Source organism: Phytophthora infestans, genomic scaffold (assembly GCF_000142945.1).
Source record: "Phytophthora infestans T30-4 supercont1.27 genomic scaffold, whole genome shotgun sequence".
Classification (NCBI taxonomy): domain Eukaryota; phylum Oomycota; class Peronosporomycetes; order Peronosporales; family Peronosporaceae; genus Phytophthora; species Phytophthora infestans.
This window is the reverse complement of record NW_003303732.1, coordinates 1,540,333-1,611,476: the sequence shown is the minus strand read 5'-3', so window position 1 is coordinate 1,611,476 and position 71,144 is coordinate 1,540,333. Positions and strand designations below refer to the sequence as shown.

Genomic DNA, 71,144 nt, shown 5'->3' with positions numbered 1-71,144 from the left:
CCGATAGTAATCGACCAATACACAAAGTCTCTTGGTCTTGCCGGATGAACCCTCGCTACAGAGCTTCGAGTTCACCGACAGGCATAACACACTCAAACAAGCTTGACCTGACGCTTACCTTGAAGCCGTACGTCGCTCTGTGTGCTTGAGTGGAAATTCTGTTCTGTCTTTAAGCTTACCCTTTCGGGTCTATTCCTAATAAGAAGTCCTAATCAAGTTTACAAATATCAAGTGAACAATGATCCGTTATGGATCTTCTTGCATGCCAAGCGTCGTCTGCACCGTCGCATGAGTATCTTTAACGGTCCGCGCCCTGTCCCAGACGGTAAACGTGCCTTCCAAGGGTCGCTGAGTCTTCCGCAAACTCATCCCAACCGCCACTGAGGGTTCGTACCGTAGATGGTCCGCTGAATGCGAATCCGGCCAGTCCATTATTAATAATAAGGACAGCCTGGATTCAGTGACATATGGCCGTATCCAATATCCATTGAAAGTTCGGAAGTGACACCGTCGAGTCCCTTTGCACCTTAGCGTCTCCGTACATCACATGACCGAGGGTTCGTCGCTTGAACATCTTGAGCGGTGTCCCGTCTTTGTCGACGGGTGATAATCCGCAACTACGGAGAAATCACTACACCACACGAGTAAACCAGTATCGGCCGCTCGCAGATTAGCTTGACCACTTGCACAATAACCCGACCGGGCGAGTAAACCAGCATCGGCCGCTTGCAGGTTAACTCAACCACATGTACGATATCTCGACCGGTCGAGTAAACCAGCATCAGCAGTGTGCAGCTTTACTTGATTGGTTGGAGCGGGCCCAGTCGTGTTACAACCAGTTCGACGTTTGTTCGCCATAAACTGTTTTTACTTCAGTTGACCCCCGGCACGCCGTGCATTCACCTCATTGGCACCTGGGCTTATCCTACTAACACCGAGCGCAAAACCGAAGGATGCCACGCCATTCCTGGGCACTATTGGCGGAGCATTCAACGAGCGCAGACTTTGTCAAGCTGTAGCATCAGATTTCTGTTGCGCCGGTGCATACGTAAAGCGGAAGATGGACTGTAGGATATGCAACACCGACCACGCTATGATTCAGAGACGACTGGAGTGTATCAGCCCGACATGTGCAAACAAGGAAAATATGAATGGAGGTATATAGTGTGGCGTGCAGTGGAAGTACTGGGAATGTACATCTAGACCCGCGTGGCGTGTCTACTGTAACGACAAAAAACACTTTAGGGTGGAGGAAGAATGCGCTGGACAACATCGTATACCGATAACAGATGAAGTGAAACAATTTATTACTAGAATAAATTCATGCGGAGTACAACCACGCGATATTTGGAGTAACCTATGTCGTACAACTAATGTTGCACCACCTCCGCTGGGGCTACCATCGAGGCAGCAGGTGTCAGACTGTGTAAAGAGACTCCGAAAGAAATATTTATCTCGGAATACACGGGAAGCCGTGAAGAAACTGACAAAAGGGTATCCTTATTTTGAAGGTATCGACTATGAGAATGCATTTGTATTTGGGCCTGTAGGTGGTGTTGATGGATATCCACAGATCGGGAAGGGCAGTGAAGAAGACCCATTCGTTTTGGGTGTAAGAACAGCCAATTTCCTGACAAAAGTTAAGCAGCTTCACGGAAGCGAACATTTTCGCTTGTTTCACACTGACGCGACCTTTAGACTGAGCGACCTAGGTTATCCTGTTGTCTCGTGTGGATTCACGGATCGGTCAACGGTTTTATCACCTTGCCTCAATTGTGATCGTCAGTGCTCGAACCCATAGAGAGTACGAAATGGCTTTTGACAGCGTCGCCAGAATGTATAAAAATTATTTCATACCACCCTTCGGGTTGAAGCCATCTTAGGCGACGCGGGAAACGCTCAATTTAATGCACTTCGGGCCGTAGCTGCATTCAGTGACAGCAAATATTTGATGTGCTTTTTCCTCGTACTTAACAACGTTCACAAAAGAACAAGGCATCTCGAAACTGGGCCAAGGGTCGCTGTTTTCACAGGTATAATGGATATGCATTACGCGACAAGTTACACTGAGTATTGCGCAGTGAAGGATCGAGTAATTTCGGGTTGGAGGTCTGAGTCATGTCTAAGTGCATTTGCAACATAATTTGAAGAGCAGTGGACGGAAGGCAGATATTGGAGATGGCAGATTTTTTATTCTCCTTCAACTTATGCTACAACAAACAATCCATGTGAGGTATTCAACGCAGCTGTAAAGAGGCATGTTCATCGCAAAACGAGTGAGATGTGCGCATTTTTGCGAAGTATGATTAGGTTGGCTGAGGATGTAAGGTCCGATGTGCCGTCTCCGACAACATCCATCGCGACACCAAACGGCGGATCAAGAAGGCGGCAAAATGGATGCTGAAAACAAAGGCTGTGCTTGTGGCTCGTACGAATGATGAGACAAGAGTCCAGGTGATGCATATTCTGGAGGTGCATATTGACGCCACTGCGATGGAAACAATTCGGCGCCTTGCAATTAACGTGGTTGAAAACGAAGAAGATCCATTCGTACTAGGTTTGGTTTTAGAAAAGGCGGAAAAAAGCAAGGAGTCTCGACTGTGTCGTGACAGTGTAAAATGGTCTACCCGCCTTGCACATCGTGTCAATATGCTCAAGATGGATGGCTCGTGGATGCTGAGAACAACAAGTGTGGCTAGCTATTCATTTAAAGTTTGGTGTGTGCTCACATGTGATCGTAGCGATATCAGTTCTCGATATCGGACCTGGGTATGGCAATAAGCTTATGAGTAGGCGAGCGCGTAAAAAAACAGCAAATCCATCGTGAATCGCCTTCGAACTGTGCGATGACGCTGCAATCGCCAGTGCCAACTGATACGAACAACACACGTGGCTTTCGGGACGGTGCACCCTTTGGTGACAGTGGAGTTTGGAGAGAGCATTCGTATTGAAGATGGTTATACCCCCTCCAATCATAACTGGGCCACACCAACAGCGGAAGGCACGATTGAAATATCTACTTTTAGCGGTCAGCCACACTCTGATTTTATCCCGCCTATTGAGACTGTAGCATGGACAGCTTTCGACTTCTGTATCATGAAGACACCCCATTTCCTATGGCAACCGCTCTTGCAAAACGCTAGCACCATTGGTGTTAGAGGCAGCACTTACTTCGATCTACCCAATGGAATGTTTGCGATGGCTCCAATGGACCAAACTGTCGAGAACTTGGATTGGCAAAACTTTGATACTGAGCACCATTTACAAGTATCATATTCTCTCAGCCCAAGAACTACTGCTCATAATGGAGTGCCAAACAATTTTAGCCTGCGCAGAGGAATAGAAACAGAGGCAACTTGCGCGCCTTCGATTTTGTTTGGGCTTCTTCTCCGCGTTTAAATGGCTGACCGCTACGAATGACGAGGGCTTTAGAAATGGAAGCTTTGCTCAACTAAGGTATTGTAGTAACATCGAGACTTATGACCAGGACAGATCTTTGGCTGCCCAACCTAAGAATGATACTTTATCGATGGAGCAAAGTTCACTCGGGTCCACTAGACGGGGTCTCCACAGAGCTGGTTCTTACTGTTCGCGATAATACAGACATATATGGGTATGATGGTTAACTGACATTTAGTATCCAGCACCTACGATGGCCTGCGTTACAATATTTGTTTGAGAGCGATAGTGGCTTGTCGATTAGACAGGCTCACTGTTGTTTTCGCCACGTTTTATGATTAGGGCGTTTGGCGACTGTTTTTTTTAAATTAATCACGTTAAGTTGGGTTTCGCTCCAACTCGACCGAACCCGTAGGTATCCAAAGCGAAAGCGAGCTTATATCTCCCGCTGCTTCTTCCAACTACTCCCATAAACCGTATTAAAGCTAATATGCAGTCCTAAGTCAAATCAATAACTATACCGACATCCACCGTCGCGATTTAAGAGAATTGCGTACCGTCAAAATGTTATGGCTACTTTTAAGCGGCACCGCTGGGGTACCGCAGCTATCCAAGAGCTATCATCTACTGCCTCTCCCTCGATATATCGTGAGCCTTACCATGTCGGTTTGATATATGTCAGCAGAGGTTTTTAACTGATGCCATACCGGCCTGGAATAAATCGAGCTAACCTGCATTCGACCGACTTATCATGCACACAGATGCAGCTTAACACGACCAGTCGGGTCGAGTTATCACGCATGTGGTCGAGTTAATCTTCATTTGGTCGACTTATCACGCATGTGGTCGAGTTATTTGAACACAGATGCAATTTAAGTGGACCAGTCGAGTCATCCTTTTTACCAACCGTAAATGTTTAACCGGTTAAATTATGGACCGGTCCGTGTTTTTTTATATGCCTACCTCCACTGATTTGGATTTGTGAGACATGGAAAAGAAGCGCCGCTGCGTACAGTATACTGAGGTCGACAAGACCAAGGCGCTAAAGATCTGGGCGGAAAACAGAGAATGGAGTACATCACAGGCAGCGTCTGAGTTAGGAGTAAAGAAATTCACACTTCTCGGCTGGCGCAAAGCTTTATCGGACTCAAAACTCGCCATTGTGAAAGAGCCGAGTTTGGACCCCGGGTGATACAGGAAGAGCGGTGCTGGGCCCGACCGCCAAGAAAAACCATACGAAAATCGAGTTTACAGTTTTACCGGAACTGCGTTGAAGGCGGTAGCAAAATCTCAGTGGCTGAATTACAGAGGTATTGTGAGCAAATACCAGAATTTGCTATACAAAACGACCACATGAAGCAAAATTGGGTATGGCGCTTTATTGACCATTATCGAACAATCTTCACGCAGTCGCAGATGGCGATTAAAAACAGTAGTCACGCTAAGGGAAATGCCGAGGGCCACGGTGAGAGAGCTGCCCAGTGTGCTGCTGAAGAGGAAGAGGGGTGTCACAGCGTTACGGCGACTACTGACCGTGTTAATAATCCAGAGCCGCAGGCTTCTCTTCAGAGGCAGAGCGTAGGGTCTGTGGAACATGAAGGTGCGGTTATCCGCAAAAAACAGGAGGCGGTGATGCTGGATGCTGAGTGTGAGCGGCTTGGTGGCGAACCAGAAGGAGCAGTGACTCAACCAGGCGTCGAGTTTAATTTAGATGCGGCTGGCGCGGATGACGACTACTTGGTGGAGGAGGTCCACGAAACTGATAATCGCGATCCGCTGACAGTGAAGTCACTTGATATGATTTTTTCAAGACTTCCAACATACGAATCAAGACAATTTCAAAAGTTTTTATTTCGAGAAAACCCCAAGAATTACTGCAGTCCGTCTAAACAAGGTGCCGGTCAGCTCGCTATTGTTCCCCGATAAAATTAGCAAGATTCTACCAAGGGATTTTATTAGGCGCTGCTCTCAAAACATCACCTAGCTTCAAGGAAAAACTAAAAGTCTAGCTGAAAAGGATATCGCAATGAAAATCGAGGGCGTAGGAACATTGTCGACGACGACCGTCGGCATAGTGAAGAAGTGGCACACTGCCATGTCGGCTGTCAAAGATATCAAGAAGGCGACTTTATGGATCCAAGGTATCGACTTCTCTATCGTTATCTCCCCTCACGCCAAGGCAACGAGAGATACTGGCGTCGAGAAGCGCTTAAATAGTCTCTATCTGTCGTCACTCAAGGTAAGACACTCACCGATCATCTTAATATTGTTAAACCATCAAACAAACTGATGAGCACAAATATTGTTTTTTTACTATACAGATAAAATACATTTACGTATCTGGAAATGGTTCGCTTAGTGACGGAGCTGTTAATTTACTTCTGGCGAAAAACTTTGGAAATCGAGCAGACATTGTGGCTATCAATGCGGGGTGCATTGGAGTTGTGTTTAATGGGACTTTTGGGATTACTACTGATGACTTAGCCAAATTGTTTTTTAGTCTATCGGATGAATGGGTCCTGATCCAACTTAATTGCAACGGTGTTCACTGGTGTGGCATCATGGTGCAGCTTGCCACTGCAACAATGCTGTTGTACGATCCGATGGCTTCATCATACCAAAGTGATGTAAAAATGATGTCACTAGCATTATACCACTGCTTTCACCCCCGAAAAAGGGTTTTCGATACCGAGTTCGGACGTTTGCATCGGATATGTGCGTCCAAGTAGACAGCTATAACTGCGGAGTGTTTGTCGTAACAGCCTTCGACACATTCTGCGGAGCACCGGCATCAGGAGGGCAAGGTAAAAAATTGACGCAATACTTAAGATATAGATGTATTTCTAAGCAATTTGAATAACATTCTTGGTCTTTAAAATCCATAACATGATATTGTGGGTTATACTCAAAATTTTCAGGGCCGATTGACATGCCTCCAGGCGCAAAAATCGCTCCACTACCAAACAACATAAAAAATGACAAATGAGAGTGGTTTTCTCGCTTTACATCATTGTTCAAGATGGAGTCTACGTCGCCAACGCAGACACCTCAAGGGCGAGTGCGAACGTCCTCGTACCCGGAGCGACGCCGTAGGCCAGCGTCAACTGAGGTATACCAACCAGCATCATCTCACGTTTACCGGTTGGTCATGCAGCCCATTGTGAAGGAGACGGTAGGCGAGCGAGACCGCTCTGGTCACTCTCTTGACCCCATTGTAGCAGGTGGAACTTCGTTCCAGGACATTCTGGAGAAAATATGGGCGGAATTCAGCCCTCATGCTAAAGGGATCGCAGTGAAGTCCGGTGGGACTTGGACTGTCGAGCAAGCTGCGATTGACTCTTGGTCCAAGTTCATGGTGTTCAAGGTGAAAAAACACATCGTCGACAGCTCAGAATCCAACCAGGACTGGAACACTTGGCTTCAATCAATGCATGACAAGACTGCCACGCTTCTCATCTATGAATATGGCGTCAGTCTCAGGAGAAAACAAGAGCGCCAAGCTTTTCAAAAGGAGTGCATTCTCCCAGCCGAGACTGACAGGGCCGGCGCAGCTGCTGAAGTCACACTTCGCGAGGTTGTGGGGCGTCTACAAGTCTTTTGGAGCGCCACATACACAGGTGAAGCTGTGGTGTGGCGTATGTGGGCTACTGAGGTGGTTCGCAGTCAGGATCGTTCCACATGGGACGATAAAAACGTGCTCCACCACCTCCACATATTTTGCGACTCTTGCGGACTACTGATTCTCGTGTCCAAGAACACGTCAATGATCTTCACCGCTCGACACAAATTGCTCTCGACGTCGTGAACGCATCTATCGCTGGGTCAACAGAGTTACGTCGCGACTGGGAGATGTATGGTCGCCGGTTGGAGAGTTTTGAGACGATGTTGCAGGCTCGTAAGGTCCAAATTGAGTCGCTCCTCCATCACATGCCTCTATTAGACCCTGGAGAGTTGGTCGACCCGCTGCAGAACATGGAAAATCTTGAGGATTTTGAGCACCAATAATTCAGATAGTTTAAGCGAGCGTGCTATCATTCGTTTGTTTTTTTTGCTTTTTAACTAAGCGTACGAAAGCCTAATAAATCCTCGTCCAATTCTTCTTCTTCCTCGGAAACGTCCTCCCAAAAGTCAGGTACTGCGCGTGACTCTGTTGACAGCGGCCCCACATGATTGAAAGTTCCATCGACCATCCAGCCGCAATGTTCAAACACCCGAGCCATATTAAAGTTCACAAAGCGTCGAAATGTGTCAACAATAAATGGCATTAAGTCACGATTCGTGGACTCCACGTAGTAGCGCTGAAAGGCTTTCTTGACGTAACCAAAGAGAAATTCGATGGGATTAGAGAACGGGCAATAGGCAGGTAGAAAAATCGGTACAATTCCGATACTTCTTAGATAATGCACAATTTCAGGGTGTCGATGGATGGATGCACCATCTAAAATCCAAACAGAATTAGTTCTGGGGTAAGGTCGAGCACTGGCACGCTTAGAGTACGCAAAATCTTGACAACATCGAGCAAACTCTAATCGGTCAAATGTTCCAACAGTGTCATAGTAGTCAATAATGCCATTGACACCAATAAACGCAAGCATGGAGACTCTGGGTTTTCGCTGGAACTCACCCCGAATAGCCACCTTTTGACCTCGAAGTGCGTAGCCTCTCTTTCGCATCATTCCCCTGTTATCGAATAAACTTCATCCAGAAACACAACATTGTAGTAGGTCCAGTTGATGTGACTCAGCTCCTCCACAAACCGAAAGATGTCTCGCTCTTTGATTTGAATGGCTCGGCGTTCCAACACTTTCCAAGTTAGCCCAAAATCGTGAATAATTCTCCACACGGATGTTTTGGAAATGGTGAGCTGAAAATTCAAGCGAAATGCAGTTTGTGCCTCGTCCAGATATGCTAAAGGTCTCTGCTCAAAAAATACTTGAAGCCATGAGCGCTGTTCTACCGTAAATTTCCGGTCTGACTTTGACGTAGCGCGTTGGTAGGTCGCCGTAACTTCATACACACGAATCCAGTTTCCTATTGTCTGCTGTGTTTTGTTGTAGATGTGTGCCAGTTCCTTCCTGGAATAGCCAAGATAGTAATAGCCGTACAAGCAGTGGAAAACTGTGTTGGGACTAGCATGTTGCCGAGTAGCTGCTGCCTCCATCGTGCTAAAGAGTAACAAATGTTGTTTGGCAAATCGTTGACGTATCTACCAGAATCAAAACACAAGATTGACAATAGTACCAAGTGTACGGGTGCGTCCTTGGAGATCCAGGGCTGCAAGGAAAGGTGCTGCAAAAGAAGCATCCAGCAGTGCAGCAGTGCAGCAGTCCGGTTCGTTCCGCGTTAAACGGCAATCCTAATTGACCAATCAGAGCGCGCTGTTGATTTGGGCGCGATGCCCACGAATCGATCGAGAATTCCAAATATACTCGGAATCCACAATAGGTGAGGCTAAAGCAAGAAGCCAATGTGACTTGACGGGGGTTTAAGGAATCATTGAGCTAGCGCTCAGCAGCATTGTATATTGCGTTGTAGCAGACAAGCTAGTCGGACTGCGTGAAAGTGCAAAAGCACCAGAAACAGCTTGAACATTTGGCAAAGGGGCGATTTAGCATCGTTTCTTTAAAAAAAACAGTGCGCGCCTTTCCCGATCCTCCCCAGAAAATGTATATACTGTAAGCAAAGCGCAACAGGTTGTGGCATATGAATTATGTTAGTAACACGCAGATAAGGTTGATTATATATGTGTACGGGCTTCTCACTGTTGCTGCAGCTCACAAACCTTAAAAACGCGCAATTCCAAGACTGAGGACCTATGAAGCGTGTCGAGTAGATTCCCATCTAAATAATGCACCGCCCGACAGTGTCAGAACAGGTATATTACACGAGAAACAGGAGCTGTCTCTCCTCGCCTTCCAGTACGCCGCTGTTGGTCCACTCCGGGTTTGTTTTTAGGAATAATTGGAAGACTATATTTATAGTAACGGACTATAATTTTTGACAGCTTGCTGAAGAAAAAGGAGAAAACATTTTGCCGGCGCCCCGTTTTGTTTTTTGCTAGGATCCCAACTGAATTATGCTGGCGCCCTTTTGACTTGTCAAACCTTTGCGAATTTCCAACTGCATTTTCACGCCGGGCAACCTCCTGAACTTACTTAACAGCATCGCTGTGTAGTTTCTGCTTGTAAGGGCCCGACCTTGCTTTTTCCTTTAGTGATCATGACTTCTTCATCGCAGCTGAGGTAGTAAAAGCCCCTTGCGTGCTTTCGAGTCAGATCTGATCTTGAAACACTGGCAAACCGACCATCGGCAACACGCACCGCACGCTGAAAGTAAACCTTCTCTCTCTCTGGCTTGGCACTTGGAAAACCCTTCCAGTCGGGCAAATCTCCACACCAGTGAGGTTTGGATACATTTTCTTTGCCTCGGCAAGCGAATGTGACTCGACAGCCTGTAGGACCGGTGGCGTTGGCATAGAGACCTTGTCGTTGGCCTTAACACGCTCGAAAGCGGCCGTCCTGGGGTTGTACTGGTTCGAGCAGTGCTGGAAAAACGAGCGCTGGCACGAGAGCGCCTAGAGGCAGTTGTCTGTCCATGGTGAGCTGCTGAAGTGCTTCGAGGCAACTTGGGTTTCTTTTGCGGGGGTTGAGTTTGTGCGCTTAAATCGCTGCGTACGGGAGGCGTTTCCAAGTCGTCGTCATCGCTTTTATCGGCCATTACTTGGTCAGTTTTCATAAAGGGGGAATGCAGGTTTGGTTACCGGCTGAACACAAAGCAAAGATCCCAAGGAAAGTGCCATGACAGATTCCTGTATGGCAGTCGACTTGGAAAATGGGAACGGATCCTGATGTGGTCTAACTAACTTCAACTTGCCAGAAATTATTGCTTCGATTTGATTGGCAATCCAAACTGATTTGAATTAATCAGCAGTAGTGATTTATCTGGGTGTCGACTAAGAGTCGGCAGGGCGTCCCTCTCGAGCAACGTCGAGTCGACGTCCAAGACCGCGATGTCGATAGCTCTATAAAAAAGCAGCTTTTGCAGGCTGATAATGAAACTACAAAAGCTAAGAAATCCAAAAAGCGCGTTATAGTATCCACGTACTGTTTATTGGAGACTGGCTTCAACAATGACCTGTAGTCGACCACCCAGCCTTTCAGAGTCGAGCTCCACGCCCGCAAGCATCGCGATCAGGGCGGGGGCACAATCGCGTAAGATGAAAAATGATGTTAACGTATATTTACTGCGTCAAAGAGGTATTGTTGCTTACCACAAAACTAACGAAGTGCTTATTCTGGAAGATAATGTACGGCGTAAGAACAACCCTATATGGCGCAATATTCTGCAGCGTTGGCGTGTTGGGGATTATAGGCAAGAGGATATTGATACAGCTAATGGCTGCTGCTACAAGATAGGATGGTCTGATGATACATGAGGCGACGACGATTCATTGCGGCCGATTATTACCACATCAAGCCCCATTCGGTTGAGTTCAACATGCCGGGGACAGATAATAAATACTTTCAGCAAACGGACAAGAATTACATTACGTTGCAGAAGAAGTATCTTGACCGCTCGCAGCCCGTATCGCGAACCCAACGACGCAGTCTGGGAATGTTACGAAATGACAAAACTGGTAAACTCCCGGTGACGATAAAAACTGCAGTTGGAATGTTAGTTCAATGTACAAAGAACGTATCCTGAGCACTTCATTTATCGTATCGTCTAACCGGCAACATAGAGTATTTCTCAGTGTTTAGCCGCAAAACCGTTGATATATTTCTAAAAAATGTTTTTGATGCATATGTTTACTCACAACCAGCCTAATTATTTTCTTGTCACAAAAACCTTCATTTAATCGGTTTTTTGCCACGAACATTTAGTTAAACGTGCTGTCCGCAGAAGAGACGAAAGTGGTGTACGAGTACAAATTAATCATCGCAGTTTTAGCGTAAAATCAATATGCGTATATTTAGTATCATCATTCGTCAGCAACAGCGTTCCGTGCTATGTCAATTCTTAAAGCAACGGCTAAAAGTAGCCAAGGGCTGGATTATCAGGGAATTAGGAATGTATCTGCTTTTATTTTAATATAAAACATATGCATATAGAAATGACTAGACGAGCTCTCAGCCCATATGATTACGGTACGTGGAAAGAATAGTCTCCTTAAGCGACACTTTTTCTAAAAAGTGGGTGGACCAATTACATTCTCTGATATATCTACTCATCCTAAATTGTCAGACAGGTTCAATTTTACTTGATATAATATTTTTCTTATTTGGAAAACCGCCCGAAGCGCGCTTTTGGCTCCGCTGAATTTCTGCTCGAAACCGTAGCTCATTTGACGACACAGGTAACATCCATGTAATTTTTAAAATCATAGAGGCTATTAGACTGCATGATTATTTAGAGCTCCGTTTTATTGTGCACGATATGTCGCTCGGTTTTATGGTCTAGACCAAGCATGATTGGCGCATAAAAACAGGCGTAAAACTGAGAAAGGAAAGGCATGCGTGGAGTTATTAAATCTGCACTCGATTTGCGTTTAAAAAACGCAAAAAGGGTCGTTTAAATAATATCGATGTCGATTTGTCGTAAATCGAGAAGCGCTTGTAGCTCTATTTACAAGCCACTTTAACTCGATCGATATATCTCTTTTTATAAGCTCGATATACCTCGATTTGTTAAAAATCGAGCTATCACCCTACTGGTATTGATAATCGACAAACGCTTTGCAAAGCACAATAATATACCATTCAAATATAAGCCTTGTATTATCGCTTACCTGGGCTGAAACAATTTTGATGACAAATGGCAAAAAAAAAGTCATGTCCCTCTGTCGATTCGTCCCTTATTAATAAATTATAGCTCTAAAAGGATTTTGAGAGAGCAATAACCTAGTGAAAACAGTAGCCTCTGATGATTGACTCGAATCAGTCACTACCAGCGGGGATACGAGAGTACCGGTAGTAGCTCGGGCATCCGGGTTTTCTGCACTCAGCTTCCCAGCTGATCATTCCAACAAAACTGTCGCCTTCCTGTTGTGCAGGCTACACATGCTGATACAATATAAATACCAGCCAGCACCAGATACAAGGTGCAGCTATGTGAAATGGATCGTCTACGCCTCCGGTGTGCGCAGATCAACGAATGTGATGACACTGTACGTTCATAAGGGTGCGGCTTATCTGCTATACAAAATCGGATGCTTTTCAATACAATTTCCATTGGATGGAAATCGATACTTCTGTATGTATAATGCAAAGCATGTGGTATTAGAACTACTATGGTTATCACCACGATGTCGTGAGTCACGCTTCGACTAGAAAAGACGCGCTGTAACGTTTAGCCCTTCGTGATGGCACTTGTTAATCAGCGCAGCCAATTGATCCACTTCCAGCAATTCCCTAGCACCATTGTTGAACTCAACCGCCCAGTTATAGACACCTCTTGGCCCAATACAATTATGCCAATCCACAACTCGGCCAGGTACATTTCTCAACGTGATTTTTCCTTCGGTGTCTTCAACTGGAAGTTGTTTGGTCACGTTCCACCCAATTGGAAAGAATGGTTTTTAAACGAATTGTTTTTCCAGTTTTCCAACTTCGAAGTATCTAGAGTCGTCCTTGCTCAGACAATTTGTTTTTATTTCGCTGACCCCCACTCTGTTTCCGAACAGGCATGTGAGCGGTTGCTGTTGCAGGTCATATTGCTTCATCAGGGCAAGTGTTGCAATAACATGACTGCAAACCCAGCCAGTAGTCCAAAACCCCTTACAATCACAGCGATATCGTGACCGAACAGCCAGAATCTGTAAGGATAAATTGTTAAAATTATTTTTTGCATCTCAACATTTTACACAATGTTACCTGATCCGACGGTACTGTAGGGGTCAAGCTCAGCTGAAAGTCTGAAGTAGGTGCATCAGGATGTACTAAAACCTCGTGCAATGAGGCAAAAGAGAGATTAAAATCAGGAACTTCGGACCTTTTCCGTACTTTTCCCTTTTTCGAGTCGAGATATCTGTATGACATACAAACATTGAAAGTTATGCTGATATATTAAGTTGGATAAATGATGAAAAAAAACCCTGGAGACTCGGGCATCGGTGATTTCCACTCCACACTGGTTTCTAGGGTAAACAGCGTATTCCCAAGTATTGAAAACAATGGAGCTCAGTTTTGTTGGGGAATCCAAGATGAGGTATTGCTTCCTATGATTTTTTTCACGAAAAAACACTCGTGCGTGTTCAACCATTTCGCTGGGAACAGGACCTAAAACAATTTTTAATTTAGTCAAACATATTATGATGAAAAAGTTAAATATTACCTTCGCAGAAATGACCGTATCGGGATATCTTTTTGTCACTGTTCAGCAAAAGGATCGCTGGGAGGGTGTCATTCAAAACGACTGAGGTCGCTGCATGTAGCTGCGGAGTGCACACCGTTTTTATCACTTTGTTGTGGGATTCGATGGGGTTTTGTGACGGCAAAACACTAGGCACAGCAGAAGTAGCAAACCATGTACCCCATAGAACGCCCTAATACTGGCTTTTGAACCAATCCGCGTACGCTTGTTCGTTTTTGTCGCTCCAATATTTAACTATACGCTCAGCCATTGCCGTAAATTGTTCTTCGATACGCGCTTGCTCGAGGAGGTATATATTCATCTCGACGTAAGAACTGTAGAATCCAGAGTCATTCAATAGGCCAGCTTTTTCGAACGCTTTTCTGAAAAGGTGTGATTAACAATTAAGTATTTTGATACCAGGCCAGATGGAGGAAAAAGCTGTAGCAATGTAGGAAGCATGATCTTGGCTTCCGTACTTTAAAACCAAAGAATCGTTGAAGTAATCAGCGACGAATCGCTTAGCTGTAGAGAATAACGTTTTGTTGGCAAATTTATGCTCCGTACGCACAAACATGTACATCCAAGGTACAAATGAATGTCGGTAACGTTTTCTTTCATACACAGAGCAAGAACTGCCGAGTGCTACCAGAGTCCAGCGATCTTTAATAAACGTGAATACTACTAAACGTGAATAGTAATATACATGGGTTAGCAGCTGTAATAAATATTTTGTAATTATTTAGTAATAACACTTACTGAAATCGATGCGGTAGGTGCCATCGGTAACTCCAACGAGACCGGTCTCTCTTTGATCACAAATACATCGGTACAGATTTCGAAAAAGACGTCGCGATGTGAAAATAACACCAAACGAAGTTTCTTTCCCGGTGTCACCATCAAACCTAAGATCAAATGTGTTCAATATGAGTAATTCATTCTGAAAGTCGAGACTTTGTTGAGTAAATGCCGCCAGATCAATAAACCCATCAATCCCCAAGCTTCCGAAAAACTTGTCAGCCGCAGTACACATGTGCGGGTCATCAGAACTGAAAAACTTGAAATGTCCCAATTGTTTTTTAGTTTCTTCTTCAGACTGGCTTTTCTGTTCTTCAGTTTGATTTCGTCTGGAATCTTGGCTAGCATGGTTGGGTCAAGTTTATATTTCTTCTGTAGTAGAAGTACGCATCGTTTTGGACCTGCTCCACCTTGAAGAATGCTATCCACCTCTGGTTTTATCTGCATGTCAATACCAGACCTCTTTCGGTGCGTTAGCAACTGGCTATGGGTACCACTAGATTCTACTTCGTATGAAGAAGTCGTTATGAAATGAGAAGAGTTGAGCTCTGAAATCTTAACGATCCGTAGCCGACGAGAACGCGCCTCATGCGAAATGCAAGTGTAGACACTCTTGCGACGTCCTGTCGGCCCATACGTACGTGGATGGCTGTATTCAGATGTATCAGCACTGTTTAGCGCTGTAACAGCAGCATCTTCTGTAAAATGGGTTGAGATAAACCGGAATGAACTATGTGCGTCGCTAGAAGAATCACCCTCAGGCGGCGAGACCTCTGGATCTTGTCCATCGTTGCTCATGACTGCGGTTCAGCGTCTGTTGGCGAATGCGCCGTCTCGTGTCATACCAGGATGTCTAAAAATATCAATATGTTGTAGCACACACAGCTGTAATATAAATAAACGGGACAGAGTACATCAATACCACCTTTTAGCTATTGAAAAGCATCCTTTTTTTAAAGGTGTTGAATTCAATCTTTTTTTGTATTGAAAATAATATCTTTCCAGATAAAACGAGTCCTTCACTCTCCTTGTCATTCCGAGCCAGAACTTCTGGCTCATTGTCAATTCGATTGCCCCGAGCGTTCTTGCCTTCACGGTCCAAATTTGCTTCAGAAGAGACGTGATCAGGTTTGCTACAAAGGTAAGCTTTTCGCCACGCTTCCTTCATCCAATTCTCCAATTGACAGTCTTTCGGGTTCACCCAGACATCACCGTCGGAGTCGCTATCTTCAAAACTGTGGTCCCGCCTGAGTGAGGACTTGGTTATGCAGCACATTCCCCCGTTGATAGCGTTGCCGATCGTCGTAGCTGCTACTCCGATACTGCGCTCAAGAGTGGCATTGAGCTGCTCTGCAAACTCCACGTGCTCTTTATCGCCTCTCAAAACTGAGCTTGATTGTTGCGACTATTCTTGTCGCTCAGGACTCACTAAATCTGGGTTGCTGAGCAGCACATCCTGGAAAGACGTCTTTAGCCATTCTTCATCAATTCGAATCGACCGATGTTTGAAGCGCATTTGCTGCTTCTGCAGCTTCTCACGCAGAACTGACGTTGCATCCGCTTGGCGTTGAATTTGTAGGTTCATTTCCGACTGTGTGTTCGTAACCAGACTTTGCACGCGAGATTCCAGCTGACGTGCCGCCTGCGTTTGTCAGTTCCAAAACCAAATGCCGGACTGGTTCCTCCATTCTGGTTGCGATTTCACGTTAAATTTCGGTGCGGGCACGCTGGAGCTCTGTATCGATTGTTTGTTTTGCCTCAGTTATAGCCGCAGCTACCGTTTCGTCCACCACTCCCTGTACTTGCGCCGCACTTACAGAATCATGCTGCAGGCTTGCCAACTCACTTTCAGCGACTTGACGAATGTGACTAGCGAAAGCGGCTTGGCTATTGGCGACAGTTTGTTCCATATCGACCAAAAGCTTCTGAGCGACGTCCGTCTGTAAGGTAATCGCTTGACTCGACTGATGCACTTTTTGTAGAGCCTCGCCCAGTTTCTTATCGACGAATTTTTCGATCTGCATAGCTCGGTCCCCTTCCAACACCTGCATTTGCTGGAATTGAGACGCCAGCTCGTTTTGTGTCGTAGCTAGCGCTTCACTAAGCGGATGGGCAATGGCATGTTGTTGCTCAGTGAGCTGCTGCACTCGTATTTCCGTCGAAGCTTGAACAGCCACCAGCGCCGCGTTATGTGCGTCGTTTTCCCCACGCTAGTGATGCTGGAACATGGTCTGCTCTTCAGCAAGGGCCTAAGTCTAGGTAATGAAGTGCTGCGCGATGTTCATGAAGTGTTGGGTTGCGCTTGAACAGAGCTCAAGCGCTGGTGTCTGCGTTGTGGCCATATGTGGGACGATGGCGGTGTCTCCGCAATTATTGAAGCCGTGCCCAGCAGGGAAAACGTCTCGGATCTTGAATGGCTGTGCAGTGTGGGCGGGAGCCGGTTGGCCTTCAGCCTGAGTGATGGTCGCTCCTCGGCTGCGCCGAGTGGTGACCATTGTGGTGAAGGAAGTAGTCGTAACAACAGTAAGTTGCAGGGACTGAAAGTCCAGCAGGGGAGAAAACCGAGTGCTGCTGCTTGCTCTTGACGGCGCAAGTTGTCGAGTGTGTAGCAGCACACGGAAAAACCCCGGTAACATATATTCGTAGGATTAGCAGTAGGATGGGGCTGGCGGCTCGCCAGCCAATGGTCCGTCGAAGTCCGGCTTCTGGACGCGAGCATCGCGTCCTGGAGGCACCTGAGCCTCAGGTTTGAGCTGGACGCAGTCCTGGCTCTTCCTCCACACTTCACACTCCCACTTGATCTAGTCGAAGCGCAGCTTCAACATGATCACCTTGTAGAGCTCACCACGATGTCCTTGGCATCTTCTAGCTGCGCTGCAGCACGACGCTTCGGCCTTGGCAGCGCTCTTCCTCCTTCTTGTCCTTCGCATGCATGAACTGGTAGTAGTAGCTTGCATTTACGCATGGCGATGATGTTTGGCTCCCACTGAGCGAGATGAGCCTTGCTGACGGTCGATGCGCAGCACCTTCATCCCATCACGGCAATGTTCGAGCTTGTCCTTCGGCAATGGCTTCGTCATCGCGTCGGCGATCATGTCGTCGGTGCCAACATGGCAAATCCGTAGCTGCTCGTCTTCCACGAGGTGGCGCACCAAGTGGAACTTGTTCATAATGTGCTTGTTCTTGCTGTGCTTGCCAGGCTTGGCAGTCAGATAGATACATGACTTGTTATCGCCGATAATCTCCGGAGTCACGAACTCCCAGCATAGTTCTTCACAGAGTCCACGTAGCCACTGTAGATCTCTAGTGCCTTCATTCATGGCAATATACTCTGCTTCCGTTGTGCTCTGTTCGTTAATCTCTTGCTTTCTTGATCCGTACAAACCACGTTACCATTGACGAACGTCACGAACCCGCTAACACTCTTTCGGTCATCAGGGTCATTAGCGTAGTCAGCATCGGTGTAACACGTCAGCTTGACGTCGTTCCCAATAACAATGTCCATCACTAAGCCGTGGTCTTGAGTACCACTCAGGTAGCGTAGCACCCTCTTTCCCATAGCATAGTGTGTGTGGTCGAAGCAGGACAGGTACTTGCTGAGATTACGCACAGCGTGCGCAATGTCCGGCCTTGAGGCTGAGACCAGATATTGTAGTGCACCAACGAGCTCTCGGTACGAAGGCGGGGAGTCATATTTCGCATCTGTGACCACCTCAGCGCGCAGCGCTTCCGGTGTTGCAACCGCGTTGCAACCCTCCATGTAAAATCGCTTTAGCACCTCCGTAATATGTTGCCGCTGGCAAAATACCGCATGTCGACGCTCGCTGTCGATCAGTATCTCCACGCCTAGTAGATACTTGACTGGTCCGAGAGATGTGAGTTCATACTCCTCACTGAGTTGCTTAGCAACCTTAGCGCAAAGATCACTAGGGCCGAGGAGCAGTAGGTCGTCGACGTACACCGTGAGCAACATGGTGACTTCTCCTCCCACTTTCCTGGCGTAGAGTCCGTAGTCAGAGTCGAGGCGCTCGAGTTTGATCTTCGTCAGGAACTTGTGGAATGTCTTGTTCCAAACGCGAGGCGCTTGCTTTAGCCCATACAAACTCTTCTGTAGCTTGCATACGTAGCGCGTAGAGTCTTCTCCGAAGCCTGGAGGCTGCTCTATATAGACCTCCTCGTCGAGATCACCGTACAAGAACGCGGTCTTGCCGTCGAACTGCAAGATGGCCCATCCGCGTTGCAGTGCGTATACGATCACGCATCTGATCGTCTCAAATCTGATAACAGGTGCGTATGTTTCACTGTAGTCGATGCCCATGCGTTGTAAAAAGCCTCTGATCACTAGTCGAGCTTTATATCGCTTAATCCGGCCCGTAGAGTCTCTCTCGAGCGCGTACACCCACTTGCACGAAATAACGCGCTTGCCCTTGGCCTCCGTGCGTCGCACGAGCACCCAAGTTTCGTGCTGCTGCTGTGAGTCCATCTCGACTTGCATCGCTGCTTTCCACTCCTTCCACTTCTTTGACCTTGCCGCATGCTTGTGACTAATGGGGATCTGCACATCCTCGACGTTCTGCTTCGTCACATTCGTCACTACGTAGTCCTTGAGTCGGGCGGATGGCTGTCGCTTCCGCTTCGGTCGCGAGGTAGCTGCACTGTCGTCTGGCGACGACTTCTGCGTCATGCATGGCTCCCAGTTCTCGTCTTCGTGAGCGTCACGTCGACTGTCCTTGGTCTTCGAGGCTCCCACTCGATTTGCACATGCTTTCGCCTTATTCTGGCCCTTTGTGTTCTTCCGCTTGGAACCTCCCACTGAAGCTGCTGGCTTCTTAGCGTCCTCGCTTGGTAGCTTTGGGTCATCACTTCGAGTCGCAGACTCGGCTTCAACTTCAACACCTTGGTCCTGGTTCTCACCAGCGGTGGCCAGTTTCGCCATTTTCCGCTGCTCGCCTTTCTGCAAGCTCTGCAGGCAGCTGCAGGTACGTAGACATTGTCGTCCGGATCGGCACGATCGGGATCTCCGCAGGTAAGGCGTAGTCTCCGTAAGCGTAGGTGTTTGCAAGAAGTTGCTCAATATACACAGTGTTCACTGTGTACTTCTCGTGTGCCTTCATGTTTCCATCTCTGCACGTCGTCACTGATCCTGTGCGTAGGTTCAGCAGCTTATAGCCCTTGGTCTTCTCGCTGTAGCCAAGTAGTAAGCACATCTGCGTCCTTGGAGTGAGCTTCTCCTTTCTCTGCCGAGAATCGTCAGGGATGTGTGCGTGCACCAAGCACCCCCACGTGCGCAGCACGCTGAGGTCTGGCCGCTCTCCGTACAGGTCCTCGTACGGGGACTGCTGGTCCTTCAACACCGGCGTCGGCGTCTTGTTGAGCGTCTCAATTGCATGTAGGAAGGCTTCTCCCCATAATGAAACAGGCATTTGCGTAGCTTGTAACATAGATCTGACCTGCCGCATGGCGGTCTGGTTCGTGCGCTCCACGATAGCGTTCTCCTGCGGGCTGTAGGGATTGGATGAACGCGTGTCGATGCCGAGGTCCTTGCAGAAGGTCTCGAGCTGCATGTTGACGAACTCGCCACCACCATCGGAGAACAGCATCTTGATGGTCGCCTTCGGGAACTGGTTCTGGATCCAGCGAATCTGCTTCTGAATCAGCTCCGTGGCTTCGTCTTTGTATGCTGTAACGGGGTTACATGGTGTGGAACACACAGGGGTACGAAGTACCCGGAGAGCTAACAAACTCTCAGTACATAAGTTGGAGAGTTAACAAGGTCTCTCAGTACGTTGGCCGAAAGCCACACGTTATGCATTTGGTTAGGTTTAACTATGCTAGATAGTTAAACAGATACATTTACCCCTAGGCGGCTTGGCCGCAATAATAGTAAATAAAACACTTCTGGTTTTGAAGCATAAAAGTTAAGGTGTTAACTTTGAGCCCTGGTCTTGGGCTGTAAGTGTCCTTTGGATAAGGAACTTAGTATTAGTGACTCTTTGAGTCGAACGTCTTTATCTGACGCTAAAGCTACGGCAGCCCCGCTGCATAGGCTAATAGATATCCTCACTTGTATCTCGTAGCTTCGTCGATAATCAATAGAAACTGGTTTGATTTCGATATTGTATCCACTCCAACACTGCATAGGTCGACACAAAGCTTGTGCAAGGGCTTTGTAGAGCGAGACGGCTTGCGCTTGTAGCTCATGCGCTTCGTCTTTGACTCTAAGCATGGAATGCATTCATAGAGAGCAAAATTCTTCGACTGCATGTTGATGCCAAAGTTATAGTTTCCTGCCATAGTCTTGATAGTCTCCATGTTCACGTGGCCCATGCGGTTGTGCAGCAACATCATGGGGTTCTCAGCTTCACTGGCCTTGACGCTCATCACGTTCTTGCTCTGACGTGGCGTCCACATGCGGTACATCCCGCGGATGTGCTTGAAGCGCAGCTTCAATGTGTCCTTGACCAGCCACGTAGTCTTCTGATCATGCGAGACGCGCACCTTGAAGTTTCCTTTGAATTGTATGTAGGTCTGCGAGATCAGGTTGTAGGCAGCCGACTTGGCGTAGCTCACGTCATCAAGGAGGCGCTCCTCAATCTTGCCCGTGTGCTCGTTCAGCACTTGCATGAGCACTGTGCCCACAGTTGCGCGCTCGGTTGTGCCGTTGCCGAAGACTAGCTCTGCGACTGAGTCTTCGTGTAGCTCCGTAAACAAGGTAAGGTCGCTCGAGACGTTGGTCTGCGCACCGCTATCCAACACCCACTCCACCATGTCCTGGTCCTTGTCCTTGTCCTTGTCCTTGTCCTTGTAGTTGAAGCTGTCACGCACCGCGAGTACATGCTCTTGTCCTTCAGCTTGAGTCGGTGCAGCCGACTTGGCTCTCTTCACAGTAACCACATCGATCATCCTGCGCGGCGGGTTGCTCGAGTTGTTGTTGTTGTTATTGTTGCCACGCTGGCGGCACTCAGGATCGCCACTCCAATGTCCTTGCTCTCCGCACGAGTTGCACTTCGTCTTCGCCTTTCGCTTGGCGATGTCATCCCTCGCACTGGATGAACTCTTGCTCTTCTGCCGCTTGTTCCGCCCACGCGGCGATGAGCTGCGGCTGCGACGATTGTGCGGTTGTTGTTGCCTCGTGCTTGGCTGCTGCTTGAGTTTCGACGTCCTCTTCTGTCGTTGTGTCCGTCGCCACGGCCACCCACAAATGCAACATCTCGCTGGGCGGCACGTCCACCTCCACCACGTCCTTGCTGTAGTTCAGTCTCTTGGCGTGAGTGGTCAGCGAGTCGAAGGCGCTCGATCGCTTGCTCCCACGTAATGGACTCATCACGTCCAATACGTACTTCATGGTCGTTTACCACCGCTGGGTACACACCCACTGTATTCGACAATAGGATAGAGACGGCTTCCTGCTCAGGCAGCTGCTTGTTCGCGCGGCGAAGTCTCTGCTGGTAGTCGTCGATGTCACGAATGTAATCGTCAAGTCGCTCGTCACGTTGCAGGCGACGATTCAGCATATCTCGCTTGAGAAACACGCTGTTTACGCCAGGATGGTTATCAAAATGATCTTCCAGTGTATGCCACAGTAGGATAGGATCAGCACATTGACTAACACTTGTAAATCGCATCTGTAGCTCTTGACTAAGTCCCATCGTAAGTTCACGTTGAGCAACACGCAGTCGTTGCTTGAAACAGCAGCGCTGTCCTTCGTTACGTTGGTCTGCCATCATTTCGCGCTCCATGATGGGGTCCAAGAGGTGTGCGACGTCGAGAATGGAGCAAATCTCGACGCGCCACGTCTGGTAGTTGTTATCGGTAAGTCTTGCGTTCAACTGCACGTGTCCGCTCTGGTTCATGCACCGCGTGCATCTGTGGTCTCCCCCCATGGGTTCGTGCGTTGCGGAGTCGGTCCCGGCCTCGGTCTGGACTGGCTGCGCTGCAGCCTCGGACAGTCTCGGGTTTCTTGGCGGCTCGCTCTGACGCGTGCTGGCGCCGGCGGTAAGTTCCTCTGTGCTTGGATTTCCTCGGCGGGGTCCGTACGGCGTCGGCACTCGCTGCGGTTGTGCTCGAGCCGCTGAGAATTCTTGAATGAGCTGCCTTTGTTGGCGTCGGGTGGATGCTTCCACTGGAATGTTCTGCACTTGCTGCTGATTTGTCAGTGTAGTCATAACGGTACCGAATTGGGCCAATAAGAGCTCGAGTTGTTGCTCAACTCGGGTTGATGACGCTTGTGACGTCGCATGTGCCTCGTCTGACGTTGTCTCGTCTGCTCTTGCAGACAACTGCAACTCGTCGGACGCGCGCGAGCTCTGCGTACTCCGGACTGGGCTTCCAGCTCTCCTTCTTGGGCTCATAACCTGAGTGATGGTCGCTCCTCGGCTGCGCCGAGTGGTGACCATTGTGGTGAAGGAAGAAGTCGTAACAACAGTAAGTTGCAGGGACTGAAAGTCCAGCAGGGGAGAAAACCGAGTGCTGCTGCTTGCTCTTGACGGCGCAAGTTGTCGAGTGTGTAGCAGCACACGGAAAAACCCCGGTAACATATATTCGTAGGATTAGCAGTAGGATGGGGCTGGCGGCTCGCCAGCCAATGGTCCGTCGAAGTCCGGCTTCTGGACGCGAGCATCGCGTCCTGGAGGCACCTGAGCCTCAGGTTTGAGCTGGACGCAGTCCTGGCTCTTCCTCCACACTTCACACAGCCAAGGTCACAGCTTGGGCAGTGGCGTAGGCGGCTCGTGCAGCGGCTGCAGCAGCAGCTTGGGCGCGAGTCAGTAGCATTGTTCTTCTCGGAGGGAAATAACGCATCGCAAAATTTGTAGTAGATTAATAGCCAGTAAAATAAAACATTGTTTTGACAAATTAGATCGCTGAAGAACGAGCAGAACGAGCACCCTGAAATTGATAATGGCTACGAGCACTAAAACCTCGACGTGCGATTTTCACTGTGTTTACATGTCAAACGTAGGTTTGGAAATTTAGACTACCGTAGAGCTCACAAAACTCGTTTCAAATCTGTATGCCACATCAAATTTTGTAAACACTGTTTAGTTTAAACACGCACACTGTTGATTTCGGAGCAATGGCCAATGGAGCGGACGACCCCAATGCGCGGCTGGGCGTGCACGTGGAGGACATGAGCAAGGAGACGCCGCCCAACCCGTTCCTGTTTCCTCGCTCTTTCCTCAACATGCACTTGCTGTACGACACCGTGGGTATTCATCCGTTCCTTCCCGCGTACCCGCCGCAGATCCTGCAGTGGCAACAGCCCAACCCCATCACCGAGTCGTGCGCTGGCAAGTTCTTTCTCTCGGCGGCCATGGGTGCGTGCTACTGCGTTTCCTAAAAGTTTAGAATACTTATTGACATTAAGCGCTGCATTTCTCGCTACAGGGTACGTCATGGGCAACGTTTTCGGTCTAGTTTTGGGCAGCTACGAAGGCATCACGCCGCCTGTGCCGCTCCCCGGACAGAGAGAACTGCCAAAAGTACCGTGGCGCGAGTCGGTACGTCTGTGATATTATAAATGTCTTGCTGTTTCAGCTGTCGAGTTGATTAACGTTGATACGGTACTGCAGCTGGCTGGATCATGGAGAGTCACAGCAGGGAAATGCCGCTATTGGGGCAACAACTTCCTCGTCATATCGGCCATGTTCTCAGGTCTTGAGTGCGCGACTGAGAAGATTCGTGCACGGCACGACGTGGGTAATGAACTGGTGGCGGGTTGCGCCACGGGTGCAGCGCTGGCAGCCGGCCAGGGTATCCAAGCGCAGTGTCTCGGCTGCGCTGGTTTTGCTGCCTTCTCGTATGCGATCAACGTCTTCACAGGCGGCAAGTTTTAGACTTTGTCTCTTATTATACAGGAAAAACAACAACAAGAGCAAACATCATGAGTTGTGGGCTTTATATACTGGTCCTAGCACGCCATGTAGCCGCCGTCTACGAGCAAGTTGACGCCGTGGACGTATCGAGCGTCGTCCGATACCAGGAACGTGACAGCGTTGGCTACATCCATCACCTTGCCAGGCTCTTCAGCTGGAATCCGGTTATTTGATGCTGGAGCGAGACAATCGTCACGACTGATGGAGTCGTCAATGAAGCCCGGAGCCACAGCGTTGCACACAATGCCACTTGACGCATATTCCGCAGCGACCTGGCGCGTGAGCTGCACGATGGCTGCTTTGCCCACTCCAAACGTGAAGTGGCCCTTGCGGGCGACCATTCCGTACAGCGATGAGATGTTAACAATGCGACCACGAACAGCTCCGTTGTCCTGCGTCAGCATCTGCTGCACTGCACGCTTACAACTGAGGAAGACGGCCTTGGCAGACACTCCCATGGCTTCGTCCCACGCCGTAGCGTCCACATCCACTAGAGCTGTGGGCTTCGCGCCACTGTCCTTCGGAGCTGGAACGCAGTTGACCACAAAGTCAACGCGGCCGAACTCCTTGGCAATAGCAGCGTACGTTGCGTCTACAAAGCTCCAGTCGTGTAGTTCGCCTTCGTAAATCTTGGCGGGTGTCGCGCCCTCCAGTTCTTGGATCTGAGCCTCCACGTTGCAGGTCTGAGGAGAGTTCATAGCGTCCGCTCCTTTCGCGCCAATTATAGCGAGTTTGGCGCCTTCCTTTACCAGCTTGACGGCAATGAGCTGTCCCAACCCGACATTCCCGCCCACAACGACGCCCACGCGGCCTTGTAGTCGCTCACCGCTCTTACCGCTCGTCTGTAGTCACGAAATAGCAATACATAGCTCGTAACACATCCTCGATACAATTAAAACTTAAGATATTATGCACGCACCACAGAGGCAACGGCTTGCGCCGCTCGTGCAGAATTCTTCTCGTCGTTGAGTTTGAGCGCCGCCGCGATCTCTTTGGGTGTGAGCCCCTTCTTCTCCAAGAACTGCAGTCTCTCCGACAGCGGCGTGTCCTGCACCTTTGGATGCTGCAGAAAACGCACACCTTGCTGTACCAGCTCGTCGCGGACCGACATGATAATTCACGTAAAGGTTCAAGCGCTCAATTGCGGAATGACAACTTCAAAATGGTTGACGTCGTCAGGTGGGCTATTTAGAAATGCATTTCTAATATTTCCTCATTCTGTGTTTTAAACACAAGAACCAGATTTCTGTATTAGCCAATCAAGTCACTTTAGGAAAGTCATATGGGTGAGTGTACGTCAGTCTGCAAAAGGACGTGACGAGGACAAGTCGAAGATGATGCCGTTATCGACGCCCCTGGCGAGCCCCGGGCCTACGCGCAGCAGGTACGAAGACCACGAGGCATTGGAGGACGCGTCGGAGGTGTATGGTACCTTCCACGGCCGTGTGGTGCCCGATATCGACGGGAGATCTCGTGTATCAAGCAAACTATGGCGATCGGTGGGATTCGCGACGTTGTTGCTGGTTCTAGCGGGCTACATGCTGCTACAAAGCCACTACGAGTCCGTCAGTGGACGAGAGGAACTTAAAACGAGCTCAACAAGCCCCTTGGCAACGTCTGAAATCCACCAGAAGGCTCCGAACGAGGCCCAGCAAACAACAACACTCAGTCACAAACACAAGGACGACGAGAGTGATGATCTTTCCAAGCTGGAACGCAAGTTCTTGGACTCGGTGGACACCACCGAGATCCGTAAATTCCACGGCGCATACGCCAGTGTCCCGCATCCGGCTGGTAGCCATCAAGACTACAAGACGGCGCTGTTTACGGCCGAACAGTTCGAGTCTTTCGGCCTTAAAGCCGAGATCGTGGAGTACTACCCTCTACTATCACTTCCCATCCACCGGAAGCTCAGTATTCTGGCTCCAAGTGAAGCAGCTAGAGAGCTGAACCTGACCGAGGCAACGATCACGGGAGACTCGTGCACGAGCAACGAGGACGCGCTGCCCCCTTATCTCGGGTACTCGGCCTCTGGCAACGTCACGGCGTCTGTCGTGTACGTCAACTACGCCAGACCAGTGGATTTCCAGTGGCTTCGAGACCATAACGTCACTTTGGAAGGCAAGATCGCGCTCGTGCGATATGGAGGCAACTTCCGAGGCCTCAAGGTCATGTTGGCAGAGCAGCATGGGATGGCTGGCGTGCTGATCTACTCGGACCCTCTAGACGACGGATACGCCCAAGGACCAGTCTATCCGGAAGGTCCATGGCGACCGGAAGGCTCCTTTCAACGGGGCTCTGTGCAGTATAACTCCATCTACGGCGGAGATCCCCTCACTCCCGGCTTCCCGTCGCTACCTGGAGAGCCCTATCTGAGCCAGGAAGAGTGTAAAACCATCCCACACATCCCTGCGCTGCCTCTGTCGTATGGTCAGGCTCGGTACATTCTCGAGTCTCTAAGAGGGGAGAAAGCTCCCGAGCTCTGGCAAGGCGCGTTGGCTCTGAGCAATGGAGGCTACTTCGTGGGTGACGATGAGGCTACAGTGCTGAACTTGGACGTGACTATGGACAACAGTATTGGTCCGATCTGGGACGTCATCGGCACGATCGAGGGCGCGGAGGAGCCGGAGCAGATGGTCATCATCGGCAACCACCGTGACGCGTGGGTGTGTGGAGCGGTGGACCCGTCCAGTGGGTCGGCTGTGATGCTGGAGATCGCTCGCGGGCTCGGATACTTGCTGAAGGAAGGCTGGAGGCCACGTCGAACGCTCGTCATCGCGTCGTGGGACGGGGAGGAGCTGGGGCTACTGGGCAGCACCGAGTTCGCAGAGGACCACGCCGAGTTGCTCAAGAAGCAGGCGGTGGCCTACGTCAACGTGGACAACGTGGTTGGCTCGTTCGTGAGCTCCGGCGGAACGCCATCGATCGCCAACTTCCTGCAAGCCACCGCGCAGCTCATTCCTGGCAACGCTTTCCAGGGCGTCGACGTCACCGAGAGCTTGTACGAGCAGTGGGAGAGTCAGACAGCTATTCGACGCTCGAGTCTTGCGGCTGGAGCGGACGATGGCACGCTGGCTCCGGAGCATCTGCTCCAGTTCTTGGGCTCCGGTACGGACTTTACGGCGTTCTACCAGCACCTCGGAATCATTTCTGCCAACTTGGGCTACACGGTCGGTAGCGCCACGTACGGGACGTATCACAGCACCATGGACAGCATTCCGTACGTGGAGAGTGTGGGAGATCCGCACTACGCAACGCACACGACGATGGCCAAGTGGTGGGGGCTCATCACGCTGCGGTTAGTGGACAGCGCTATCGTCCCATTCGACTTTTCTACCTACGCCCTTGTGATGCAGGAAGACTTGGCTGGATACGAGAAGATCACGGCGGAAATGGGACGTCACGTCGACTACGCGGAGCTCCATGACGCCATCGAGACGCTCGGCAGCAACGCTGAAGTCTTTCAAGCTCGAATTGCGGCGTTTGCAGAGAAGAATCCTAAAAAGAAGAAAGAGACTCGCAAGCTCGAGACGGAGCGGCACTTCTGGAACGACAAACTCGTGCGTCTCGAGCGCTATCTGCTCTCTGACGCTGGACTGCCGCATCGACCGTGGTTCAAGCACATGATCTTCGGACCGGGCTTCTACGAAGGGTACAAGGGAGCTGCGTTCCCTGGTATCTCGGACTGCATTGTCTTCGAGGACGACAACGCTGCGATCCAAGCGCACGTGGACGACGTCGCGGCAGTCATCAACACTGCAGCGGCCTTTTTGACGTCCGCGTGAGCGAGCAAACTAACACGAGAGAAATGAAAATCTAGTGTTTTTGTCTCTTGGACTCTTACTTTTTCGGAATGTCGTGTTCTCGCTTACTAAATACTGAGGCGAAGTCATTGCAGTAAAACTAATCGCACATAACAAGCTTACAAATTGTCTCTCGACGCCTTGACGCAAACTTGAGCAATTTACAAAACGACGGCGACGATAACAATCTGGATGGTCGTCATCGGTGCTAAAGCAGCGAGATCGCTGCAAATTGAGAAATGGAAGCGAAGGTACGCTTAATGCGAGTGTTACCGAATGGTAAAACGACCCCGATCGTGAGCGTGAGCAGACCTCAAAGATAGCTTGCTCTCAATGAGAGCTCGTTGTATGTGTCTGTATGCGACTCACAAAATGCTAAACGTAACTTTTAAAGCGTATCGTACAACGCATGTACATGTATAGCACCACTCTGTTCCTATAACACGTCTCCTTGTTAAACACAAGCTGTGAGCTACAGGCATAGTATAGCTCAATGATACGACTACTAAAAGCGCACGCTTAGGCTCTATTAGGGAGATTTTTTTTATATAACACAGTCGAAGAACAAATATTAAAATAGTCAGGTCGTTTTGGGCTAGTTAACCCCTCGACTCCCAGGAATGAGGGCACCGGACGGCTTATTGTACGTCGTATCTTACGACTTAGTGCTAGAGCTGAATAACTGTATGGGGCAAAGAAAGCCCTAGGGGATGGGGTATAAGTTGTTAACAGGTCCTTCGTAACTTAGTTTGCATTATTCAGCTATGTATGTCGTAACTTACCACGAGCCAGCACTGACTAGAAGAGAAAGTCCGATCATTGGCCTGTCATTTGCAAACACGAAACGTAGAAAACACATTGATTCAAGGTTCTGTGCATTACGAGCAAAGGACTCATCAAGTTCGCACTCGTCTTTGCTACGCTACTCAGCCTCGTCATCGGCTTCGTCACCTCGCAGCTGGATCTCTCGGCGAGTCTTCTGCCGTTTTCCTGCTTCTTGTCCGGGTCGCCGCAGCACAATCCGCTCCCCCAAGTTCGACGGTATGCTCTGGCCGGCATCAAAATTGTCGTGCCAGATTTCGAAGCACGTCTTGGCCACCCCTTTGTATTCTCGCCGGATCTTGTTGCAGAGCCAACACTTGGCATCATCGATCGAACAGCGCTCACAATAGAAGGTTGTCGCGTAAGATTTCTTCTTGCGGTCGATTCTCAACAACGCGCACACCTTGCAGGAGCGCTGGCGACGCTTCTGCACATTGGAGACCGTCACCCAGTCCTCACACTGCTCCAAGACATGTGTAAGCCGCGGGGTACGCTTACGTTTCTGCGCTGAAGGTGGTGGCGTTGCGACTACACCGGTGAAGTCTTCTGCCTTCAGTTGAAGGAGCTGGTTTTGGAGGACGCCGTACCACTCGCGACGCTTCATAGCTGGTATACCAGCTATCTTCGCAGCCTCGGTGTGGGAGATGTAGGCATTGACTAACGCGAGATCGACGAAGCCTAAGAATAGGCTTTTATAATATTTCTTGAGCTTAGTAGATGTTTGGAGCGAGTAGGCTTGGAGGCGGAGCTGATCATGCACATCAACTCCACCCATCCAACCTTGGTAGTCGTTTACGGCGGCTGGGCATGGCACCGTAATTGCCCCAACCTGCTTCACCTTCCGCTCAATCGTTGACGGCGCCATCGTTGCGCCTGTACACAGGTAGTGGACCGGCTTGCGGTCCCACCAGTGGAAAGCAATCATGGATGGTATTGCAACCGAACGTGAAAAGGTAAACGTGCCGCGTGGGATGTTCGCCGGGCGCGTTGCTCTCTTTACTTGGAGGTTCTTGTCCAGCCCGAGACGGTTGACCATGATAGTACCAATAACGTAAACGTTCATCTTCAGCAGCTCGATTGCAAGGAGAATAGAAGAGTAGTATCTGTCTACAACAACCGCGCACCACCGTTGTCGCTTGTTTTCTGCAAGTACAATCTTCAGGTTCCTGACCACAGCAGCTGCACCTGTCTTGTGGTCAAATGAAGTGCTGCCGTCAGCCTCTGAAGTGCGCTTGCCTGCATACATTTCGAATCTGGTAAGATACGACATAGAAGTCGGTCAGAATGGTTGATGGCGTATCTTACGACATTCAGATGCTTACCTGTGACAATAGGCTGTCCTCGAGTCGCACGTCATAAACATCTTCGACCCGTATCGGTGTGGTTTATCAGGCATAAACATTCTCGTCGTGTTCCGCTTAGACGTGGCTGGTAATACCCCCTCATCAAAAGAAAAAACACCAGGCAGCGACCAGCCCTCCAGGAAACGCTGCTGAAGCTTGGCAATTACCGGTCGCAGTTTCCACAGCCTGTCCCTGTTCCGTTCGCCCTGGTTGTCGACGAAGTGGAGATCTCTCAGGATATCCTGGCAGCGGCTGCGGCTCATGAAGCGTCCGAAGCTGCCAGCAGGAACGGCGCCATCTTCGACCATCGACCAGTGCGCTGCAAAGCTCTTCTGCGGGCAGAGCATGCGCGCAACGAGCAAACCGAGGGCGTGTAGGATCTCGTGAGCCTGGTACGCTGGCTTAGTTCTCAGGCGGCGCCGTATATTCTTCAGCGTTTCTTGGCGGCGGTCGGGGTGCTTGACTTGTCGAGCATGAATTGCTTCAGCTCGTCTGTCTACTTGCTGAAATGCGTAAATGTTCGTTTCTTGGTTGATATTCACCCACATGGACTTGGGCATAAAATAGAAGAAGGTAAAAAGTGGCGAGTGTGTGACATTGCGTAGCTCTCTCGTTGGCTGAGCAAGCTCCGCACCAAGTCCTGGATACGCTTCCACATTTGACTCGAAAGAAGACGACACAGACGTCCACTTCATTGCTCGCAACGCATCCTCGCGCTGGTGCAGACTGCGTCGATCAGGTGCTTCAGTGTCCAACTGAAGTGAAGCGATGAAAGCCTCATCCATCTCCACGGCGTCGCCATCGGAGATGCCATCATCGCTACAGTCGTCGTCTCCACGGTCTGGACCTTCGTCGTCTTCTGTGTAGGCAACACCGTCGCTCTCATCCGAGCTGAAGCTTTCGTACGTGCTTGTGTTTTCATTCTCAGGTACGAAGTTGATATCCTTTTCTTCTTTGGGAGCTTGACGCTGGGGCTTCCGTCTTTGTTCATCGGCAATAGACTTGTCCTCTTCTTCAACGCCGCTCTCAGCTCCAGACGCGCCCGACAGCAATTGCAAACGAGCGGCAGCTTCTTCAAGTTGCGAGGCGTCCAGTAATAGGCCTTCAGGTGGCAAATCAAATGCCCGAGTGACTGCCGACTGTGACAGATCTGCCTCCGACTCGCTAGACGTGCCGAACAAATCTCTCATGGTACGTTGCGATATCTCGATACTGGTGTCAATCTGCGAGGCGGTAACGCGTTTATCAGAGGTTCTGTCATCCAGGGTATCCGCATCGTTGTCACTGTCACCTTCGACCAGAAGTCCAGACTCCAGAGCATATTCCACTACGGCGTCTTCTCCAATCAGCACCTTGGTACCATCAGGACTTGAATAACCCCACTCGGTCTGCAATCCACTGGGCTTCTTCGCTGTCCACCCAGCAGCACGAAGCTGGCGCCAGAAGTGACCAAAGTCGATATCACGCGCGGTGGCGGCGGCTGTAGCTGCTGCCGCGACTGTAGCTGCGGCCTTCCCTCGACGACTGGAACGAATGCGCGCCATTCGGCGTAAGCTGGAATGAGCGGTTGACAAGCCACCGATTCAGATAAAAAAACTGATCCCCGTCCCCTACTTTTCCCGCGCACCCCGTTTCTTGGTTTTCATATAATACCTCCAGGACCTGATTTTTTCAAAATGACTTGATTAAAGTATTGGAAAAATAATTCTGAGCCAAATTCTGTTGTAATGCCTTTTACGTCGTAAGATACGACGTAAATTTTTTAATATGTCGTATCTTACGACGTTGGGAGTCGAGGGGTTAAGAATAATTACTGCAATTTTCACATTAGACCTAGAGTTTCACGCTCTTTTAGACCAAGCTTAAAAAAGCTAGAGCTCTTTACATACTTAGTTTTGACCAATTATATCATTCGATGTGCTGCCTTCTGAGAGAAGTATTTGACAAGCTATGTACAGTACCCTAGACTATTAGCTTCTTGGTCTGGTATTATTCTGATTATGCTCTCGCTGTTTGATTCCATCTTGATTGCGTAATACCGTTCGTGCAAACAGCACTGTGAAAGGAGTGAAGCCGAACGATGTGTCGTTAGCACAAAACGCATCCAGTAAATCGAGAAAACAAACTTTTGCAGCTTGGAGCTGTGTCAGCAGTAAACGGCTCCAGAACGTTTGCCAGCCACTACTTTCTCGTTTGGAATCCTGGTGGCTTCGATTGAAACTAAAGGGTTGGCCGAATAGTGCTATTTTATTATTTTATAATTAGTTGCTGTGAAATAGTATTGTCCCGTGATACTCAATGCGAATAAACGCTACTAGCATTATTTAGTCTTTTAAATAAACGATGGAACGTGCGGTTAGAGCAGAACCTGACACGTCGAGCCTTCTTCTTGGAGAAGTTTGCTAGTTTCATTTAGGTCTTCTATATCGTGATTGGTCTTGTGCGCGGGTAACACAGTACCACACGTGACCTCGAGTGCCTCGGATATTGACACCATCACATATCAAGACGTGGGTAGCGAAGCTCTACGTCACGGTCGCTGCCGCCTCCGCAAGAATGAGGCTCCGATCGACGTCGCTTCCAGCGACTCGGAGTTCAGAGCCCGGACTCCTCCGACGCGGCAGGTGGAAGAGCCTATCACATCTTCGATGGCGAGACCGGTTTACCCATGATGTCATCTGGCATCCCCTCGGAGCCGTTGCCAGAAGTTGCAGATAAACTGACCCTAGAGGAAATGACGGCCAAGTCTTTCTGGCCAGCCTCAAGGCTAGGGAGATTGCTGAGATGGTGTTCATAAGACCAGAGGCCACTCGGGAGGAGTTGAACTCCTCCTCTGCCTTGGACGAGGACGTCCTGGGCGAGTTGAGCAAACAACATCAGACGCGCTTGGGCTCTAAGATCCTTAAGAACCCCAAGGACCCGGTGGATCCCTTGGTGGCAGAGTATGCGACGTGGTGAGCAAGCACCCACCGACCCGGCTCCCACCTTATCTAAGCCTAAGGCATGATCGATCTCGTGTCTAGCACAAAGTACTGTGTCACGAGACATTGGCCTCTCCCACGCGAACAGTGCGAGATCATCGATGCCTTCTTCGCTGCGAAAGCGAAGGGGCATGGTGCGGAAGTCAAAGTCCCCGCACTCGACGCCAACTTTTTGCGCTCGGAAGCCATACAGGAAGTGGCGACTAGTCGAAGCTTGTAACAAGCTAAACAACGCGACGGTGCCGGCCCAGACACCAATCCCACGAAATGATGTGCTGCTGAACAACATGGCCAGATGCGTACTGTACAGTGCGCTACATTTGGTAGACGGATACTACCAGATCTTGATGCGCGAGAGCGACATCCCGCTTACCGCGATGAGCACCCCAAGCGGAATGCTTTGAGAGTGGCTCGTCATGCCGCAGGGTTTATCTAACGCCCTGGTGACATACAACCACCTGGCGACGCAGCTGTTCAGGCCATCGCATGCCTTCGTACAATCGTACTTCGATGACATCTTCGTCCATAGCCGTACCGAGGGAGGCAAGGCGGCCATGGAGGTACGTTTGGGGCACCCCGTCGAGTGTTAGACGTCATGCGAGCGAACAAGCTCTACACCAACATCGACAAGTGCGTTTATGCGTCACCAGGGATCGGCTCTCGGTTGCTTCGTTAGCAACGTGGCGCTCGAGCTAACCCAGACAAGGTCAAGACCATTGCAGCATGGCCGGTGCGGTTGGGATTGGCCAATTACCTTCACAAGTACATCGCAGGGTACGCGGGCCTCGCTAATACCTTGTCGAGCCTACTTCAAACGAACGCCGATTGGCTCCAGAACGAGAGCACCAGGATACATTTGACATCATCAAGGTCAATTTCCAAGAGGCTCCTGTTCTGCCCCTGCAGGACGAGACGAAACCGTTCAGCGTCGTCTGCGATGCCTCCGACATTGCAATCGGTTGTGTATTGCTGCAGGCTGATGCAACTGGACACGCGAGAGTCATACAGTATCGTTCCAGTCCAGGCATCTCAAAGCCGCCGAGCGAAACTACCCTAGTCACTACAAGGAGCTCCTGGCAGCGAAGTATGCCGCTGTGAAGTTTCGGGCTCATCTCTTGGACTCAGTGTCCTTTGTGATCTACACAGACCACGCATCCTTGAGGACGGCGACGATTTCGCCCCACCTCCCCCAGCGGATGGCGAGGTGGCAGTCCATTTCTTCGCGGAGTACAATTCTCGCGTTGAGTACAAGCAGGGGGCTCCACCGATATGAGTTGAATGACGGACTCCTCTATTACCGGGTGAAGCCTAGTGAGCTTCCACGGGTGGTCGTACCCAACGACTAGGAATTCAATTTCAACATCCACGCGAAGGAACACGATACGCCCTCCATCGGCCACATGGGTCGCGAGAAGACCTTCCTGCCGGTCTCTCAGACCTTCTGGTGGACCCATGTGCACAAGTGGGGCGCTCGATACGTGAAGACATGTGAAACAGGTCAGCGGGTAATGCCCCCAGGGCACGCTTCGGCTCCATTACAGAGCCTGCCCGTTCCGACTGACTCTTGGAAGGCGATAAGTCTTGACTTCATCTTTGGGCCTACCGCAGACGGACACGGCAACACCGGGATTTTGGTGCTCGTGTGTCAGCTGGGCAAGATGGTACATCTTGTTCCAGTACCCGTTACAGTCACAGGCGAACAGACCGCGAGGTTGCTCGTCGATGGTGTGTTTCGCTATCCTGGTCTCCCTGTCTCGGACCGAGACCCGAGTATCACGGAAAACGCTGTTGGTTTGCTCGAAGCTCGTCTGCTGCTGTCCACTGTGGATCATCTGCAGACAGACGGCCAGACGTAGCGCGTCAATTGAGCGCTCAAGGACACGTTGCGCAGTGTGTGCGCGGGAGCCCTATCAGCACTTCGGGATACCTGGTACATGGTACCAGAGTTGTTAGAGGCCAACCATTGGCTTACTTAACTCAAGCTTAACCTACCTGTAAATACATTCGGTTTACAACGCACCGTAAACTGGTCACTTCGCTCCCTTCGGCAAATGCAACCTGTGAGCTACCGCTCACCTATACTCTCGGAGGCCGACTTCCTCTAGCAAGGTGCTGTGCGACCCCGTCACAATAACCTACCCGGTACCCGTTATATAGCGTATATGCGTTGTTGCATGGGTTTAATCTCGAACACCTAGCTGCAAGCAAGATACATCACGTGCTCGTGCACCAGCTAAAGTACTGCGCAGCCGCAGATCTCAAAATGATACAGCAATGGCGGAGCTGGTAATATTTCAAAGAGTCGTGTAGATATTTGGCATATCTAGCTCACCGCGGCATCGCTGTACTCGACCGATGTGGTCCTGTGCGGAACTCCATTAAATTGATGACGGTTGGGAAAGCGTCCATATACGCGAAAGCACGTGCCAATAGCCCACGAATCGATACTTAGAAACCCTCGCACCAAGTTTGCGAAGCTTCTTACCAGGCATGTGAGCGTCGCCGATAGCACCAAACGCCGTCATGTACTTGGGATGCGACTTGGTGTGGTACCCAATATCGCGTTTTCATTGTCACCGAGTTGGGAGTACGGCTAATGTACTAAGCGGCAATGATCACCGCCTCTGCCATTCTTGTCAATTCTCTCGTCCTAGAGCACATAGCGAGACATCTCCACCGGACTTTAATTTCTACTCTTGACAAGGCTTTTTTCTGCGCCGGCCTCTCGTGCATGGCCCTACTGCGGCTGACATACGCCTTGCCCGGCGACCTGTGTACGCACCGCTGTTATCCGAGCGAATTGACTTATCTTCTTGTTTGTTGCGCTCTCTATTTTTGCCTTCTAAATCTTAATCTTCGACAGCATATTTGACATAGCGTACAGGAAGTATACAGTGGCGTGGTGCGAGTAACCATCGACAAGCGTCACCACATATGAACAACCACGAGGTGGCTTAGTGTTCACGGACCTAGCTACGGCCGTACGCAGCAAATCTAGCTCATTGTACTGGTTGCGGTGCCAAGGAAAGTCATCCACTCTCGTCTTCTCATACATAGGCCTGTGAGACGCCGTTGACTTTACCAATTCCGTTAATCGAGGCGCTCCTTCTGCCGCTGGGAATAGATGCTCGACGCACGTAAATTAATGTGGCATAGATGTGCACTGCACGCCTCTCACGATCTTAAAATTCTGTAATGAATTTTATAAATGCATGCCCGCTACGTCCGGATAGCTAAACCTTGCAGAACAGCGTGACAAAAGCGTTTTCGCTCAGCTTGGGAGCAGATATAGCTGCCTTCAGCCCCGGATGTATGGATACGTCGATGTTATTAAGACCGCTCTATCCATCGTCTTCGGCCCATCATGCCCGCTGCAACAGCGTCGATCTTCATGCCCCCGCATTCGTGTATACGGATTGAGGATTGTAGGTCCCGTTTGCATCGCAAGAGCCATTCTACGAGCTGTGTTCTTCACCACTGTTGTTGATATATTCTCCAGTGCGGTATGAGCTTGCACCGCTCGGTGTGCGCATACGAATTGACGTCAAACCAGGGGGTATGCAACCACCAACGACCCAAAGGTTGTGCTAAATCTGGCTGCATGCTACTCATTTTAATGGTCCCGAGCGGCGTGTTGGCGAGACCCTGGGATATGTAGAAAATTTAGTTTGGGATGATTTTTAGCATATTATTAATTGCCGCCAGCCATTCTTAACGGAAGGCAAAATCAGTGCAATTAATTAAGCTAAATTAAATAACACCAACTCATCTTGAATGTGCAATACGGAGAAAATTGGCTCGAAGCGAAATTATACACTGAATCGTTTTGACTATGCTAGCAAGGCGCGATATAGTAGCGCCGATACCGGTTCCTCAATGTAGATACCTGTTGACTCTTTTGCCGACGTTGTTCACAGTACAACTTTTTTATTCCCTTCAACCCGAAGGATTTTGAGGGCGACGCGAACTTGTATATACATCATACATTAGTATAGAAAAATTGTATACCTCAAGGATTGGGCGCGGTGGTGAATGAATAGGCCAGCGGCGTAGAAGCTACGAACATCGCGCGTTCTGCTGTATATACACCGCGAATGCACTGTATAAGGACTGGCATTGCACTAGCATCTTGCATTTCACCTCAAGACACGTGTACAGAACCAGATCGACCCCCTTTGGAATCTAGAGAGCTTTGCCAAAATTTAACAATAAAGGTGATCCAGAAAATGCAGATCGGACCCATACTGAAATCAAGTATGATTAGTTGAGGTACGGACGCAATCACGTGAAGTGTCTTCACCGCCAACATACAAACTAAAGGTCATATAGATAGAGACGCTCCTAGAGTACAAGCAATCATCGCATTAGAATCTCAACTAGTTATCCAAAGAACGCTCTCTCTCACTTTTCACTCTGAATCTTTCTCTTCGGATGACGTTCGGCGGCACTTAGCGGGCGACTTGCGCAGACAAATTTTACCCTGCATGTTGTCAGGAATGTCCATGCCGTTCTTGAGCAAATTGTGCCAGATATCCTAGCAACTTCGCAGCTCTCCGTCCATGGTATACTTCGGTTTCATGAACAGGTAAGCGGGGAGCGAGCTGAAGCATACATCGCAGAAGTATGTAGTAGTCCCGCCGCGTTTCCCGTCCGTCCGCAGGATGGAGCACACTTTGCAGCTGCGTTGTATACCTTTTAGCTGTCCTGAGTGGTTCCCCCACTCGTCAATTTGACACACTCTGCCAACACCCCAGCATCAGAAGTAGTCGGCACTTGACCGGAACGCGTACTGCAGTCTGCAGGAGGAGATTGATCTGCAGTAGCAGTATATGCACATCAGTCAAGACTGTATATACAACAAAAGATCATCACACCTACCAGCGCCGAACGTGTTGCCTTCATAGATGTCTTCATCATTCATGCTGACTAGGTGCAACTTGCGGATATATTGGACATGGGTTAAATGACGCGTTCCGTTTGCTGCGTGAAAAGCCCGGTGTACAATGTAGCCATTGCCAATAGCTAGATCCACGAGTCTCAAAAACAGCGACTTTTAGTACTTGCGGAAAGTCACTGCACGCTGCACGGAATACCGTTGCAGGCGGAGTTGAACATGCACATCAACTCCGCCCATGAACTTGGGGTAGTTCTTCACTACTTTAGGACAAGCCACTTCATGGTGCCCTCCAGTCTTCTGTCTCCTCACAACCCTCTCTAGCGCAAGGTCACTCCCGGTACCCAAGAAGAAGAAAACTGGTTTGCTGTCCCACCACTTGATAGCAGCTATTTGCTTCACTTGTTTGGATCGAACAGTAGTGAAAGTTCCCCGTATGATATGCTTGGGTCGCTCCTTCGGGTCCTTCTTCTTGTGTCTGATACTTGCAGCGAATCCAATTCGGTTTGTCATGACCGTGCCAACGATATAGAGCCCCATCAATAGTAACTGGACAGCTAGCACCACACTAGTGTAGAAGCGATCCGTAACCACGAGCCGAAAGTCATCGTCTTGACCGTCAGGAAATAATGCCTTCAGGTTAAGAGCTACCGCAGCAGGACCCGACTTCTTGTCCACCGAAGTCGCGTCATCAATGTGTTGCTTCTTGCCTACATAGACCTCATACCTGTAATATAGATCAAATATACACATAATATCATAGATGTAAGGCATAGTATACAGCTTTTCACCTCCAAACAATTCGGCAAGTACCTGATGCAGTACGCAGAATACGCGCAGCACAACATAAACAGCTTTGTGCCCCATTTACACGGTTTATCCCTCATGTACACGCGAGTTTTGTTGAGCGACAACCGCGATGGTATCATTCCTTAATCAAACACAAGCTCAGCAGGAGGTATAAAACCACGACGAAATGTGCGCTGCAGCACATGAACTACTTTTCGAATCTTCCAGGCTCTATCGGTCTTGGCGCGTGGATCAAGGTTGCTTGAGAAGTGCAGATTCCGGGAAATCTCCATGAAGCGGCCTCTCGTCATAAAGTTAGAGAGCTTGCCACGTCCGATAGCGCCTTCATCGTCCCGTTTCCAGTGGTTAGAAATTTCTTCTCGGTTTGGCTGCACGGTCCGAGCGAGAAGTAGCCCCACGAGCACACATAGTTCATGGGGAAGAACAGGCTGGACTGCCATGAGTGATATACGTACATCTCCTCGTGAACGTAGCGGAGTCTTGGCATCCGGTCGGCGACGCTGCACGTTTTTTCGACGCTCTAAGTATACTTCAACACGCGCCTCTGTCTGTTCATGTTTGTAGTTGTTGCCGCACACAGCAATATATTGCCAAATTGATACTGGTATAAAGTAGAAGAATAGTGCTAGCGGTGAATGACCACACTTTATCGCATCTGGCGTAGGTCCGAAAGGCTCCTTCCTCAAGTCCGGGTAGCTGTCTTCTTCTCCGACGGCTTCGTATGGGCGTTGCAAGTACTTGTACACATCAGGAGTCTCGGGTTCTGACCATCCAGTTACGCTGTTCTCCCGCAGATTTTTCAGGTCGTCGCCGACGACATTCCCAGCAAGCACCTTGTCCGGCCCTGAGAAACATCTTAGTAAAGTATCGCTCCGCGACAGATTCAACTGCGTTGATATCATCACCATCTGTTTCCCCATCGTCAGCTTCTCCATACTCTCTACCGCCTTCGTAACTCTCGTCTTGTAGATCATCTATGTCGAAAACAGCATTTTCATTAATCTCGTCTCCAGAGTCAAGGTCACCAAAGTCGTTAGGGTCTTCTCTCCTCCATTTTGTTGAGATTATCTTCCACGTCGTGACACATGAGACTATCGGCTATACAACACAATGCATATCACATGTTAGACAGGGTAGGACGTGGGCTGTATATACAGAGTACATCAAGACGCACCATCCTCGTAGTCGGCAATCGCCGTTATCGTCGTCGACGATAACAACATCGCCCTCGTCGATGACAACTTCATTGTCACTGTCATCTTCGTCCGACGAGCCAAACCGAGACGTCCCAATAGAAGTATGGCTGCAGGGCTTGACAGAACCACCCTGTCCCGCGGAACCAGTTCGTACTCGTCATTCTTGTCTTCTGAACTAAAAATGCCATCTCTGTCATCTGCACCACAAGACATACACACGGTAATTAAGGCAATCCAAGTAGAGATGTTGAGAGTACATACCATTCACAGGACCCGAAGAGGCTCTCAGACGCGGAGGGGAATCAGAACGCTCGGCTGCGGTCGATTTGGTCGTATCTTGCGACGTCGCCTGCAATTCCTCGACGCTTGGACCAACTGGAGTCGTTGATTTAGCGACCTAAGTGCTCGACGGCGTAGGAGCTAAACATAAGCAATGGCAATCGGAACGTGACAAACCAAATCATCCTGCATTGACATATAGCATACGTCTACCTTTTACAGAGCACGCCGAGCTCAGCGCTTCGGCTGATGCCATTGAATGAGCTAACATAGACCAGTACTAAGTCACGTGGCCGCAACATTAGCAAGATGAAGGCAGCGTTGTGCTCGTACCGGAGACATAGTGAGCGCACACTCGAGCTTCACCCAAAAAGTAGTCCTTGGCGTTGATATCGTTTGCTTTTCTGCCAGGCGGAATAAATTTCCACCAGGTCTCGTTTGAGCTAGCTGGGGGCGTCTTGTGCGTCCACCCGCTCGCCTTCAGCTGGCTCCAGATGTGGCGCCAGGTAGGCGTACCGCCGTCGACGATGCGCTCGGCCCGACGTTTTTCGCGCGCAGCACACATTGGTCTCCAAATCTGCAAATTTTGAAATGAAGAAAGCTCGACGGTCACCACTAAAAAAAGCGATATATGTTAGATGATGTGGCGCTTGGTTGTAAGACCTACAACAACTAATTTTCAAATTTTTTGGACATGGACTGCACTCTCTTCCCTCGCCTTTTTCTTCGCATAGCAGACAGAAACTGCGCAGCTCATTGACTTCAGCTTTTTATGGCCTGCAACAGCGGCATGCGTAAAAAATCGTCGGGTTTACAAAAATCAAGTATAAAGTGGTTCCTGGGCTGTATATATACAACTTAGAGGAGGATTATCCTTCCCATAGGATTTACTAGCACATCTTATACAGCGCATCGCGTTAAAGGGGTTAAACTCATGTAGAGTACATATAACCAAACTTTGGCTAAATCAATTTAACAAGTAAACATCAAACTCTAGTTCTTATCATTTTCTGGAGCTTCTAATTTAAGTTGCTTGGATTAGAATGTTGCGGGATGACGATGACAAAAACATAAACTTATGTAAGCACAGTTCGTCGAGCTGCGAGCACAGTTCATCGACCTGCAAATAGTTATCTTTTTTCGTCCGCATGATAGTTGCCCACTAACACCACTACTGTATTACTAAGATTAAAAAAATGATTTTGCTCTTTGTAAAAACAGGCGATCACACGTAAGACAATATCTCAGTTGTCGCATTTTAATCAGTATTTTAATCGACGGATACTCATTCCGGGCTCTTTGATCTGTCAGAGACAATGAATGTTTCAGGAAGGATAATTGGTGGTTACACTTTTGTTATATACATTATCAGTTTACTGCCAAACTGTTTCACCATTACGAAGTATTATAAGTACCAAATGATATCAGATACCATGTTAAACGCACTACAAAGAGTAGTGCCTTCGTACGTTTAATCTCTGATAATAAAACGTTATTGGGTCAAAAATACTACTTTTCACCGAAGAAATACGCCACCAATGGAGCTGTAGTTCTCTGTCCGCTCAAAAATCTCCTTCGTCCCTGCACCAATCACATATACCTCGACCGCACGCACACACACCGGCTGAACAAGTGCAAGTTCCCGCCTGAATAGTAGCTACCATCTATCCTGTCACCAACTACAGAAATTGCACTGCTCCTGTCGAAGCCATGCATCACGACAGTGTAGCTAATACCTGTCTCGGATTTTGTGACGTCACCGATTCAGTACATATATAGATGGTGACGAGTATCAGCGCCGAACAGAAATCGTCACTGCCTTGGGAAATGATGAGCTGACGGAGGCTACATGGTACCTTGAGGCTCAAGGCTTGAGCCAAAGCATTCCGAGAGCCAAAGACGCTGGGTCAGTGACTCTGCGTTCAGGTATTAATACACGTAGAGCAAATTCGTGACAACATAACGCGAGGCGGTGCTGTCTTCACCATCATTACTTTCCACGTGCCATGTCGATTAATTTTGAGCATGATAGCAAGTTTTCATTCCTGAAATTGCCTTCCTATGCACAGCTACCGAGAACATGACGACGCCGACAGAGCCCCTCATTCGGCTCTCTTTTGTCAGCGGCACACCATCGCAAGCCCATGAGCCAGAAAAGGCTCTTGGCTACGTACAGACCAAGTCCCCGGATCCGTCCTCTCTTGAGGGTGGTGCTCTGCGTGAGGGTGGAGCCCCGATCCTTACCAGTCGCGACAGTATTGGTCTCCTCTTCCAATACGCTGCAGTGGGTATCAACTACGGCCTGCTGCCCACTACCATCTACCCTTTTCTACAGCAATACCTGAACGCAACGGGGTCCAAGTCACCACCGCCTCAACACTTGTCATTCTACCGTGGAGTTTCAAGGTGTTTTATGGCATTCTTTCGGACTGCGTGCCTCTATTCGGATACCGTCGCAAAGTCTGGATGCTCATCGGTTGGACTATGTGTCTCATTATGCTGATCGTCATGGCTGCGTCTCCTGCTGGTGAGCCGTACTACACGGTACCGTCCGACCGCGACATCGACCCTGCTGATTACACGCCGGAGATTGAGGCTCGCATCAACTTTGACGCGGGCAACCAGGCTGGCAAATACGTCATGCTCATGTTCTTCGCCGCTATTGGCTACGTCCTAGCTGACGTCTGCGCCGACAGTATCGTGGTGGAATACGCTCAACGGGAGCCTGTTGAAAAGCGCGGCACGATTCAGTCTGCCATTTACGCGGTTCGCACTGTATTCGTCATCATTGGCCAGCTTTTGGTTGGTTTCTGCTTCAATAGTGAGGCGTACGGGGGTCAGTTCGACTTCTCGCTGAACTTCCCACAATTAATGGCCATCGTCGCTGTCATCACTGCGCCGATCCTCCCTATCTCATGGCTGCTCATTAAAGAGGACAAGCAGACGAGAGTGCCATTCCGAAAGTACATGACCGAGTTGTGGGACCTGATTCAAAAGCGTGCAGTCTACCAAGTCGTTTTCTACCAGTTCTTCCAGAACGTCTTCTCTAACATCTCGTACACTGCCAGCTCTCCAGTGCAATCGTACATGGTCGGCGTCACTCCGACCAACAACACTATCAGTGAGATTATTAGCAACGTGCTCTTCATGGGAGGCATCATGGCTACGTCCAAGTGGGGTCTGCACTGGAACTGGCGCACAATGATCCTCTTTACGGGTATCTTCGTCATCCTCGCGGATGGTATTACGACTTTCCTTACAATTTGGAATGTGTTCCGTAGCCAGTGGTTCTGGCTCGGTATCCCGATGGCCGTGCAGCTCCCGTACGGTGTGGGCTGGATGATCGGGAATTTTGTCATTGTCGAGCTGTCTGGTATCGGCAATGAAGGGGCCATCTACGGTCTTATTACTATGGTCGGCAACTTGTCGTCTCCGTTTGCACAAGCGTTGACGCTAGTGATTAATCAGCCCCTTAACTTGACTACAGCTCGTATCCAGGCCGACGACACGTCCATCCGAACAGACCTCACCTACGCGGTGTTGATCATGTACGGCATGACCATCTTTTCATGGGTCTTCCTGGTTTTCCTTCCTCGACAGAAAGAGGAGACGCAGGAGTTGCTCCGCACGGGTGGGAGTAGCAGGGTGCTCTCGCGGTCTTCTACGTCATGTTCGCGTTCGTTTGGTCCCTCATGACCAATATCATGGCCATGTATGAATCCACATCGTGTTTGATAATAGCTGGTGGCAAGGGATGCTAGATTCCTTATGTGACCGTCACAAGATCCACTACCGGAATCCAGAAAACAGTCTCATCATGAACGTACAACTCCCATATAAGTTTCGGTTGGGACAAAAGCTCACTTCATTATTATTTCGTTTCTTTTTTTCCTCCCAAAAGCGAAGTGCGTCTTTCGTAGGGCGTGATTTCTTCGGTGCAGCTCCTCTTAGTTCTTGTCTCGCCAAAGGGCCGAAAACGCTAGATACGACTTGAAGTTCTCGTTCTTGTGTGCATCCTGCCCCAACCCAGACAGCCCCAATTTATTCTATACGGATTTCGGGGTTTCTCCATTCCTGAGCCAAAGTTTGTGCTTGATCCAGGACCCCAACCCCCTTTCTTTATCCTCAGCGACGTAGCCTTTTTGCTCGTTGTTGTAGTGAGTCCTCAGTGAATGCTCCGCAGCTCTATCGCTATTGCCAACAGAAGAATCTAACTGAGTCGATTCAATCTGTCCGGTGTTATCGGCTGCCGACACGACATCGGTGGTGGCATAAAGACTGGTGGCAATAATCACGATGCACACGCATCGTTTTTTTAAGTACCGACGCAGTGGGGTTAGAGAGAGGAAATGGTAAAGACCGCCACGGACTGCAGATTTGCCGATTAATAAGCGACGCTGCTCACGCTGGTCCCATCTAATTCAGAGGTTTGGCATCGCAGTCGCCCGGCAAACAGAATAAACATGATGGCAGAGGAAAAAGAGAGATAACTCTATCAATCGACGCTTTATTACTTTTTCTGATCATCAACATCATCGTACCAGTAAGCATTATGACAGCATTATCGTGTCGGATGTGTAAGCAAAATATCTGCTCCCTCGGGACAGGATTCGTAGATTTTTTATCAATAATGAAATGCGTAAAAAAAACTTAGATAATCGTGCGCCTCACATGACAGCTTCATGGCATTATAGTTGCCCCATCAGGTGGTGATACTTTGTAAGGGGGCTGCGCAATGCGCTAGGGCCCTAGTAGCTCCTACTCTACAATTAGTGCTTGGTTTGTACGGGCGCTCCTTTCAATCTCAAAGTTGGGCTATTAAGAGCACGTGCAGTGAGGTGCAATTATTACAGATCTTAAGCGCCAGTGCATCAATACCAGCAAGGCCTGTGCCTGTCCAATGTGCGATTAAAGATTAAACATTGTCTACCCCCCCCTAAACATACTTAGACATCCAGATATGATGTGATGGACCATCGATGGTACAGAAGCCAGAGCGCCCCTTGTCATTGCGACCTTGTCGCATGGTTGGTTTTCGTATGTTATCCTATTTTTCAGGCTGTGTCGTACACCACCTCTAGGGTCGGGTAGTCCGCGGCTGTTCAGGGAGTACGGTCTCGAGTAGTGACAGGAACGGTAGCACAAGATAACTTAATATATCAAAAAGCTTCTTGTTTCTTTCTCTCACTCAGCTTAGGCAAGAGGTAGTAAATGTAAGACTGAGACTAACGAGGGCCTACCGCCAACTCGCTTTCCTATACACGACACCGCTTCAGTTTATCTTGATCAAAAGAGTCCTTCTCCATGACATCCGTCCTCGTGCGGCGACAGGAAGGTCCGAGACGCGGTCCACCTTGCGCATCCGGCCTTGTCCCGAGCCACGTAGGACGATAGGAGGGAACTCACACACCGTTCCTGTACTCCATCGTAGCGTTCGAATACAATCACACCATAACTTCACCGGTCTCATGTGCGAAGTGAGTGGGAGCTTGCGGGGTCAACGGGAACCAGCCGCCCACCGTCGCAGCTCGTTGATCCTCGCCGAGATTCCTTGGCACAAAAGCCTGCCCGCCAGCGCCTGGCACGACACCTACATTCCCGGGTACGGGACATACTCCCCGACTTGGGGTTTGCCGTCCTCGGCGAATGGATGGCCAATGCTGGCGGCGCAGGCGAGCCATTGTTTCGGGCGCACCCGAAGGTCGATAGGATGGTCCGGCGGTTGCTCGGTTCCATTATAGTTACCCAGGAACGCTTCCGTAGCAGGGGCATCTTCTTCCGCCGCTTGAAAGTCGTGTAGCACTTCGATACCGTCCTTGTACCGCAAGCGTTCCAAGCAGAGAGCCTCGGCACGCCTACGCTTCGAAGCGTTCAGCTGGGTGTTAGCTAAAGCTTGACCGACCACACTCTGGGGAGCCATCGAAAGCAGCGGGTTATCCTCTTCGCACAGACGCAGTGCGTGCGAAATCACACCGGTCACTACGACGATAAGAGGTACTAGCAGGTCCCAGCGAGTCCATTGGTAACAGTAGTCGTACGTTACTAGCAGCATAAGTCCGATGGCGACACCGATAGGTCCTTGTAGAACGAACTCCACTAGGTCGTAGAGGTTAATAGGTACGAACAGCAGCAACGACAGGCACAGTAACGCGACCCAGCAGACGAACTCGCCAACGCCATAGCAACGAAGTAGAGTAGCCCGGCTGGCTCCCCATGAAGCGTTCCAGTAACGCTTCGCGGAGTCCTTGGTGTCCACGAGCACGTTAGGTAGGTACTCGGCGAAGGTGACCTTGCATGCCATCCACCAACTGCGGAGCATCCTCCCATCAGCACCGTATCTCGCATCCTCGTCCTGAAGGACCCAGGTAGGTGCGTTAAAGAAAATGCTCCACGCCGCGAAAGCGTACACCGAGCCGCGTAGTTGGCGGAATTCACGGTCTTGCAGAGTGTGTCGGTAAGAAGAGGCACACTCTCCACAGATTTCGAGGTTCATGGAGAGAACGCGCCAAACCTGCGTCAGGAACACCCACCCGACGCTCCTAATGGGAGTCGTCAACACCCAGACGACGATCACGCTGGTGTATACCGGCCATAGCTCCCACCGCGCGTATTCCAGGACGAGGCTTGCCTGAACCCCCATTCCTTGTGAAGAACTTTCACAAATGAGAAGAAGACACGTCCGACTCCGCCGCGTACTGTTCCTCCAACTTCGTGGTCACTGCCCATCAATCGGTCACAGTCGACCTCTGGGAGAGGGCAGTGGACAGCCAACGGCGAGGTTCTTGAGAAACGCCAGAGAGACGGAGGCGGCAACCAGTCTGCCAATTTTCCGCCTCATTCGGCAATTTGCCTCCACGCGACGCAGACGCCAGCACCCGACGACTCTTTTCCCAGCACTAGCGGCATGGGTGGCTTCGGCGATAAGGATCGCTACAAGAAACTCCGTGAGGTCGTCGAGGAGGAGTCCTCCGACTCGTCTGAAGGAGCGCCTCGACCGCAGGACTCCGCCGCCGATGTCTGTTTCTGGCTGGCGATGCGCGACGTGCTCGCCATCAACGAAGGACGGTGGGGATAGGGATACTGGACGAGATAGCGGCGGCCATCATCCAGGGCAGCGGTAAGGCCAGCGATGCCTTGACTGGTCCCGTTATGATCCTGCCTTCGCCCTCGCGACAGCACGCCCGCGGAAAGCCACCACAGGATCGCCGCTTCGCTAGAGTCTCGCTCCCTGCGCCACAGAACGCTAGACCGGGCTCGAGAAAGAAGAAGACGCAGGACTCTCAAGGCACGTCGTCGCAGGGGCGCAAGGACCGGTCTTCTCCTCCCTTCGACTTACCATTCGAGCTCGCCGACAGGACTCCCCCGCGGGTGCGCCACGATCTCGAGAAGATCTATCAAGAGGCCGTTTTGCTCGGGCTGGAGCCGTTCCAGTTGGCTTTCCCGTGGAGAGGGTCCGTCCTCTGGTACAGTCCCTTCGATTTTCCTTTGGTGCACGTAGCGCATTGGCACTTCTGGAACAGGAACCGCGCCCGCTTCTGGGACTGGCAGCTCAATGCGCCTCTCAAGAACTCCAGCGCGCGCCGTAAGGCTAAGATGTTGGCTCTCGTGGCCCGCGTGCGCTTCCTTAGTGTCTGCATTGAAACGTGGGGCTACTACGGCTTTCTTGAACTGTTCGAGAGGTGCACGAGCCGGCGCCGTTTAATGTGGATGGGCGGGCAACCAGGCCGGTACACTCCTGATGCCAAGTCGTACCGGGGCCCCGTGATCGACAGTTTGACTCGCCTATATCAGCACGACCAAAAAGGTTACGTTCGACGCATCCGGGGCGCTCTGAAGCCTTTCGGGATCGACGAGGGCGGCTTTGCTACTATGACGGAGCTCTTATTCCACACTGGCGCCCTGGATCCGAACAGTGCAAAGGCAGACAGGCAGCTCTCGGATCGCGCCTTGGCTCGGGTGCTTCACGACGTCAAGTCCAAGACCAAGCACGCTTCTCATTGGGTAGGAGATCTCTCAGACGGAGTGTGGCACGCTCTTACTCACTGTCCACGCCTCAAGAAGTTGGAGGTCAAGATAGCCCGCGAACTCCGCGATGAAACGCTCAAGGCACCTAGGATCGCTCCCTTTGATTCCTCTGAAGCCGATCAGGACGGGTACGCATCGTTCGAGCGTACCAACGGAGCCTTCACCGCGTCTTGGGCAGGGGTCGAGGAAGAAGACGCTGAATCGGAGGAAGTAGAGTCCGAGAACGAGGACGACGGACCTGACGGCAAAGACGCACGGGTGGGGCCGGTGGCAAGCGTCCCGTCAAGCGTCAGCACTTGTCACGCTCTCCTCCTCCTAAGTCGAAGAAGTCGGCCAAGCGTTCCACGTCACGCTCTCCTCCTCCTAAGTCGAAGAAGTCGGCCAAGCGTTCCACGTCACGCTCTCGTTCACCACGGCGTTCGTACAAGTGGAAGCGTCGCTCGCGGTCGCGCGAGCGTTCACTTACGCCCGAGCGACCTCCTCTCCCCAAGCGCGCAAGCGGCAAGCGCAAGGCTAGCATCTCGTATTCGGAGCGATCGCGTTCGCCTACTCCAGTAAAGAAGAAGTCCCGACGCACACTGTCGCCCAAGTGTTCTCGCCATCCGTCACAGTCTCGGTCACGATCGGCGTCTCCGGAGAAGAAGAAGTCGAGACGTACGCTTTCTCCTAAGCGCCCGGCGTCGCAGTCCAAGTCGTCGACCAAGCGGGATTCGGCGCAGGCCACTCGACGGCGTTCGGCGTCTCAGTCTCCTCCTTCTAAGGAAAAGGGGGCGGCGGAGACTGCTTCTTCGAAGCGCTCCAAGTCACGGTCGCGTTCGGCCTCGCCCGCCAAGAAGACTCGGCGCACGCATTCGCCCAAGCGTTCGGCATCGCCGGCGGGGTCGTCGTCCAAGAGGGGAACTTCGCGAGTCTCGCGTCGGCGATCAGCTCCGCGTTCGTCATTTGCGAAAGAGACAAAGAAGGTTTCGTCTCCGCAGCGTTCCCCACACCGCTCGCTCTCTCCGCCTCCTGAGGCGAAGAAGCCCGAAGAGTCGCCAGACAAGCAAGCAGCGGAGGCTCCGTCGGCCACCAAGAAGACTTCCGAGAGTCCCGAGGAGCGTGCCGAGTCGCATTCACCTTCGCCTAAGAAGGCTACGGTGTCTCCGGACCGTTCGTCGTCTAAGTCGCCACCGTCGAAGAAGTCAGCGTAGTCACGCTGTACAGCGTTCCTTCTCCATGCCCGCAGTGATCCTGACCGACCCAATAAGAAGCGAGTAGGAGAAGTAGTGTCGTCCCCTCTTCCTTCACCAGTGTCGTGTCATAACTATTTTTTCTTTTTGTTTTTCTTTTAACAAGCCCCTTGTAGAGTTTATCTCGCTTCCGATGACTTGTTGGTCTCTCTTCGTAATGCATGTGGCTTGAAACCGTTTCGTAATATCCAAAAATATGCAAAGTAAAAGTAGGAAGTGTTTCACTGCACACTCCCATCAAGACTGACTTTAGAGTCCACCGTGGCTCGAAAGACCAATCTCACTCCACTACTCTTTAGAAGAGTAGTTCATCTTCATCCACAGCGGCGTTAGCTTCTTCCAGGCGCGCGCTGCGGCGAAGTTCCGGAAGCCCAGCCTCCTTCCTTCTCGTGTCTTCGAACGCTTTAATCAGAGCGGCGTAAGTAGGCAGTAGAGTATTTCTTGGTCTCCATAAAGTTTCGTAAGTCGCCAATAACACTAGGAACTGTTCCTCTCGATTCTTCTTGCGTCTCGCAATGATGTCGATCACTGGGCAAGGTACACCTGTCAAAGCCGTCTCCTCACCACCAATGAGCAGTCTTTCCACGTAACTAGTGGAAGGGAGATCATTTTCGGTCAAAGGACCGTCGTCATCCAAGCTGGGGTTGGACAGTACTCCCTCCGGCACTTCAGACGAAAACGGTCTACTCCAGCGTCCACGGAAACGCTTCAAGCGGTTGACATTGATGGTCACCACTCGGTTCGGATGGGTAGGAATGGCTATACGATAAGCGTTTTCACCCACTGTTCCCACCACACGATAGGGGCCATGCCACGAGAAGGCTAACTTTTTGGTCGTCCGTTCGCCACGCCGAGCCCTGAAATACTGGTACACCCACACCGGGTCGCCTTCTGCGAACTTCACTGACACTTGACTGCCCTACCGTTGTTCGTGCCGACCTTGAGCCTTCAGGAGTTGGCATTCTACCATGCGTCTAGTGTCACGGAAAGACAAGAACAGTTTCCGACGATAGCTAGCGACCTCATTGCTCTTCCACTCGTTGTTCGTATTGAGGAACGCTAGGTCCAGAGGCAATACTGGGTCTCTACCATAGAGACTGAAAAAGGGCGAATCCCTCAACGCCTCATGATAGGAAGTATGGTAAGCAAACAGTACCCGCGGCAAGTACAAATCCCAGTCGGTCTGCGACTCGTTGACGTACATTCGTAACATTCCCAAGAGCGTACCATTGAAACGCCCTACCAGTCCTTGCGTCTGAGGATGATAGGCAGCGCCGAACAGTTTCTTGATTCCAAGAGTCTCGTAGAAGGAGCGAGCCAATCCCGAGATAAAGTTGGAACCTTGGTCACTGAGCAGCCGCTCAGGAACACCATGGCGGGAGATCACTTCTTTCACCATCACTTCCACGAACGTCACCGTATCAAGTCGAGCCACCGGGAACGCCTCCACCCACCTAGTGAAGTAGTCCGCGAAGACCAGAATAAACTTGTTACCTCTAGGAGTAGCCACCAAGAGGCCTACAGCATCGACGACCAACAAGGAGAACGGTCCGGATAACTCTTGCACAGGCATCTTCTGCATGAGACCATTCTTCCACGGTCGATAACCTTTACCACTTCCACAGACAGTACACTCCCAAACGTACTCAGCTACATCCTTCTTCCAACCGTGCCAATAGGCATGCTTACGGACTCGATCCATCGTCTTGGTAACTCCCACGTGTGCCGATAACACATCCTTATGACAGTGGAGAAGAACGGTTGAGATGAATGGTAGCGGGATCACGGGCACTTCGAAGTTGGACGCGGGTCCAGCTCGAGCCTTCAGATGTACTCGACGCATCAAAACACCGTTCTTCACAGTGTAGTTAGAAGCCATCAGTAAGACCTTCGTCCGTAGCTGGGGATTCAAGGCGAGAGCTCCGTCGTTCAGGAACGCGATCATCGCCTAGATCCAAGGCGTTCTCTTCTGTTCCTCTAAGAATCGAGTCTGCTGAAGTCCGAAAACATCGACTGGGGACACCAAGAGCTGTTCCTCGGGCTCGACTTCCTCCTCCGCAGGCGCGATAGGGTCAGCACTCGCAGCGTTATCGGTACCGGACTCCACCACGACGGGGTCTACACCGTGAGTCGAAGACTCCCCGACTTCGACTGAACCCTGCTGAGCGTCGTTCGCATCGTTAAGCAGATCCGACATCGAGATAACACTGATCGTTTGAGAGTGAAGCCGAGATAGACCGTCCACGTGACCCATGGAAGTCCCAGGCTTGTGGAACACCTTGAAACGCAGTTGAGACAGCTCCATCGCCCACCTTGCCAGCTTAGCGTTACTAGTACGGTTGGTCTCATTGAAAACCCAGGTCAACGCCTTGTGATCAGTATACAGGTCGAATTCACACCGGTCCAAATAGCAGCGGAATTTTCGAGTGGCCCAGACAATTCCCCAGCATTCAATCTCCGAGGTGCCGTCCTCCTTGCGAATCCAGTTCTTCTCTGATCCTACTAGCAACTTGGAAGCGTACGCCACCACTCGCTCTCGCCCATCGACAGTCCGCATCAAGCACGCTCCAACTGCTAGCTTCGAGGAGTCCACATACAGCTGGAAGCGTTTCGAGAAGTCAGGATACACTAGGATAGGAGGCTCCACCAGTTTGCGTTTCAGTTGTAGGAATGCTGATTCTCAGACTTCGGTCCAGACGAATTGAGCCCCCTTCATCTTCAAGCGTTCGACCGGAGCCGAAATCGCAGCGTACCCAGCAATGTAGCGTCTGAAGTAGCTCGTCAGGCCCAGGAACGCTCGAACCGTATGCAGATCGTGAGGTCTCTGGACGTTCATCACTGACTTCACCTTTTCAGGGTTGGGCCGGATGCCCGAAGGAGTGACGATGTGTCCCAGGAACGCCACTTGGTCCCGGGCCCACTTGCACTTCTTCATCTTGAGCTTGAATCCAGCTGATCGGAATCGTTCCAGTACTTGCTTTGGCCGTACTAAGTGAGTAGGAAAGTCTTCGCTGAAAACTACACAGTCATCGAGGTACACCAGACATGTTCTCCACTTGAGATCCACCAGAACCGTCTCCATCAGGCGCTCGAAGGCCGGACCAGCATTGCACAGGCCGAAGGGCATCACCAGCCATTCGAACAAACCGTACTTACAAGTAAAAGCTGTTTCTCCACACTATCAGCAGCCATAGGGGCGTTCCAATATCCAGAGGCAATATCCATAGTTGAGAACAGTTTGGCGTTCCCCAAAACGTCCAGGATATCGTCTATAAGGGGCATGGGGTAACAGTCCTTGATGGTGACAGCGTTCAACCTTCGGTAGTCAATACAGAACCGTATCCCTCCATCAGGCTTGCGAATCATCAGAAGTGGGCTGGCCCACGGACTGGTAGACGGTCGTATGAGGTTCTGACTCAAGTATTCTTGGATCTCGGATTCCATGACGTCGCCCTCGGCCTTGGACACTCGGTAAGGAGGTTGTTTAATCGGCGCGTGGTCGCCCGTGTCGATCGAGAATTCCAGCAAATCAGTACGGCCAGGACGCATAGAGGTCCCAACAAACATGTCCTTGAACGGTTGCAAAACTTCGCGGAACAGTTCTCTCTGCTCGTCTCCGAGCTTAGAGCTCTCCAAGTCGACTTCCAACTCTTCCTCGGGGTCACGGTCCGGGTTAGGCGGAGGCGTTTCAGTGTTCCCAGGCCTCGCGTCCGCGGCACCTTCGACAGAATGGATCCAGTCAGCAGGCTCTCTGGGGATAGCGTACTTGGGTGGCTGCGGTAGCGGAGGGATCGACTTTGCCAGACGCTTCATACCGCGCTTGATAGTTGAAGCTCCCAGCGGGAAGGCCGACTCCGGGACTACCGTTAAAGAGGCCAACAGCGTTCCCTTTTTAATAATCACGTCTTCTCCAGTAGGGTTGCACACCTCTACAATCACTCGACCCTTACAGACGGTACACAGTGAGTGAGCGATCTTGACAGTATCATCCAGAGTCGCGAGACCCTCGACGAGAACGGTCGTACCGTCTTCGACCTCACCCTGGACGTCAGCGACCACAAGAGCTTGCGCTCCACGGTAGACACGAACATTAGAAGGGATTCGAGACATGTAGCACTCTTCGACGCGAGGAGAACCGATCAAGAACACCTCTCCAGTGTCCTTCAGCGTCATTGTGGTAGCGTCCAGATCTACCACGGCCCTGAAATCCCGTAGAGCGTTAGTCCCTAGGATAGCATCCACGTGTAGAGTATCGACGACCGCGAACGGAATTCTTCTTTCGACGGATCCTAGCGTCACCGGCAGGTCAATGACACCTCTGATGGAAATAACGGATCCGGACACTCCCTTCAGGCTTCCAACATAGGGCATCCTTGGAGCGTGACTTAGGCCTAGGCGAGCTTATACGCGGCTGTGCACCAGACACGCTACTGCTCCAGAGTCGATTTACAGTTCAGCAGGAGTGTCTTCTATGAAACCCCACGATAACGCTTCTACTCCGCCAACAGATCCAATCACACGCTTGCCGTTCGGGACCACTAAGTCGTCATCTTCGGTCGAGGTGTCCTGTATAGAGATAGGCACTTCTCGGAGTCCGGGATTTCTCTTCGGAGCGGGTCGGTCGGCCACAACGTTCACGTAGCCGTACAAACCATTTTTCGAGTCTCCCGACGAGCAGCGTGACCCAATAGCTTCAGAGCGTCGGCTGAAAAGAGAAGAACAGTCAAAACTAACCCGTTTCGCGAGGGGTTTCTTCACAGGGTCAGGTTCTTTCGGACGACATTTGCGGCAAGGGGACCTCCGCTCTGTGATCTTCACGCGCTGTTTGTCTCCTTCCTTCCGATATAGCTCCATGATTCTCCGCACCAGCAGATTTTCTAGCTCGACTGCAGACGGATCAAGGAAACGCTTGAGAGTGTCCCGAGTCCTGGTCTCAAGGTCCTGCTTCCATATAGGAACGCTTCCCTCTTCCATCAGTCTCTCGGTCCTCAACTTTTCAGTATGGCAACCGGGGCACAGCGATCCTTTCTGAATTTCTTCAATCTTCACGAAATAATAAACAGTCTGCCAGATTAGAGCACGCCACCGTTCAGGCACTATTCCGTCAGCGATGCGAGCATCGTGGTCCTCCGCGGAAGCACTAGAGGAATTACCCGGTTGTCGGTTGAAGTCTAAGGCGATATTGGCCTCGATCACGGTAAGGTCCACGACTTCCGGTTCCTCTGCAGGGGTTGACCCACTCGATTCAGGAAAGTGAACGGTTTCCACCTTAATCGTCTTGAGGGGAAACACTTCGGGATCGGTTCCCCCACCCTCGTCTCGGCCATCCGACGCGGTCGCCACTACTGAACCGACATGATCCGGAGGTTCTTCTTTGAAATTACGGTTGGCACGCTTGGCCGCACCCGTCGAGACCAGCGTCTTGCGATACCACTCTAACCAGTATTCAGGGGTAGACAACCGTCCGGGTGAAGACTCACGAGTCCGCTCCAGTTTCTCCTCAGGAATGCAAGAGTACTGAGCTCGGCTAGAGACAGTTCCCTAGACCGTTCAGCGTTCTCATCTTGTCTTCGTTTCAGCTCGACCTCGTCCAGGGGAAACAGTCTATATTCGAGCTTTTTGTCGTATTCCTCCTTCTCGTCAGCTGCTCCAACGTCCTTTCCTTCTTGTAGGGCATCCAGTTCCGCCTTCGAGAACACTCGCGCGTACGAAGGCGTTATCTCGTGTCCTTCGACAGCGGTTGCGATCTCTTTAGCGTCCATCTCCGGGCTAGTGTTATCATCCAGGCTAGTCTCCGAGTCCGTTCTTTCTAGTTCAACGCCACCGGCTGGAATGCCCTCCTCAGCGACTATAGGCTCTTCCAGTTGGGTTTGAACGAACACTTCTCTCTCTTCTTGACTGTGTCCGCTCCGACCCAGTGACTCCTCGGGTCGTTAATGATGTTAGCGAGCTTACTCACACTCGACTCCACAAATATTCGTAGTTACCCTTCACTATTGGGACTCCTCGTCCCACTGCGTTCTCAGGTTGTAGTTTTATCTCTCGCAGGTAACACGGTTCCTCAGTTATTGTTCTCTCGTTGCGTCGGCCACTCATCTCGTTACTGTTACTGTCTTCTTCTTCTGCACTCTCTTGTACTGCACTCTCTCGTTCCACACTCCACTCTTGGCTTGCTCCGGGGACCATAGACGCACCGTCTCGTACGGGCTCGAGGGCTCCAAAGGTCATTAGGTATTCCTTTCTCCACTTTTCCAGTTACACACTCTCTTTCTTCAGGCGATTCACACTTATCCAACACGGTGGGTTTTACTCCACCCAGCATAGGACGCACTTCATACCTAACGGTCGACTCCTCCAAGGAGTTCGAAGTGTTCCTACTTGTGTCGTTCCATTGACAAGAGGAAGGAGCGACACTCCCTTCCCCTCCCTCTCGCCCCCATCACTGCTGTCGGGGCGCTTGTCCTTGGACTGGTGTAGACGCTTGAGGAGTAGCCGTTCCAAGAGTCTTCAGAGACGCCTTCAAAGGACAGTCCGAAAGCAAGTGACCAGGTTCGTCACACAAGAAGCACTTACGACCGTTCCTCGGCGGGTTGTTCCGATAACTGTTCGTGGGAGGATGTTCACACTCGACGCTGACATGACCCAAATCCTTACAGTTGGTGCAAGTCGCCCTACCTCGGCGACTGCTGAGCCGGTTACATCCAAGAACGTGACACCTACCACACACAATCTGACCGTCTTGAGTGTACAAGTCCGGGCCATGACGAACGCCACGGGACGGGGTAGTAGGAGTGGTCGCGGCCGGCTGAGCCTGAGGTATCGGAACACGCTGAGCAGGAGGAGAGTAAGCAGCAGCCACATTCATGACAGGAGCCGGGTAAGCAGCAGCCAGAGGACGTTCCAGCAACTGTTGCTTCTGTTGCTGTTGCTGCACTAGCAAATTCTGGGTCTGTTGCATCATGTTCATCATCCGTTCCAAAGCAGCGTTCTCGGTGCGAATCGTCGAAGTGTTCTCGATCTCCTCGTCGTTGTCGGAAGGGAGATGCATGTTCTTGAACAGTAACTGAGTTACAGCACCACGGATAGAGTCAATCATACTCCCGTCGAGAGCAGCTCTCCACTGCTTGTTTTGTAGTCCCGATAGGAAGTACTGATAGCGTATTTGCTCGTCGTAACACTGAGCGTCATTACGAGATCATGTCGCCCCACACTTCAGCGGACATTCCTCGCGGACGCTTAGTGTTCTGGAGCTTCTCGATCAGCTGCAACGGGGTCTGGCAGATAAACTGGTTATGGAACCGGGTTCGGAGAGTGTCAAAAGAGCTGATACGAGAGTACGTCCACCAATCCTCACCAGTCTTGACCTTCAGGCACTCGCGGAAAGCACTTAGACGAATGGATTCCTCCAGACCCACAGTAGCACGCTCAAAAGAGTCCCAGAACGTCTTCGCCTTCTCGACCGACGCTCCATCAGAGTAGAACGGCTGAATCATGCGGATAGCGTTCCGGATGTTAGTAGGCATCCCGAAAGGCACCACTGCAGCCGACGGCGCGGGATGACTGTACCCAGAGGCGTAGTTACTGCCATAACTTCCGTTAGGGCCGCTCCATGGAGCTCCTCCAAAGTTCGTCGACGAGTAATCAGGCACAGCGGTCCCATATCCTCCAGACGGACCAACTCCAGCAGCAGAGGGTTAAACAGTTGGACCGAATCCACTTGTCGTCGGGGGAGTGTTTACCGGCCCCGGACATTGGTAAGGCGGAACGGTCGCGAAAGAGACGGCAGGCGCCCCTTGCGCTGGAACTCCTGGAGACACTTGGGACGCTTGAGTTACCACCGGGGGAAATCCCACGCCTACTCCTCTGCTAAGAGCCTGGGCGTTCCAGCTAGCAGCTCCGGGCCCACTCACCCACGAACTTAGGGCGACGGTCACGGGAGTGCTTCTCTGCGTCGCGTCCGACGTGAGGAAGGGATCAGTTCCTAGTCCCACTGTCACCGGACTCTGGATAGTGTACCCTTGATAGGACGGTATCGCCATCCGGACTCTCGCAGGGGAAGGGGTCACTTGCCCGCCGTTCGGGGGTACATTTCCCGTGTTTCCAGTGTTTCAAGGCTGCGAGGGCTGCTGCGAAGCACCAGGGAGGTTCGCCGCCACTTCAGGATGCGCCATAGATTGGAGCCATCTACACGCGTTAAGCCAGCCTTCGGTCGAGTCGGTAGATCCGGGCGGGAACGCCACGAACGTGTCAGGGTTCGAGTCTTGAGGCGCCGCGGGAACGCTCGTCGAAGTGTCTCTCGGGACCGAGCCTTCCTCAGTCCTTCCAGTACCCGCATCCGGGCCACTCTGACCACGTACTCGGGCACCGGCACGTTGTACCATAGCGTGCACGGCCCCAATACCTTCGGTAGTAGTCAAACTCGGTCGGGAGGGATCAGTTAGGATCTCCTGCGGTCCAGCGACCATTCCTTCCTCTCCAGACTCGTCGTAGACGTCTTCGTTAGGGCCTTGCGCGGAAGACATCTCAGCCCCAATGTTTCTGCGTCGAAGTAGTAGTAGTAGACGCTCTTCTGCGAGTCTTCACTCAAACGAGACCTTCTCCAGCAAGCAGACTACCCTGCTTCTCCATTAAGTGTCGTACACCACCTCTAGGGTCGGGTAGTCCGTGGCTGTTCAGGGAGTACTGTCTCGAGTACTGGCAGGAACGGTAGCACAGGATAACTTAATATATCAAAAAGCTTCTTGTTTCTTTCTCTCACTCAGCTTAGGCAAGAGGTAGTAAATGTAAGACTGAGACTAACGAGGGCCTACCGCCAACTCGCATTCCTATACACGACACCGCTTCAGTTTATCTTGATCAAAAGAGTCCTTCCCCATGCCATCCGTCCTCGTGCGGTGACAGGAAGGTCCGAGACGCGGTCCACCTTGCGCATCCGGCCTTGTCCCCAGCCACGTAGGACGATAGGAGGGAACTCACACACCGTTCCTGTACTCCATCGTAGCGTTCGAATACAATCACACCATAACTTCACCGGTCTCATGTGCGAAGTGAGTGGGAGCTTGCGGGGTCAACGGGAACCAGCCGCCCACCGTCGCAGCTCGTTGATCCTCGCCGAGATTCCTTGGCACAAAAGCCTGCCCGCCAGCGCCTGGCACGACACCTACATTCCCGGGTACGGGACAGCTGATGCAGGACTTTGCCATAATGATGTCGCTGCTACTGATGATGATGCAACGCTGTGCCAAATTGCTGACTATTTAACGTGATCTCCTGGTATCACATATTAATACATGTGCGCCGCACGATAGATTAGATATCGTAACTGGCTATATTGCACAGCACGTCGTTGCGCCACCACTAATTCCCTAAGACCGATGTACATGTACCGATTTAGTCCACAATGGTACCCAAGGTCGGACGAGTAGCACTGACATCTCTTTGTAGTGCATCAAGTAAGTTGACGTTTTAATGGCAGACGCGTGGAGGGTAATGAAGCAAAGTGAATTATTTGGATAAACTTGTGACAGTGGAAAATATAAACTGTCCGGAGGCGCTGAATATGCAGTCAAATCATATGATTAGAGTTGAGGAATACTTAAGTACAAAATTTATGTATACTTAAATAGCTTTAAATATCAGGTGCTGGTATAGCGATGGTACTGAGCGATACTTAAGTACAAAGTTTATATAAGTAATAAGCTCTTAAATACCAGGTGCTGGTATACTACAGTACAAGTGAGAGGCCTTATTCTAGCAGACCATGCAACTCTATCTAACTCGCGGGATACACTGTACGCTTTGTTTGCGCCTAGTGTATTGCCAAATACTTGCCACCATAACGAGAACATACCGGGTCACTTTCCAATTTCTCCTTCAACGCACATTAGCGCTATTTGTGACCTCATATGCAGCTGCGCAGTATCCTGCTGGCTGTTGTAGCCTCCGTTCTTGCCACCCAGTGTGGTGCTTTTACTGCCGAAGCTGTTGGCCTTGCCATGCTCTCCAAGAGCAGTCCAACCGACCACAAGGCAACGAGTGTTACTAATCAGCGTGCCCAGCGGCGTTTAAGAAAAAGCGACACCGTTGGTACCGAGGATGAAATCAAGACTCACAAGACGAGGCGAGAGCTTTGTCATTACCGCAGTGGCTAGCCAATATTGTCGAGAGCCTTGACGATGTTGAGAAAGCACTCACCAAGTTGACCAAGGGACAATCGAATGTGGAGAAAGTAAAACGCTACGACATCCTTGTGGATAATATCGCGGCCTCGTTTGTTAAGCTGGAGGACATAGGGTATACGCCAGCTAAGCTACAAAATGCCATAAAGAACGGAGAAATGGTAGTTGAGAAACCTCATTGGTTTCTTCAGGCTTTTGAGACGTATTGGAAGACATCTCCGCGGCTGAATACAAATGCATAGATGTCTAAAAAGCTTGGGCAAGGAGCGAACGGGTTGCGGTGATCACGATGAAGAAAAGAGAGATAGATATTACCCAACTTGGGTGTGTTGATATCTTCTTAGCCGGTAAATGATGTTACTTTTGGCGAAAAGCAACAATTTTAGCGGCGTTTTATTTTGCTCCTCCCCGGTTATTGAATTTACGACGTTTGTGTCTGACTCAGATTTGGATGGGTTAGTAGGATTACCCCCCCCCCCTCCCGCTTCATCTCGATCCCAAATTTTGTTGCCGAATTCAAAACGCTTTAGGTGGACGTGGAGATCATGGGCGGCGCTCCTACAAAGGGGTCAATTTTCGCAGTCCTAGCGACAAACCCCACCATCCCGCCGGCGAAAAAATTCTGTACAGTTTATGGCGCCCGCTTAAACGGATGTATGCTTTAGTAAGTGTTGCAATGTTATCGATCATCAGCTCCACAACCACTGGTTGTGAAGCTCATTCTCAAAGATTAAAAGCTCTGTTGGGTATCTATTTAAAAGTACGACCGCAACTACAGGAAAATCAATAATTGCAAATTTTACAGGTGTGGTGATTGTCAATATTTTGGCGCTCTATTCCATTCTATCATCTACCTGGTCTCCCCATTTTGAACTCTTCGCGTACTCAATTGCGATCGACACGTCCCAGTTCAATTTGAGAAATATTACCGCCTCTAGTGTTAGTTTTAATCGAGCAATATTTAATCAATCTTTATTTTCATAGCTCTTGTGACGGGGTCACACAGCACCTTGCGCTAGAGGAAGTTAGCTTCCGAGAGTTTACAAACTCTCAGTGAACGGCAGTTCACAGGTCCTCTCTTTATCAAAAGAGAGCGAAGTGACCTATTTAAGGTAGAATGTAAACTGAGTTTATTTATAGGTAGATAAAGCTTGGGTTTTAAACAAACTATAAGTCACCTATATAAATGCAATGTCACCAACCAATGGTTGGCTTTGGACGACCTTGGTACCTTGTACCAAATATCTTGAAGTATGACGTGTCATACTTTATGTAACCAGGGTACACTTAGGACTACGTACCCCGTTACCTCCTCCACCACTTAGGTTCGGCTTACCGACCAATCAGAATGAAAAAGTGTTCGTCACAAACTTTCATTCTCAAAGTCGAAAACCATCGCCTTGGCCGCGCGAGCGCGGCAGGGGCTCACTTCACAGTTACAGCCTCGAGCAGCAGTCTGTGCGCTCCTCTTCTAGGTCTCCACTTCGACCGTTTACTATGCCTCGTGGCACCGCTAAGAGCGGTGCGAATACACGCTCCAAGGCTGCTACCGGGAAGGCGCAAGCCAAGAGCACTAAGCCTCACAGCAAAGGCTCGGCACTTAAGGAGGCTACTCAGGCCGCCTCCGAGTGGATCGGTTCATCGGGTGACGCTGCTGTGGGCAAGTGAGCAAGCAAGCGCCGCAGCCCGTCGCCCTCGGCCTCAGACAATCGTCCGAACCCTCGGTTCGTGGAACGTGAGTTCGGTTTTGGCAGTGAGGACGAAGCCGAGTCCGAGAGCACGCACGATGCTCGTGCGGGCTCTGTGGGCCCAGTGCCCAATGAACACAAGGACGACAGCATGCAGTCGCTCGCTAGTGATCAAGGTGATCACAGTCCCAGGACGTCTGTGCGCTCTGGCCGCCAAGGCCAAGGGCACTCCTAAAGCTGGTGACGATGAGGAAGAGATTCGTCGCAAACATCTCTCGCTTTCCGAGGGTCTTGCGCGTGCTAAGGCCCCTAAAGCTGAAGGCGCCAAGCCCTCTGAGAAGCGTACGGCTTCGCAGTCTCCACTCCGCGAGGAGAAGGAGACTCGATACTCCCACTGGGGCCTCTTCGACTCCTCGGAGGAAGAGGACGAGAAGGAGGAGGACGAGGAGGAGGAGGGTGCTATCTCTGGGCCATGGGAGGTCACGAATGACCTCGACCAGCAGCAGGAGGGTTTCCAAGCTACCCAGCGTGTGTGTGGGGGCTCGGTGGTGGCACCCGTCATCCAGGAAGCTGCCATCAACTCAAGAGGGTATTGGCCTCCCGAGGAGAGCTCTGGGGCTGACCTCTTCCTAGAGCTTCTCGTCGCTCCTCGTGGTCTTGTGGGCGGACCTACTTCTAGGGGCATCTACGACCCTGATCTTGTTTAGAAAGAACAGTTGTTCGCTGACAGCTTCGAGACTTTTCGGTGTGTGCTTCGCGCGCCACACCGCATCCCCCTTAAGGACTTCACGACTTGTTGTAAGAAGCCCGAGACCCGGGGTGGTCTCTATCCTCTGTGGGGATACCCCTGAATTCTGCCCGAGAACTGTCCCACCTGGCGTTCTTGTGAGGACATGTTCTGGGCCTGGGTGGAGGCCCTTAAGTACTCACCCACGGAGTTACGGGAACTCCATGAAGATCAGCTGCTGTCCCGCATCCTGGACCCGCGTGATCTTCATGTGAGGTTTGCCCACTTGATCAGCAAGCGTATGCTGCCAAGGGACATCCTGAAGCGCGCGGCTTCTAGCGCTCACGATGAGCGCGGGTACGGTGTGTCCTCAACGTCTGTACCCCGTTCGGGCAAGAAGCCCCAGACTACTTATGAAGCTGCCGTCGCTTCTGTTCCCAGATTGCGACAGCCTTCGGGCAGTCAATGAGGAGCCGTTCAATCGACTCCCACGAGTTCTCGAAGTGGGCATAACCCCCCCCCCCCACTTCACTTCACTAGGAGCTGTCGCTTACCGCGACGCCGTTGCTCCTGGAGGATCCGCTGTGTGGAAGTGGACTTCTCCATTCCGGTCAAGCAGGTGCGGAGGTGCCCTCGTACGAGTACGAGTACTCGGCGCCTCCCGAACGCCATTCTCGTCCGAGTGCTCCGGATGCGGGTCCGACACAGGGCATTGAGGTTGATCGACTCCGTCAACGTGTTCTCGTGCTTGAGATTGCACTTGGCCTGAGGACTGGCGGTGATGCTGCCGCCCAGACGGGAATCAGGGCGTGCTTGCTCGTCTTGCGGGCCGCCTGGACTTATTGGAACGTGAGGTCGCGAGCCTGCATCTGCGGGTGGATCGCCGGGTCTCTTCGGTCGATCTGGACGAGGCCTTCCGCATGATCCGACGGATCGAGGCTCTGCTGCCACGTCCGGAGCCGCCTTCGACGCACTCCCAGACGTACGCGTATGGTGCGTACCCGGCGTACTCCCCGTCCGTGTCTCGTGTGATGAAGAAAGTGGCGTACTTGGCGTATGGCTTCGGGGTCCGTTCGTATGGAGCCCCTTCCGCGTACGGTCTTGACCACAGCTTTGCCGTCCAGAAGAGGCTTGGGGCCTGCTCCGACGCTCTCGTCGACGTCTGTGACCCGCCCTCGCTTTGAGAAGCTGGGCCAAGGTGGGTCTGCGAGTCAGCAACCCCCTGCGGATCAAAGTATCGCTTAAGACGTCCAACATAGAACGTCGGTGCGTCGTCATTGACTTTGGTAGGTCGATGGTGTACGACGCACCATGTCTGGCCAGGACTGCAAACGGTCCGATGAAGCGGTGCTTCAGCTTGTTGCTGCCGACAGAGCTGACAGTGTCAAGAGGTAGGTTCCTCGTGTCTAGTAACACTAAGTCCCCCACTTTGAATACACTTAAGTTTCCTCTTCCATGTTTGTCGGAGTACATCCTGGGCCGCTGCCATGGCATCGCGGGCCCTGCTGACAACGTTCGGCTTGGTATCCATAAAGGATTCCACTTGTTTCCGCAGCGAAACTGGTCTCACATTCGAGACCTGGGAGGAAAGGGCTTTCCGAGCCTCTCCCCCACTTAGAATAGAGGAGTCTGTGTCTCCTCGAAGCGTGAGAGGCACTCGGGGGTGACGGAAGCCGTTCAAGTAGAACGGCGGGAACCCCGTGGACGCGTGCACCACGTTGTTGAGCGCAAACGCAACAAGTGGAAGCTGCGTCGACCACGTACGTGGTGCTGCCGCGCACACACTGCGCAGAGTGTCCTCGAGCACTCGATTGACGCGCTCTGTCTGGCCGTCTGTCTGCGGCTGGCCCGCAGTGGACATCTGCAGACGAGTTCCCAGTAAACGAAACAGCGTTTCCCAAACACAACCGTGAACCGCGGGTCTCGGTCCGAGACAATCGTCTCCGGGAGACCGTGATAGCGGAACACGCCATCGACGAACAACCTTGCGGTTTGTTCGCCCGCAACAGTGACGGGAACCGGAGCAAGATGTACCATCTTGCTCAGCCGACACACGAACACCAAGATTCCGGTGTTGCCGTGTCCGTCGGCGAGAAGCCCAAAGATGAAGTCAAGACGCATCGACTTCCAACAATCAGCAGGCTCTGTAGTGGAACCGAAGAGTGCCCTGCGCGTTTGACCCGCTGACACGTTTCACATGTCTTCACATATCGGGCGACCCACTTGTACATTTACAGCAAATTAGAACTTTTCAAAGTTCTGGCTTCTCTCCAAATCACTTATGTACTGTAGCTGGTGAAGTGTGGGATTGAACGAAAACCTAGCGTTTCCTACAGGACGGCACCCCGGTTTCGCGGGGTTGAACCATATAATATGTTAGCTAACAAACTCTAGTTTATTTGGAATCAGGATCATCACATCCAGAAGTGTATCAAAGGTCCTAGGGCGCGTAAACGGGGTGCAGTACTGTAGTAGCACGAACGAGAGTCGAGAGCGTCTATCTGACGCACCAGATCTTTCACTGCACAGTGAGGCTGCGTCAGCATTAGCAAAGTGTTTGTACGACAGAATGATGAGCCAGTACGCAAGGAAATGGAATTTCTGTGCAGCAGTGTAATCGCACAAGCCAGGTGTGTAGATTTAAGCTGGCCCATCACCAAACAGAATTGACCCATGTGACCGACTTCCATCTGTGTGTCGCGGCTTTTGGGAGTTTGGCTTTCTTACACGCGGCTTAACTGCCGACATGCAGATCTAAGGGGCCCGGTTCATGGGACGAATGCTAGTGTTAGCTTCATCGACATTTCAGATCGCAGTACTTTTCGTGCCGATCCTGCCCCGAGCTCTTGCAACGACATCAGTGGTGCGCTCCGGGGTCTGCATGTGCTTGCAGTTTATATTTACGCTGCCGCTGTCCTGGATCTAATCGACGCTGCGCTCACATTTGGTAAGTGATACAAAGGGGCCCAATACACTGACACAGTGGACTGAAAGCTCATGGCATTTTAGGTTACCAGCGACTTTACTAAATTTTGCAGTCTAATTGTATCACGCGACCTCAGCGCTTCCCATGATGTACAGTAAACATTTTCACGTGTCGATGATATTCTACTAATTTTGCTGCATTTACAGCGGCCCCACCGTAAGAATGATCCTACACCTCATCCTAACCAGTCTACACACGACACGTCGCGTCGTGGAGATCGTCAGCGACAGCGGTCATCGGTTCCAGCACTAGTGTTGGCAGCCAGACCTCGCGGAGAAGGTAAACGGCTGTGCATGAAGTAAATCTCCGAGATTAGCTTCTCTTGCAATGGCCCTGGTGGCTGCATTGGCAAAAAAATAGCTCATTTTGGCCCAACGGCATTACCGGACAACGTAAAAGAAATATTGTGGAGACGTACCAGAGATTAGTACTGGAAATCAGGGATCAATGACGCCATGCTCTAAATGGATACATCTAGTGATTTGAGGCGACTAAGAAGCATTCATATCCCCTTGTCGAATTTGGCGTCAGCAGTGAAGTTCGAGAGCATCTAGACAAAATTACTGACCTCGAACGGCTCCAGCAACCGCAGGCATTTGTTTCAACATTTGGATTAGTATGTCCACCTTCACGTTTATAGACGGAAGCTATTACCACAAATTCCCTCCGATTTTTGCTGTCCGTTTACATTTACCATTGGCCGCATTTGTACGGCATGTACGCGGTCAAACGCCAGAGGATAACAGACCAAATAAGTCTCTCTGCGACGTCTGTACTTCCAAGCACGACTTGTTTCATTACTAGAACAACATCGTGCAAGAAGGGGTGAATGAAACGACCAGGAGGCGCCTAATCACAAGGGTTCTACCGCTCACGCCGATCGCCACATTCGAAAAGGACGTGATGACGACCGCTTTCTTGTGTTGGGCGGGCGTGTGAAGGCTTACACATAGAGCCTTCACACGCCCGCTCGACACAAGATAGCGGTCATGGTTTTCCGTTCGATTGGTGTGGTTGATAAGACTGGCAGCGGCCCGCGTATGATTAACGACTACTCATACCAACGAGGGGAGAAATTAAGGAGCGCCCAGCTAAAGAGCGTCCAAACAGCAACATGCAGATTTTAAGATGTTGCTTCAAGATCTTATTACTTATTCACTGTTCATTTATAAAAGAAGTACTTCCCTTACTGTAACTGTTAGCTGAAAACGCATCAAGCCTCCTTTTATCGGCTTGCTCAGAATAATGAAATCAACACCAAGCCCATCGCACGCCGGACACAGATGCCACAAGACTCCAACATCGACCCGCCCCCTGAAGCTGTCCACCCCTCCGAAGCTGCAGCCGAATATGCAATTCATTAGTGGGCATTGGCGCGGTGCTATGATGTAGCGAGACAAAAGGTAGAGAAAAATCAAAATGGACAAATTCGAAGTCACCTATTCGCGTGCGACCACAGCAGTAAACAAAAACACTCGCCATCTTCAAGAGGCAGATCGCGTTCGAACCATGCGTGCCTCAAAACAAATGGGGTGCCCCATGCGAATCAAGATCGACGATTTCGACAAAATGTAATACTGAAGGGGCGTGGATAATCGCTCAAACTCGAGACGGCAGCTACATCCACAACCTACCAGCTTCTTTGGACGTCCGTGTGCATTCAGGCCATCGGCGCCGCAGTGCTCAACATATTATACGACTGCTGAAGTTTTAACTGTGAATGATTTGATATTTGTTTAAGCTGCTGCGGGCATTCCTGTGTCCAAGTATACGCTACGCTATCGCTATATGACAAAACTCCTATGTAATTCCGAAGAACAATGCAAATGCTAAAGACGCAAGCTGCAGAGACATGCTGAGCACACATATAGCAATTGAAGCACTTTTCCGTAACCCTTTCGAGCATGGATTCCACAATAAGTACGAGGTGGACCCTGAATCACGACGCTTAAAATACCTGCTGTGGGTTCACCCTGACACTATAAACCTGGCACGACACTAGATGGGTGCTGTTGCTATCGACTGTATATACAAGACAAACAAACACAACTGGTCTCTGTGCAACATTATTATTCTCACTGGATAAAACAAAGTGCTCCCTTTTTCTCAGTGCTGGCTACCTGGCGATGCCGAGCCCAACTACGCGTGGGTCTTCAACCAACTGAAGCTTCTTCTCTAAGAAAATAACGTGCCATTGTCTCAACGTCTCGTAACGGACCGAGTCCTTGCGTGTATGAATGCAAGCGATGCTGTATATCCTGAGATCCACAAATTCCCGTGTCGCTGGCGCGTCAACCGAAATGTTCTGGCGCGCGTGCAAACGACCTCGGGATCATACGTATATCTCGACCGGAACCGAACGGTGAAATGAAACAGAATTCCGTAGAGACGGATGTATTCATGGCAAAGTATTATGAAGCAATTGCGTCGAAGTCGGAGTCTGGATTCGAAGAGCATTGTGCGGTTTTACGAGGCCTTAGCAGTTATACCGCTGAGTATCTAGCGCGCACTTGATGGAAGTATAACACCAGGATACTCAAGTGCTGGACGGATTGACATGTTCACTTTGGCTATCACGTCACGTCCTCGTTGAAGGCACTCATGCGAAGATAAAACGGTGACTGGGGGCCTCAAAAGAAGATTTATTGACCGTTTTCGTGAAGCTTCTGTCCTGGTGGAACGCTTCCGCTAAAGCTATTACATTTCAGTCCGCACAAGATGCCACAATCGTTCCTCACAGACTTCGGTGGGGCCAGTACTCTGCTGTTTTTCGGGTGATATCAACATACGCCGTTACGGAGACTAACAAACTCTGAGAGCCGCTCGTAATTTGGCCACTTCTGGTAGCGAACAACATCATGTTCAGGGGTATTCCGACGCACTCAAGCGATGCCATGTCTTCATCAACTATTTAAAATGTATTCATCCAGTGGTCTGCAAATGATCTTGCCGGAACACGTCGACAAACACTGGTGGATATTGTTAAATGATTACAGGCTGGACGACCGTATTCTGGAGCCTTTCAACTTACAAACTAGGTGCAAAACATCCAACTCGATAAGCCAGCACAAGGCGGGGCATGGCGCACGCTGTACGCGACGAGAAGCTTCATGGTTTGAGCTAGACGACCGCGAGAACGAATCTGATGCACCTGCGTTCTCTTTTGGCAGATGACGATAGCAATAGTGCGGATATCGCGTTTTTGCCTCCGCGTAGTTGGGGTTATGCTGACTTGAACTAATCTTTTGGCAAATTGGTAAAAACAATTATATAAATTTACCACAGGGAGAAATCGAGCCCCCTTCATCCCTGTCGGATGCTTTTCCGTTAAGCTACGGTGGTGTGCTGGAGAGAGAAAAGTAGCACCATGGTAGTTAGCAGAATAATTAACAGCTAAACCGTAAAGAAGAGCTCATATTTCATTGTCTGACGGGGAATAAACGGCTTGCCGCGACAACCCTCTTAGGATATTAGGCCGCGCTCAATTTGCCCTACGGCAGTCAATCAGACAATGGGCGTGATACCTTGTTCCCAACTGCATCTCAACGATATTCTTGAAAAGAATCTTCTTCATCAATCACGCTGATATTGTTGAAGATCGACTTTGATTGACCATGTTGCCTTCTACGTCCTCTACTTCAATGTACAAACTGCATTCGATGCTCAATTTATTTTTGGGCGCTCCTTAGTTGGGCGCTCCTTAGTTTTTTTCATACCGACAAGGGGAGTCAGTAAGCGACTTTACGGATCGAACGAACTTCCCGTTTATTTCATACAATCCAGCCTGTGATATCGCACAACGTATTCACGAATTGCGTTATGAGCACCGTAACGAGTAGATACTCCTAATGCTCGGAAATGTCGCTGGAGCTTCTCGGTACGCACCAATGCAGCAAGACGATGTACATAGGTTTGGTTTCCCATTTGATGGATCTGTCATCGATGTGACTTGTGGATTCGGTTGGTATGACTCACTAGCTTTCTATTCGCTTCATTTTCAACGACATCTACGGGTCAGCACCGCTACATGACGATGAAGCCCCCACATTAAGGGGCTGCACGGGAATATAAAAATGTGACGACCAAAAATTTCGTTGAGGTGGGCCGTAGGCACAGCTGGCACGACGCTCGCATTGTACAACATCATGATGTGACGAAGGTCCTGGGACCAACCGATATTATCGTCAAGAAATCTCCCCCCTGGAGTGGTAGCGAGTTCGTTCCGGCCGAAACGATTGAGATGGCGTGCAACACAGTAGAATACATCATATGCAACAGATGCCCATCCAAAACGGAGCTGCGCAAGCTACTTGATGTTTTCGGAAAGTTGTGATGTACTTCCTACCAGCACGGTATTATATCAGCGAGCACACGTCGCATCATCGGTAAGTCCACCCTTTAATAAACACACACTTCAGCCCGAGGTGCTTGATGTTTCGGCTGGTTTTACACCGTTGCTAGTCAGAGCGCTCGCTCTAATCCCATTCCGGTTTCATCATTTTCGTGTATCACGGTGCCAAGTATTCACGTGCATATTGATGCTTCCGGAACCGACCTGTGCGACTTAGAACCGAAACGTCATATATTCCCTTCTAGTACAATACTCTGCTGTGTAGCTCGAGCATTATCGGACTGGGTTCGTCGAAAACTCGATCAATGTACGCGAGCTCCACAGCACCGTGTTATCGTCGTTTTACAGTGGGAACAGGCAGCAGCGACATACCCAGTGTATGTACGTTTCCATATTGATAGCACAAGTGCCATAGTATGCGGCTCACTACTGTGCCGCAGTGATTGAAAAAACTAAATTGGTCTATCCGCCGGAAACGTATTGCAAGAAAAATGACCAACTGTGGCACCATCGAAATACAAATGCTCAATTGCACAACGACCAGAAATTGCAATACTCAATTGCAGGGCTAAACGACACTGCAATACCAAATTGGAATGCTACCTACAATATCCTACTGATACATTTCGTTTCTACCGTGTTGATTCCGCAGGTAGAGATTCGTGAATCCAGTCTTCCATAGCTGTGCTCATGTAGATCTGGTGTATATCTGCACTTTATGCAAGTGTATACAACTTCGCCATCCGAGTCGCTGACCTCGTAAACAAAATCACTTAGCAATGTATGGAATTTGTCCTCGTCGAACCCTATTCTTAGTAAATGTCATCATCGTTCTTGAGCGAGGAAGACGACGGTGGAAAAGAGATGATGCTGAGCTTCGAGAATAGCTGATGAAGGTGAGTTCTGCTCGAGCCTGAGTAAGATGAAGAATGAGAGACCGAACGCCACTGCCAACCTCCTTGATCCTATACCGAGGCTTGTGCATATGCCGTAGTCCTGTGTACCACCCACGTATCACTGAAACAACGCTTTAACTTGAAGTTGCTTACATATGGAAATTCCAATTTTAAAGAGAATTGCATTATAGGAAGGTGAAAAAGTATTGCAATGTAAATTGGAGAGCATGAAGGTATTGTAGTGTGAATTGCAAGTCGACATTCGACTGCAATTCTCACTACAGGACTAGACGTTACTGCGAGCGTAGACTGCAATATCAGTGATTATGAAAACTTGATGTCATTTGTTTTTTCAATCACGGCCGGCTTTATCTCTCTCTAAGCTACAATTCCAGCTACCCTTTTCTTCCGAACACATCGTTCAGACGCACAACGTCATGACTGACGCTAGATCGTGGGCACGACCATATGCGTATCTGCTATGGACTTTGTGGTGTAACGTAGGTAATTTGCGGTC

At 50.5% G+C, this 71,144-nt stretch overlaps 7 protein-coding genes across 7 annotated transcripts; 4 read left to right on the top strand and 3 right to left on the bottom strand.

The window, feature by feature from the left end:
• Positions 1–7,663: 7,663 nt before the first annotated feature.
• On the bottom strand, positions 7,664–8,075 carry PITG_12822 (uncharacterized protein; the record flags this gene model as incomplete). The annotated part of the gene is made up of 2 exons (XM_002900155.1): positions 7,664–7,682; positions 7,750–8,075. 2 exons carry the CDS (start codon positions 8,073–8,075, stop codon positions 7,664–7,666), a joined length of 345 nt encoding a protein of 114 aa, XP_002900201.1.
• A 5,686-nt stretch (positions 8,076–13,761) lies between these two features.
• PITG_12821 (uncharacterized protein) lies at positions 13,762–16,598 on the bottom strand (the record flags this gene model as incomplete). The annotated part of the gene is made up of 4 exons (XM_002900154.1): positions 13,762–14,430; positions 14,509–15,400; positions 15,977–16,177; positions 16,365–16,598. 3 exons carry the CDS (start codon positions 16,596–16,598, stop codon positions 15,305–15,307), a joined length of 531 nt encoding a protein of 176 aa, XP_002900200.1.
• A 7,341-nt stretch (positions 16,599–23,939) lies between these two features.
• Positions 23,940–24,380, top strand: PITG_12820 (Mitochondrial Protein Translocase (MPT) Family; the record flags this gene model as incomplete). The annotated part of the gene is made up of 2 exons (XM_002900153.1): positions 23,940–24,026; positions 24,117–24,380. 2 exons carry the CDS (start codon positions 23,940–23,942, stop codon positions 24,378–24,380), a joined length of 351 nt encoding a protein of 116 aa, XP_002900199.1.
• A 74-nt stretch (positions 24,381–24,454) lies between these two features.
• PITG_12819 (carbohydrate esterase, putative) lies at positions 24,455–25,530 on the bottom strand (the record flags this gene model as incomplete). Its single annotated transcript, XM_002900152.1, has 2 exons — positions 24,455–25,261; positions 25,339–25,530. 2 exons carry the CDS (start codon positions 25,528–25,530, stop codon positions 24,455–24,457), a joined length of 999 nt encoding a protein of 332 aa, XP_002900198.1.
• Positions 25,531–25,910: 380 nt separating this feature from the next.
• Positions 25,911–28,249, top strand: PITG_12818 (glutamate carboxypeptidase, putative; the record flags this gene model as incomplete). Its single annotated transcript, XM_002900151.1, has 1 exon — positions 25,911–28,249. One exon carries the CDS (start codon positions 25,958–25,960, stop codon positions 28,202–28,204), a length of 2,247 nt encoding a protein of 748 aa, XP_002900197.1.
• A 14,764-nt stretch (positions 28,250–43,013) lies between these two features.
• PITG_12817 (uncharacterized protein) lies at positions 43,014–44,308 on the top strand (the record flags this gene model as incomplete). Its single annotated transcript, XM_002900150.1, has 2 exons — positions 43,014–44,129; positions 44,192–44,308. The coding sequence occupies 2 exons, from the start codon at positions 43,014–43,016 to the stop codon at positions 44,306–44,308; spliced, it is 1,233 nt and encodes a 410-aa protein (XP_002900196.1).
• A 15,398-nt stretch (positions 44,309–59,706) lies between these two features.
• Positions 59,707–59,952, top strand: PITG_12816 (secreted RxLR effector peptide protein, putative; the record flags this gene model as incomplete). The annotated part of the gene is made up of 1 exon (XM_002900149.1): positions 59,707–59,952. One exon carries the CDS (start codon positions 59,707–59,709, stop codon positions 59,950–59,952), a length of 246 nt encoding a protein of 81 aa, XP_002900195.1.
• Between the last annotated feature and the right edge of the window lie 11,192 nt (positions 59,953–71,144).